This window comes from Engraulis encrasicolus, chromosome 12, assembly GCF_034702125.1.
Source record: "Engraulis encrasicolus isolate BLACKSEA-1 chromosome 12, IST_EnEncr_1.0, whole genome shotgun sequence".
In the NCBI taxonomy this organism is placed as follows: domain Eukaryota; kingdom Metazoa; phylum Chordata; class Actinopteri; order Clupeiformes; family Engraulidae; genus Engraulis; species Engraulis encrasicolus.
Window position 1 is genome coordinate 3,015,224 of NC_085868.1, and position 72,089 is coordinate 3,087,312.

A 72,089-nucleotide genomic window follows, 5' to 3' on the forward strand; every position below is an offset into this window, starting at 1 on the left:
CTTTCGGTACTGATGTCTTAAGTCATACAACCCTAACTCTAATCCCAACCCTAACCTTAACCCTAAACCTAAACCTAACCCTAACCCTAACCCTGACCCTAACCTTAAACCTAAACCTAACCCTAAAATCGCTTGTTTGAAATGTTTGATTACCATGTGACGTAAGACATCAGTACAGAAACGGCGTCAAACTAGAGGGTCCCGAGGGTTGCAGGTTCAAGTCCCACCCTGACCAATAGGAAGAACGTATAGGTCTATCCCTACACCTTCATTGGTGGCTGCAGTGCCCTTGAGCAAGGCATCTAACCCTAGGTCTGCAGACTGTGAAACATCCTCAAGGCTTCTTTTTAATAATCACTGAGCAAAAAGGCGTTGAGACAGGCACAATAGAGCCTAGGGCAGAGGTCTCCAAATATTTTCCCCAATGGGGTATATTATGTAGCACATATGAGGCTGAGGACCAAACAATTTGCCCAACTGATGGTCACCCTATGTATGGCTCAAACCTCATGGCAAGTCAAATGCTTGCCTTGCCTGGACCGAACGTATCTGTTCGCGGGTTACCATTTGTAAACCACTGGAGACTGGACTAGTGTATCCAGTCTCACCAGGGTTCTGAAACCATTAGCCCAGGCTACACATCCTTTTTCACTGTGGCTTGTGTTGTTCAGGCCTACCACACTTGTTGGTGGTGCCTTGTATCACACAAGACGTGATGATAGGATAAATGGAGATGAATGAATATGTGAATGAATGAATGAATGAATGAATGAATGAATGGATGGATGGATGGATGGATGAATGGATGTATGTGTGTATTGTGTATGAATATTTTTCAAAATAATTTGTGATTTATTATTATTATTATTATTATTATTATTATTATTATTATTATTATTATTATTATTATTATTATTATTATTATTAACGCTGCTGCTGTTACAACTACGCCTACTACTACTGGGCTACTCTGTAACCTAGTTATGACGGTACCACCGCAACAGAAAGTTAACGCTCTGTGCACCACCACATTTATCGGTCACTCACTCTCATAATTAGAACCTACTGGGTGATACGTCCAGTGAAATGGACTATCCCTCGTAACTTTTCGCCATGGTTAGAAAAAGGATGCTTTGTTCTAGCTTACTCCTTATCAAATGATAGAAGTCATTTTCCGGAGTTTGTGTGACGTCTCTCAGAAGTGCGTTCCAGGAGGCAGGCTAATAACCCACGCAGGTAAGCTGCTTCGAATTCATTCTCAAATGCCGCGAGCAGTTCCTACTTCGGGTGTCGAAATGTGAGCGTCGTTCCCCATGATTGGACCATAAACTTGAATTCCTTGTGAGTAAACTGGGATTTTTCATGGGCAATTCATTAAAGGACTAAGGACCTGTCCCCGTCTGACTTTGCGTACGTGCTCTTTTCCCAACTAAATTCAAACTCAGGCGTATTGGCAAATTGGCTACTTAGGTTTTAGGCTACTTTCCTTTTGAGTATTGGCTTGGATATGTTTTCATGTTATAATAATAATAATAATAAACACTACAAGCGAGTTATCTGGAGTTGGGTGATTTGGCAAAGGACATTCAAGTAAAGCAAACTGAAAGCCATAGCTTCCTGACATCCCGACATTGGAATTGTGGATGAGTGCGCAAATTGAGCGTGCAAACGTGCATGCGCCAGGCTTCCTCTTTTACTATTTAAGGTTTGATATAACCTTTGTAGATAACGATTATGACAGATTTGGGCACCTTCGACCGTCTGTAGCCTACTTGTCTGTACTTGTTTGATTGTACTTGGTTGAAGTTTTGGACGTATGTGCTTATTTATTTCTCAAAGTTACAGTTCTATTTGGATGTTATTTAATTATCAAAATTGTTATGACGAATGTCCAAAAACACCATAGGTTCCCTCCATCCTACATCTAACCTCTTTCACCTGAAATCCATGGTCTCCTCTCTACTGGAAATAGATTGTCAGGCTTTCCGTAGGACTGACATGGGCTTCCTTTGGTGGTGGTTCCTCTGGTTGGGTCTTTGGAACTTAGACCATTGATAACGCATTTCCTATGATAGGCTACTGCCTGTTGCCCAGCGACAGAGTATTCTCTGTGGTCCACCTACAGTCCTCAACGCTCTGTGAACCCACTTGCATCTGTCTTGAATTATTTGATCCTTTCTTTTGGTGAGGCGTCACGTTCGCGTGCACTGTGTCAGCACCCACACTCCACACATCATTCAACAACAGGCTATTGTGCGGAGACACCAATACAAAAAAGGTCACATGAAACGAGAATGAGATCGGTTGGCAGTGTGCATGGCCTACTTTTTGGCAGAAAGAAAGTCTGCACAAGTGTCCCCAAGAAGCAGCGTCGCTTGTAGAGACCTACTTTTCTGTCTTTAGCTCAGCGGTTGTGAACTCCTTGCAACCGCACGCTCAGACGTAGCGTCGGCAAGGATTGGACAGGTTCCTATCGACCCCTCTGATCTCTGAAAAGATGCTGTGAGTGTGTGTCAGAACTTTGAGGCAGACAGACGAATAAACTGATTCCCAAATGCTGTGCACAAACAGGACCACCGTGCGTGTGCGCAGTCAGACTTCTCAGGGAAATCTTTGTGATACCAGGATGCTCCCCACCCGCAGCAGAATGTAGGCATGGTGTTTCTTTTTAAACCCTGAATTATCTCTCTCGCTCTCCCTCTCTATCTCGCAAAATGTCTAAATTGTCACGCTTCTCAGCTATTCCTCTGGCGCGGACTATTCACTGTTCTAGGCTATTGAAGCGTAAACAATGTCGAAATATCGCCGCAGGTATGTTGGGCAAATAGTTGTTTATGCTTGTTGCTGAAGTTGACCCGCTTGCTTCTTAGCACAAATTTTCTACTTTCTTCTTTTTCACCCTTTTACGCACGTTACTCCTGTTTTTTTTCCTGCTTTGAAATAGTCTTTGCTGACCCTGTAATAAACTGCGTTTTCACTCGGCTTGGTGTAGGCCTGTATTATTTTTAGTGATCATGTCTCAGGTTGCGCATGGCCTCATGCGTAATTTCGCAGATTGGGCCTTAAATGGGCTGGCCAGAATAGGTCACGTTTCAAACTAGCTATGTAATAACTGAAATAGCACGCACATTTTCCCATAAACAGTTCTGAAACCTGATGTTATCCTTTAACTTATTGTGGTGTTTTGCTTTAAAAAACAAAAAAACTAAAAACACACACACATCAATAAAGTGTATGCACCTTGAACATTCCAAGCACCTGATTATAATTAAAGCACCAACATGTTTGATCTGAGCTCTTTCTTTGCATGGTACAGTTTGTGCCCTTGTGACACGGGTATCCAGTTAGCATCAGTATGTTGTAGGCGAGTTTCCTGTCAGGCAACTTGATCTGTGCCTCCGATCTCCACCAGTGCTCTTGGGGTGTTGACACTGTCTCTGTGGTTTTCTGCCTTTTCCACTCTCTCTCACTCTCTCTCTCTCTCTCTCTCTCTCTCTCTCTCTCTCTCTCTCTCTCTCTCTCTCTCTCTCTCTCTCTCTCTCGCCTCTCTGTAGATTTGTGTCACAGATTGACAGTCTCGCACATCGGCCAGTGTCCCTGAACCGCCCCGAGGAGAACGATGAGAGGATGATGAGCGAGGACTTCCTGCCTCGAGCGCTCATTGAGCCTGATGACCTTGATGATGGCGTTGATGATGAAGCCCTGGGCCCTGGTGGCCGCAGCGGCATGCCCAAGTCCGAACCCAAGCTGCCCGACGAGCTGGACCTCCGCCGGGCTCGAATCAGCAGCAGTGGCTCCTCCAGCCCCTCCCCTCCTCCACCTCCACCTGGCTATTACAACCACCACCACCGCCATAACCACCAGCACCACGCACCAGGAGGACACGGCCTTCCACCACCACCATCCCGGGGCTCGCCGGCACGCTTCCCCCAGACGCCCTTCCCCAGTGGGGCAGCCGCAGCAGCAGCAGGGGTGGCAAGTATGAGTGGTGGTGTCGCTGGTGGTGGTGCCCAGGACCAGTACCAATGGGCGTGGGCGTATCCGAGCTACACAAGTGGTCTGGAGGATAGGTACCCGCACAGCATGCCCTCCTGCCTGCCCTCAGACGAGTACAGCAGCTACCCCGGTGATGCCGGCTTCGTCCAGGCCAAGAGCCACTCCCTGCCCGGCAGACACAGCCCCAGCCTGGCCAGCATGGAGCAGCCCAGCTCACTGCGCTCCATCCCACCCATCGCCACCGCACATAACCACAACCATGCCTACGGGCATGCCCATACCCACCCCATGCACCCGTACGGATATATGCCAGCGCCCCAGGCCCCGGCCTGCTACATGCCATGCCACCCTCTTGCCCCTCCACATGGTCCTCTGCCACAGGGTCACCTCCACCTGGGTCAGCTACATCAGCTGAGCCCGCAGCCAGCCTACCACATGGCCTACAAACCCTCAGGTGAGTGCCAGAGTCAAGTGGATCCATTACATTACATTACATTACATTACATTGCATGACATTACACTTAGCTAACACTTCTTTGATCCAAGGCGACTTACAGTTTTTTTTTTTTTACAAGTACAGGGTACTGGTGGAGCCGTAAGGTGGAGCAGTGTGGTGTTGGGTGCCTTTGTTCAAGGGCACCTCAGCCATGGAGTGAGATAGAGAGTAGAAGTGTGGGATTTGAACGAGCAACCCTGTGATCTAAATGCAATCTCCTTAACCACTATAGACTACGGCTGCCCATTACATCATTACACCATTACATCGTTATGTGTAACTGAGGACAGCCTGTGTGGTCCAGAGCCAGTCTTGAACACATGACCTCACAGTAAACACTGGTAGGCCTATGTGAGGCAGCTGCGCATCAATGTGGCATTCACACGCTATGGGAATTGTGGTAAATACCAAATGCAGACATGAAAAGCAATCATGAAAACCCCACCATATGGTATTTTCCACAGGGCAATACTGAGAATATTTTGCTACACGAGTTGCCCAGATGAGATAACATTTGACCTTTTCTTTTTTTTAAAGATTTGTTTTGTCTTTTTTTACTTAATTGATAGGACAGTCTGAGAGATGGACAGGAAGTGAATAGGGAGAGAGAAGGGGAGGGGTCGGCAAAGGACCCGGGCCGGGAATCGAACCCGGGCCAGCCGCATGGCAGGCCAGTGCCCTACCGGTTGGCCACGGCAGGGCCAACTTTTGACCTTTTCAACATGTCAGAGTTTATTTCTCTCAAAAACTGACACTATTTCATGTTGGCAAGCAGCATCTTTCCCATGGCCCCTGAATGAACCATAAGTCTAACCTAAAGCTTTAAATGAACCTGAAGATCTAAAAGCAAGGCCCCCAGCTGAGTCAGTAGCGTATTTGAATGTGCCTTTAGGAGGGAGGCTTAGGCTTTTGAATACTATGAGTGCCATTCCGTGATTGTTGAAGGGGTGCCTCAATTCGTAAGGGTTGTGTTTCAACTGTGCCTTATACTGTGTGTAAAATGTACAGGAGTCCTCTGGAGCTCCGTCCTTAGCTATTCAATACAGAGCAGTGCGCTTCTCAAAAACCTAGTTGCCAAGCACTTTAGCTATAGCTACTTACTTGGTTGCAACATAATTTCCAATTGTCAACTACCCAACTTGCTAACCAACTATTACAACTACACTTTCGAGAAACACAACCAGGAACTCCCTCTTCCAAAGCATGATAACAGCAGTGCAACAGAGTGTGTTATTTACAGTGTATTATCGTCGGGTTCCCCCTCCTTACGCACAGTAAGCTTACATGGACCTGAATACGAAACGCTACAGGTTCAATTCTCAACACCGACAGGCAGGTGCAGATTATGCAGTTGTGCTCTCTCCCCCATCCTCTCATGGGTGTTATCATTTTACATACTCTGTTGGCTGCTGGGCTGCCCCCACCCTCTGCTCTTATGTGGGGTGAGTCTATACCATAAATCAGAGACAGAGGCTAAGTTTACATTAATCTGTTTCTCGTTTCTATCGCAGATGCAATGTCCATTTACATCAAAATACTGGAAAACGACTTCATAGGTGGAAGGATTCAAAGACACTAGAGCCCACGTATGCATTCGAATACGATTCTGATTTGGCAATGAGAAACGAGGATCCGCAGTGCTGAGCTCTAGCTACTCGTCCTGGTTGGACATCACTATGACGCACTCCTCCCTGAATCGCTGGGCTGGCATCATTGGTCATGTGACTTGAGAGCTGGGAAAATAAACAAACAGGCATGCTTCACTTCAACCAGCACAGACTAGCGAATCAGCCGATCTGCGTTTCTTTGTAAGCAGAGTAGGTTTTTATTGAAAGGACAGAAACTTTGTGTGTAAATGTAAATAGTTTGCAAGATGCCAACACAATGAAATAGTGAAATGAACTAGGCCTATCCAGTTGTGTCCGACTGCTAAAGGTAGCCTATATCCCCTAAAAGGGATCATTCCCACCACTCCTGTTCACCTAGGGCCTATTTATAAACGTATATATTAAATATATACAGTACATACCCTGCAGAGGCTTAACACCAGATAATTATCATGAAAAACAAAGCTAAAAAATATTGGGGCAAATCCATTCACCTGGCCAGAAGTTATGGCAAAGATTATTTTAATTCACAATGGACTGTCACTGGTTATGGTCTAAACAAAAATTCTGCCATCTTGAATTCAGCCATCCTGAAAGTGCTGGCCTCCAAAATATAATAAGTTCATGAAACTACCCAAAGGCATTGACACACAAATTGTGTGTTCAAAAGTTATCACGTTAAAGACCTTACGCAGCAGCCGACGCAATGGCGGCGGACGCAATGGCGGCAGACACAACGCTGGCTGACACAAGGCCGGCTGACGCAGTGGCACAGGCAAAACCATTACATCCCCAACACTCCGTGTTAATGTAAACAGAGCCAGAATTTGATTGTTTGCCTTTGGCAAGACGAGCTGGTTCTCACGCAGACTCTTCGTGCATTTTCACTCAACTTCGGATGAGAAACATTTATTTGCATGAGAACCAGGTTATGGCAAGTCAATGACAAATGAGAATTTCTTGTAAGATCGATTACTATATGCTATTTATAGATAGGCCTACTATATGCTGCCTGCCAGGCTGCCCCTGCAGCTGATGAGTCTACTTTAGAGATGAAATTTGGTTGTATGCCATGGTGTCCTGTGGCATCATGAGGACAAATGGGAATCCCTTTTGAGATTGATTATATATGTTATAAGCAATACACAGTATTGCAATACTTGCAATACACAGTAATGCAATATTTCCGCAGGCGAAGGCATCAGTTGAGTCTTGCTGTGAAACTGATGATGCCAAATGAAAGCGTTTCAGTGTAGCTGTGGGAATTTCATAGTCGCAGATGGTAGTGTTGATGTTTACTCAGCCAAGCCCAAGACACACTGTAACATGAAAAGTATATTCTGGGGTTGCACCATAGGCGAATCAATAGAACCAATGATTGACTTTTAAATTGCCTAACTGCGGCCCAGCAGTGGCGCTTAACATCTGGGCACTGGACTGCTATGCCGGTGATCAAAAATAAATTAATTAAATATATTAAAAAATAAAATAAAATAAACTGCCTGACAGCAAATGACAGGTCAATGCAGCTTTGTTGTCACTGTGCTAACCACCGCTGAATCATACATAGGCACCGTTTCTCAAAGTGGAGGAGCCTGGCCTTGCTGTGATAAGTGACATCCATTTTTCAAGCATTTCACATCATCACGACTTGCCAAGTGCTGTTCCAAAGTGAAGGATGCTTGAAAATCTTCCAAGTGCCACACTCTTGATTCATAGAATTTCCAAGCTTTTGCACTTGCAGTACCCGGCATAGCCTTAACACCAAACAACTATTATGAAAACAAAGCTAAGAAATATTGGGGCAAATCCATTCACCCTGTCAGAAGTTATGGGCCAAACAAAAATTCAGCCATCTTGAATACAGCCATCTTGAAAGTGTTGGCCTCCAAAATGTAATAAGTTCATGAACCTACCCTAGAGAGCATTAACACACCGAATGTGGGACAAATCCATCCATCCGTTCAAAAGTTATCATGTTAACATGAAAGCCCTTACGCAGCAGTGGTCACAACAGCAGTGGACACAGCGGTTGAAAATGCAACATAGACACATAACATGAGTGAGGGGGTAGAACTCTCATCTTATCATAAAAAGGCTGAAAGCAGAAGACAAAAATGGTTGGGAAAAAAACCTGCTAGACCAACCTGCCGGGCAAAAAAACAAACATGTTTTCTGCTGCTGGATTCTAGTTTACTGAGGACAGTACAGAGTACATACAGGGTGCAGGACAGCATTGCTGAGTGAAGGTTAGAATTTTTAAGAGGGTAGGTACAGGAAAAGATCAAAAGATCTTCAAAAGTGTCTTGAAGATTAAAGCGACTTTACAAGACAGCCCTAGTCTTGTGGCTTGTTTCACCATTGTCAGAGAAAAATGGTGAACTGTTTTGACGGATGATTTGCTTGTGAGGTTTCAGGTTTGCAGGGCCCTGTAAGGGACACACTGTACTGGCTTTATTGTAAAATTCAAATAAACAGGGATGTTGTTGGCCAAACTGTTCATGGTAACACTTTACCTGACATGTTCCGGCATAACAAATTCATAGCTGCTGTTATACACTTTGCCTGAAGCATTCATGACTGTTTCATTTGACGTTCATACCAAAACGAGCATGGAAGCCGAAAGGACGTCAACTTGTCTAAATAAATTTAAACAAAGCAGCATTGCTGGTTTTGTTCTGAACCCTTCCTGATTGCAACAAATCTGGGTCAATGATTTAGCCCTATGCCAGGATTAAATCAGAACCAGAGCATTTGACTGAAAAATAATATTTGCTTGACCATATTCTGTCCCTGGCACCTCAGTATATCATTTACCGGTACCCAGATTGGTCGTGATTAGGAAAGGTTCAGAACAAAATCAGCAATGCTGCTTTGGAATTGTTGATCTTTTATTTTGGCAAGTTGCTGTTCCTTTGTCTTCCATGTTTATGAAAAGTTTGGTATGAATGCATTACGGAATAGTCATGAATCCTTCATGCAAAGTGCATAACAGCTGCCATGAATGTGTTATGCAGGGACATGTCAAGTAAAGTGTAACCATGCTATGGTGATAATTATAGCCTACAAAGTATTTACTGTGAAATACAGTAAGTGCGTTCTGAAGTACAGTATGCACTTTCTGTTTTCGAAACTCACACTTGGTGATAGAGATTCCATTTTTATGGCCCAAACATTCTTGAGATGTCACATCCTTGAAAGCGCCCTTGAAAAATGGTTCCCACCATACAAAAGCTGTCCCATTTGCCCCGGCTATAACTGAGCTGTCATTTGCTGTGTCAGTCATCATAGTCACGTCATTACGCCACATTTCCAAGACCTCTCTCTGAGAGCTTTCAGGTGAGTTTGTCAGAGTCGTGCCCAGCCCCCTCTTACGATCCCCCAGGCCTGTTACATATGAGGCCACTGCAGAGCCGGTTTATAGGTGTGCTGTGTAGGATGGTCTCCAGAGTAGGTAGGGCCTATTGGAACTGTGCTAATCGTTGAAAGTGTGCTTTCTACTGCCAAATTTGATCTTTTCATGAATATTTACTAAAAATAAACTGACATTTACCAGTTTGACCAAAATACTGTAAGTTTTGCAGCCAAAAATTTATATTTTTGGAAATTGAAAATTTCCGACAATGTATGAAAACTGCAATTTTCCTGATGGTGGTGGTAAGAATTTATGAAAAAGGTAACATTTTTGAATGGGAAGCCTGAATTCTGGAAATAAACTATTACCCAGTGCACCTTTAATGTCAGGCAGATTAAGCGATTGCCTATGATCCCACCAAATCTGCCCTCTGTAGGGGCCCTGATCGTTAGCCCCACCATGGCAAATACCAGCAAAATATGTTAATATTCTGCATCGGCCTCCCAAATGAGTAGAGCCATCACTAGGCTATCCCCTCCCATTCCTTGGGCCTGTGTAGTAAATACTACTACTACCCTACTCTGGACGCGATCATAATAGTCTAAATTCATAACATCAAGACCAAGCAGGAAGACTGTGTAGCTCTACTTACCTGAAAGGCATTAGGCTATAACATCTTAAGGCTGCAAGGTCAAAAGCAGTCAAATCTGTTTTGTTACACTTAATATTGCTGTGTCTGTAACAGACCTCAAGCCTTGGGCCTCATACCACAGCACACATAAATCCTTTAAGTGTGTGTCCAATTCAGGCCTGTCCACCTCGGGCCCCTTGTGAGTTGAAGCGAAGCGAGGCTCTCCAGGTGAATAGGCAGAGAGATACTGTAGATCAGAGGTGGGCCAACTCAGGCCCGGAGACCACATGAGGCCCACAGAGACATTTCATCCGGCCTGTAGGGCCCTCACAAGACAGCTTTTAAATCCAAAGTATCCTACTCACAGCTAACATTCTTAAAACGGCTAGGGGTCTTGCAGGTGTTAGGTTAATCAAGGTCACAATTAAATATTATAATGTGCAGGAGTGAAATAGCCAGCAATTTATAGCAGTGTACATCACAGCATTTCTTATTACAGTTTTTCTCGATTGGTTTGGCTAATTTCTCAAAACTGAGATGACATTCTCAAAACAACACGGACAAATCCCCAAACCAACTTGCAATTTCCCAAAATAGAATGGCATTTTTCATTGCTTTCATCAGATATCAAATGCTTTGTACATTTCTCAAATGTTTAGTACATCTCTGCAGATGGCTATGTACAAATACCCTTCAGTTGACACATTCAGCATACATTTAGCACATTTTCCAAATAAATTGACCTTGCTTATCTAAACGAATAAGACAATTCTCAGTGTAATGGTTGCCCTCTCCAAAACATGTCAGCATTATTTCATTGTGTAAATCATCATATGCAAAGTGGTCTACACAATTCCCAAAACAGTCAAGGACATCATATTTTAAGAATTTCATTACATAGTAAATTCATGACAGTGTTCAACAGGTCAGATGGTATTATAACTTTACTAGTTAGTAGAAAATACTTTTACAACCGTGTATACTACAGTTTCCTCTATTATTTGGCTAATTTCTTGACATTTTTTCAAACAACATTCTGTTTTGAACAATTGCTAGTTGCTTTGGCATTTGTCCATGTTATTTTGAGAATGTTATCTCTGTTTTGAGAAATGAGCCAAACCCATGAGAAACCTGTGATATATGGGCATTACTTTCTGCATATGAATTTACAGTAAAGAAAGTTACTGATAAATGTCCTTGGTAAATTGTCTGTGTTGTAAAGCTTCAATGGTTTCACTCACTTTTTCATTTTTATACATAGTCGAAATCTGTTAGCTGAACGTAGATAAAACACCTAACCATTTTGACTGGCATTGCTTACACAATGACAAAGGGACAATGTATTTTGGGGGTACTGATGATATATGTGGGGAAGAAATTTAGTTTTGACACATGGGTAAACTGTTTTGGGGGTGATATGAGCAAGTGATGAGGATCCATGTAGTTATGCTGAAACATCCAGTTTATTTTGACAGAAGGACTAAATGAATGCAAATGAGCTAAAGCAATTGAGAAGGATCTATGCCATTTTGATGGTACTGACTATTTGTATGGGAGAAGGTTTAGTGCTGATGCAAGGCTGAGGTGTTTTGGGAGGTATATGACATTTTGCCAGTTATCTGAACTGTTGTGCAGAAGTGTAAGAATGTTTGGCCAAATGACCCAATGGTTATAGGAATGTCATCTCAGTTTCAAGAAATTAGCCAAACCAATCGAGAAAAACTGTATTAGCAAAGGCATGTTGCCTGCAACATCTGGGCCTATACGGTCAATATTCTACACTCAAGTGGTCCCACGGGCCAAAAAATTGCCCCTGCTGAAGATGGATAGATTAGTTTAACAGACAGTGCACAACACCAGTATGCTCCTATCTATATCATTGTGCAGCACTAACAATAAGAGATGGAAATTTTAGCGTAAGATGCTTGCAATGTGTTTTTCGCGCCATCTGCAGGCGACCCAAAACACTGCTGGCAGACATACAGACAAACTGACAGGATCATTGCAATACCTTGCTGGCTGACTCAACCCCCACCCGGGGGCAGGTAATAAAGCATCCTATATGACCGACGCATACCAAGCACCCTGTAAAACCTACAGGCTAAATCATCACTTTGGTCTCAGACTTTTTAAATCGTTTCTTTTAAGCTGGTCTTTAGATGGTCCTTCTTCATGCATCAGTAATAAACATCCTATATGATCATACTACCTTAAGAAACTGCATGCCGTGCACCTTTAGCGTTAAACCTGCAGGCTAAATTATCACTTTGTTCTCGCATAAAAGTACATGTGTTGCAGACTTTTTCACGCGATTGTTTCACAGTAAACTGGCATTAAGATGGTACTGCTTCATGCATCAGTAAGAAACATCCTATATGATTCCCCACATCATCCTGTATGGTCGTATATCACCTTTGAAACTGCATGCCGTACACCTTTAGCATAAAACCTGCAGGGTAAATCATCACTTTGCTCTCATATAAAAATATCTATCTTGCAGACTTTTTTACTCGTTTTTGTAAGGTGGTCTTATTGATGTCTGACGCAGGACCATCTTAAGTGCTCAGGGGGCGCACCTCCGCCCTCTGGTGGACAAAAACACTAGCATCTTGTATGTACAAATGAACGTACACACAAACACGGACGATCACACACAATCAATTACCATCCTATACGATGCTCAACAACCTCCTATACATGGGTTTACTGTTTGTAAACAATCCCTGGCTGCGCAATGCTGGCTGTGCACTGTTCAACCTCTGACTGTTGCAAACTGCAGTTGGTCAAAAAATGAGCTCACATGGTTGGCATGGTTTAGCGTCTTGCCCCTCCTCACAACATGAATGTTTGTAAACGAAAAACCTATGTAATACCACCTTAAGAACTGCACACATTGCACCCTTTACGTAGAAGCTGCAGGCCAGACAGGTATACAAGGGTCTCCAACTCTGCTCTAATCAGTACAGCAGCCCAGGTGTCGCTCTGCCCAAAGCAGCCAGGGAATCCAAGCTATAGTATCATGCAGTGGTTGGACTCGGGACAGACAGACAAACAAAGTAAGAAATATTATAAAATGATCAGTATGTACGTAGTATACTAAAAAGTAGACTTTTTTGCTTGTTTCTTTTAAGCTGGCCTTAAAATGACCCTGTCTCATGAAGCAGTATCAAGAGCAACCAGAGAAGGAAACTAGGCCCCATCTCATGACACACACACACACACACACACACACACACACACACACACACACACACACACACACACACACACACACACACACACACACACACACACACACACCATATCTGGCCCAGATGCCTCCCGGGGGCCAAGCATGCTATTAAGACCATGTCAGCATACAGTAAAACCTGCATACTGAGCAGCCTTTAAATCTTGCCTTCCAGCCAGCCAGCCAGAAAGATAGGCAGGTAGATACTTTACGTCTCTCTACCTCAGGCCCCCTGCTGTCTGTCCACTCGCCCAGGTGTGTGTCAGTGGCCCATCCTCCTTCCCGAGAAGCAGCTCAACAATGCAAACTATGCGGCCACCGTCACTGCTTTGCTTTCCCCTTTAATTTATAGCCGCGTGGGTGACACAGACAGGCAGGAATAGATGCACAAAGAGAGCAAAGTCCACAACACTACAACAGTTGCTCCCATGGGTATGCCGCTGTTGCAGACGTGTTTGCTCATTTGTTTTACTGTAAGCTGACCTGACAGTAAGCTGTGTGAAGCTCCCCCCCCCAAAAAAACCCCAAAAAAACAGAGAATGCAAACTATGTCGCCATCACTCTCTTTCCCTCTAATTAAAGTCATTTTGGGATGTTTTGTCCGCTTGTTGTGCGTTGTGTCTTTCTGGTAGTACACCGACCTAACCCGCCCGGTCGGGTTGGTGGAGTTTTCCTTTTTCGCCCATGGGGGACAGCTCGGGTGAACGGTATTCGACATGCACAGACACTTTCGCTGTAATGACGTGGGGATCAACAATGAGTTGGTGCAGCAGCTATGGTGCCCCTTCTTCACTCTCTCTCTGGTGAACGGTCTGCTGAAACGCTGCATTCTTCTGATGTAATGTGAAAGGATTTGTGCTGCACTGCTGTATGGGCAGTTCCTCCTCTTTCCAGCTAACATGAATCTGACCCATAATTGTGTAACAGTATTGAGGAGACCTGTGCACCTAAAACGTGTACTGTACCTTTTGGGAAGGGGGAGACAGCATTCATAACAAAACCATGTAACCTGCTTCCTTAGAATAATTAGTCAAGAATCTAGCACATGTTTTGTCAACAAACTATGTCCCATTAGGATTTTACATTTATGGGGCTCAATGAGCTAGGACATCGTACCATTATATCGGCGACCCGGGTTCGATTCCTGCCCGAAGACCTTTGTCTATGCTTGCTCATCTCTCGCTCTCTACTCATTTCCTGCCACACTCTCAAACTATTTTTATTGGATTCCTTGACCCCAAAAATGTATACTTTGACACCAAGTTTGTCATCCTAGCGATAACAGAAGCAAAGTTATAGACTCTATATGAAATTTTCGATGCATTGGCGGCCATTTTGAAAAAACGTGTTTATTTCCGAATTAAAGGGTGATCTCACTTGTGTCTTTGGATACATTTATTTGTATGACCCTAAGGTACTTCCATGCCAAAGGGGACCTTTGCATCATGACTTGAAGTCAAAACTCACTTAACCTCCCTACTAAAACTGTCCCATCTAAAATAAAGGCATAAAAGGCCCAAGCATGTCTTAAAAGGATTTTGAGTCATTAACTTTTCCTTAATTGCCTTTGGGTTCAATACAATAACTCCACTACTTTACTTCTTAATGTTGCTTTAATGCTTCTCTATCTCTCTCTGTCTCTCTGTCTCTCTCTCTCTCTGTCTCTGCCTCTCTCTCTCTCTCTCTCTCTCTCTCTCTCTCTCTCTCTCTCTGTCTATCTCTCTGTCTCTCTCTCTCTGCCATAGGTCTAGATCTCCATGGGCATGTCCGAACCAACTCCACACAGAGGTGGGTAACAAACAGCCCAGTGTCACCCCCTGTACTGCACACAATAAACTCTTTTTTTAACTTGTGTGTGTGTGTGTGTGTGTGTGTGTGTGTGTGTGTGTGTGTGTGTGTGTGTGTGTGTGTGTGTGTGTGTGTGTGTGTGTGTGTGTGTGTGTGTGTGTGTGTTAAAGGGACACTGTGTGAGATTTTTAGTTGTTTATTTCCAGAATTCATGCTGCCATTCACTAATGTTACCTTTTTCATGAATACTTACCACCAGCATCAAATTCTAAGTATTCATTATGACTGGGAAAATGGTCCGCCATTTTGAATTTCCAAAAATAGCCATTTTTAGCTGCAAAAATGACTGTACTTGGACCATACTAGAAAATATTTGCCTAATACTTAGTAAACTTTCATGTAAGTATCACATTTGGCAATAGGCAGCCCAATTCCAATAGTTGCAGTACCTTTTTTGACCATTTCCTGCACAGTGTCCCTTTAAATAAGTAATTGAATCATTTTTGTGAGCAAATTACAGTACAGTAGGTTCTGTCTGCAGAGCTTAATCTGTGTTTAATCTGTGTTTAATTGTTAATTACAGTGAGAATGCCATCTTCCAACACAGGCAGCGCAGTCCTAGAGAAACCCAGTTATCCATGGAACAAAGTAAGTAAGCCTAGAACACACACACACACACACACACACACACACACACACACACACACACACACACACACACACACACACACACACACACACACACACACACACACACACACACACACACACACACACACACTGGGGCATGAACAGTTTATGTGATTTGAACTGACTTGTGTACCTTCAGAAATAAACACTGAAATAAACGTCCATTAAAGCATTACAAATCTGGGCGACGGAATCAAGGGTTCTCTGGCATAGACGTGGGCTCCAAAGACTTTGATTTTAAACTTGCCTTTTGACACTTCACCCTACTTCTTACTCATCAAATTGAATTGTCTATCAATGTTAAAGAATCCTGCGACAAAGCATTAAAAATCATTCATAATTCCTCATTTTGCCCCGTAAAGATGACATCGTGCACATTCTTCCCCCAACAACGACCTCCTTCTCATAGTCCTCCGTGTGGCAACTTGCCCCTACTCAGGAGGGGGCCATAATTGCTGAGGATACATGATATAGAGCTTAGGCCCCCTTTACAGTGCTCTTTCAAAGAATGCAGCAGGTGTCCATTTGTTGTAAATTTAGCAGTAGAGGAGGCCCTTTATTCGAGGACAGCTGTAGCTAAGGCAAGGCACTGCACTGTTATGCCGGGGACCCGGGTTTGATTCTTGATCAATTCCTGATTCTTCCTTCTCTCTCTCTCTCTCTCTCTCTCTCTCTCTCTCTCTCTCTCTCTCTCTCTCTCTCTCTCTCTCTCTCATTACCATCCTGTCTCCTCTCAAACCATCATATTCAATGAAATGTCATATCCAACTAGGTGTGCATGTTGGCATTGTTCATTCAACACTGAGAGAGCACCAACGAGGAGAGTGTTACATTTTATGCGGTCTACGTTTTGAATTAAGACTGTGATGCAACCGTGGCGTCTTGTCTCCAATTTGTTGATGCCTTTTATGGCCAACATGTAGTTAAATATGACACTTCAGAGCATATGGCGGTTTGAGAGGAGACAGGAAAGTAATGAGAGAGAGAGAGAGAGAGAGAGAGAGAGAGAGAGAGAGAGAGAGAGAGAGAGAGAAGGACGAATCCAGAATTGACCTTGGGCCGGGGTGGTCCCCAACGTAACAGTACGGTGCCTTAGCCGTTCGAGGCACAACTGAGGTCAGCAGAATTTACTTTCTGGGGAAGTTACCCTGAATTACCAGCTAATTTGTTTTAGTGGTTTGCCAGTCTTTGTGCTTGCCAGTCTTTTAAAACTGAAAAAGTAATGTAGTGAAGGCTGTTTTGTTTGGATTTTCATGTCCCCTGTCTGTGTTTCCAAAGGGAAGGTGTTTGTGACTTACGAGGACGACAATGAGGACCATGTCAAGGAGATCATCAAGTTTGTGGCCTTGCTGAGACACAACGGCTTTGACACACACGTATGATGTCCCTTTTTGTCATCACTCATAAAAGTTTATAAAAAGACTGTATGTAGTAAAGATGAACTAAGTTAACAATACAGGGGTGTGCTTCTCGAAAGTGTAGTTGTTAGCCAGTTAGCAACTTGGGTAGTTGCAATGGGAAATTGCATTAAAAACAAGAAATGGTTTTGAGAAATGCACCCCAAAATATGGTTCAGGAGTACTATGTGAATTACACACCTATAGAGATCATGCTACACAAATAGTGTTGCATTAAAGCATAGCAGGCATGATGATTTAGTAAGAGTGCATTACGAAGAACTAATTACAGTGATAGGAATGTAAATGTAAACTTAAAACAACGCTAAGTAATTTCGTCTTTGATCCCACTTTGTATAAAACAGTCTGTGAAGTCTAATGTGGGTAGTCATCACCTAATGGTTAGGGAGGCGGTCTTAAGATCAGAGGGTTACAGGTCTTAATCCCACCCTTACCTCTTCCTACACCTACCTACACCATCCATGGTTGAAGAAGTGCCCTTGAGCAAGGCACCTACTGTAACCCCACATTGCTCCAGGGACTGTAACCAATATACCCTGTCAATAAATTTAAGTCATTTTAGATGTAGATGTCAGCTAAGTATAATGTAATGTAATTTAATGTAATCATAAGAATTTAGCAGTGCTAATATTCCCAATTGGTTGTTTTGCCGCTAAATTGTTTCTATTTGGATTAGAGGAATACCTCTTTTTTTCCAAACTTACTTAGCATAGTATGACACACCAGAACATAGAGTACTTCTACAGTCCTGCTGTCTTCTATTGTTGGCTGATTTGGACAAAAGGCATGATCTATGTAGTTGTATTGTAATTCTTCAATGTAATAGGTTTTGTCTACATTTCTAAGGAGACAGAAAATGACAATGCAACAGTTGTTTTCCTGTTCAAATGAGCCGTTGTCTTTTGTAGAATCCAACTGTTGAATCCAACGCTTGGAATGGAAATACGACGAATAGTGATCGAGGTGGTCTTCTTGCCAAAATAGGTCATCTTGGTGTTTCACATGTTTATTATGTTCATCTTATTCTGTGAAGGCAAGAGAAAATGAAAATACGCCGAATGGTGATGGAGGTGGTCTTCCTGCTTCAACATCCTCTTTGTGGTGTCCTTGTTGAGGCTTATCTGCTGGTGTCTCTGGTTCCTCTTCCTCTACAGATCGACGTCTTTGAGCAGCAGCTCAACAGCATCAGCAAGATCGACTGTACAGAGAGGTACATCCAGGAGGTGAGAGATACACAAGATAATGTACTAAGTTTCGTTTCTCAGAACATGTCGTTTGTGGCGTGCAGAGAACACATTTTGCAGTGTCAATTCCACACTGTGAGAGTCAATGCATGCAGTAAAGCTTGTTCACTTAAAAATAACCAGTCCAGAGATGACTGGAGTGCTCAAATACTTATTTGTTTTTGTTATTATTTGTAGTAATAGTAGTTGTAGTATTGTGGTGCATATATTGTAAACATTTTATGAAGTATTGTAGTGTTACAAAGTACATTTCTCTGTGGCCTAGTCTTTTTGAAGTGGACCAGCCTGATTGCGTTAGCCTAAAGTCCCGGATTGTGAGAGAACCAAAAAGGCTTTGAGCATGTGTGTAGTATTTGTAGTATGTGCCTGGCCTTGTTTGCCTTATTCGTCCCAAGATCACAATGCAGAAGAACCTCTACACACAGACACACACACACACACACACACACACACACACACACACACACACACACACACACCCTCTCTCTCTCTCTTAGCCACTGACATTTTCGGCATTCTTGGCATTAACGCCAAAGCTTCAAAAGCAAGCTGGCAGCTTACTTACACTAAGACGAACACAAGTGGTTGTGTGCGTGAAATGGATAAGCATTTAGACTTCATATTTGGCATGATCCCTTGTCTGTGAAGATTCTCACGCATCCAGGTTGTGTAAGCCATTCAATCAGGGGCGCCGCCAGGAATTTTGGGCCCTATGAAAGATTATAGTTTTGGGCCTACAGGTGGCGCACAGCATTTTGGGTACCAAGGCAGCGAAGTCAGCATCTGATGCTGCCTTTAAATTTCGCCGTTACGCCTAGAAATGCAGTCAACTGCCAAGGGAGGAAATAAAGCAATGTTTCGTTTTGATCCACACTTCATGACTCAATATCCAGTTAGCTCACTGGAAGGACAGCTGCCTTCCCTGTTTCGAACGGACCCTGTGTCAGTCAGGTAACCATAGGCTGTGCAATGCGCAGATCATCCAAAATGCTTTAGTGATGGGCCGGCAATATCTAACCTGCAGCTGTCTCGTCAAATCGCTGTCAAATCGGACTTAAACCGAACGTGACCAGATTGACGAGTTTGAAATGGTGCGCTGTCTATCAGCACCATGCTGACATTAGTCTTATTTTGACGTCCGATAAGCATTCATTTCGTGCCAAGGGTAAAACTCTTAGTGATATTATGAGAACAAAACAATCTCTTGTCCTAGCCATTAGGGTTCTTCGTGTTGTTGCATTGTTGTGTGAGGGATAAAATAGGCACCGCTTGTAAAAAGCACCTGCGCAAACAATGGATGATGGATGGCAGCATCCCCAACGTAGGCTGCAGGTTGTTTGTCAAATCTGCGTTAATTTCCCGCACAATAGTTTCAAATGATGATGTCGGTTGCTTTCACATTTGCCCACCACTCTGCGGTTAAGATTTCACTTAATCCCCACGAGGCTCATAGTTTATCACAGACGTTCATCCACTTTTTCCGTTTGTGCGCGGTGACAATAAAGGTGGAGTTTTTAAATAGGCCTAGGAAATGTGCTAACGTTCTCTCTTGGAGGCTAATCCAAGGATTCTTACCATTTGATAGCGTTTGAAAACACAATGTCGTTGAGTGAGCATACCTTCTTTCTTGGAGAAAATTTGAGTGATCAGTTGCCTGCCTCTTCTGGCCCTCTCCTCTTTCTCCCGTCTTTCCCGTTTTTGCCAACCTGCCTTCACTGTCACCACCAGCTCACCATCATGTGATTAACACATAGATTGTATATTACTAACATTCTATGGGTTAGCCGACGCCTGAGACCTCAGTCGCTCTGTAGCCTACACCTGCTGCCAGCATTTTTCGGATGCTGTCCGATTCAACGCCTCGCGCGCCAGATTGGGCCGCACCATTTCGCAACAGCTCAGGGGGAAGGGTAAATGACAATGTAACACAGAACTGACGAAAACGTTATGGGAATCGACAGTTGTGTGTTTAATAAGATTATTTCCAATTACTAATTCTTTGTAATTATAAATTTCTATTAAAAAAAAGCAAGAATATATTATTTATTAATATTTTATCATCCCATCCGCGGGCCGAGGGCCGTGCTGCGTTGGGCCGGGCCGTTACAACATTATCACCTTTCCCCCCCTAGCGGCGCCCCTGCATTCAATTACATTACATTGCATTTGGCAGACGCTTTTTAACCAAAGCCAGTCGAGGACATAATCATAGCCATTAGCCAACATCACTAGCAGATACAAAGTGCACAGGAAATATACAGAGCAAAAAGTTCAGATGCCACAGTATGCAGAGTTAGATTTTTTAAAGTAAATTAGCACAGGGTTGAGTTGAGTACACACACGTGTATCATGCCAGAGTCTGGCCTGGGACTGGGGCAGCTGAAGCATTACCGCACAAATACACCTAGCGCGACAAGAGCGAGGCAAGCGACGGAAGTAATTGACTTTGTATTGAGTCGCGCGACAAAAGCGATTGTGGAGACAACAGGCGATTTGTGCGACGAGAGCGACAGTTTGAAGTTGAAATCCTTTCAACTTTCTATGACGCGGTTCAGCGACCAGCCGCGACAGCCAATGAATGTATAGAGGTCAGTGACCACAGCCAATGGGATTGTTTGAATGCTTTGCCTTCTGCTTGTAACGGACTGTAGTCGCTTTAATCGCTCATATTGCTCTGTCGCTTCAGTCGCGTTGCGCTAGGTGTATTTGTGCAGTTAGTGTAGTAGATAGTCAAGAAAGAGAAGAATCTTTACTTGCTTCTTGAAGGCTGAGAGAGATGTGCCTAGTCTTGCTGCTGCTGGGAGATTGTTCCACCACTGAGGAACAAAGACTGAGAGCAGTCTTGACTGGGAGCCAAAAGGGATTAGTTGTAGGACATTTTGTGGACTAAAACACTAGATCAGAAGGGTCCAGGGGGATGGATTATGATGTATTGTATGATGCATTGTATGATGTAATGTATTGTGATTCCACCTGAGTGGCTAGTGACTTGCAAAAACCACCAGCTACGGTGGCCGGTGAGCGAAAGCGTTAATGTCAAGTCCTGGTATACGCCCCTGATCACCATGGTGTTCTTCTACTGTTGTGCCTCTTTTCAGAAGGACTACCTGATCATCATTGCCATAAGCCCCAAGTACTACGAGGTGGTGGCCGGAGACAGCATGTTTGTGGAGAGAGACGAGCGCACATTAAACACAGTTTACATCCACAAACAGGTGTGTGTGTGTGTGTGAGCGAGTGCGTGTGCAAATACCTTGGTATTAGTAGCGATAAAGATATGCATCAACAAAGTCGTAAAATGCATGTGGTTAGACTAATGTTTTTGAGCCCCAAGTTTAGTTTGTGGTCCAAAGCACACCGTTCCACATGTATTGACATACTATGACATGTGCCGACTAACCCTGTAGCTATAAGGATGTATTGTAGATTATTCTTATTCTACTACTATCTACTAATAATATGTTTATGGTGGTTGCAATATTACTGAGAGATTGTCTGACCTCTTCTGAAGTCTTTGAATCGACATTATGGAGCAAGGTTTTGCAGATTCTGTATACAGATATACAGTATATTGTAACCATAATCATATTAACGGTAGGCCCTATTATTGTTATTGTTATTATTATCAACAGTAGTAGCAGGCATAGTAGGCCTACAGCCTAGTACTTAAGCTGCGTTGTAGCCCTACAGGTATAGGCCAATAATTGTTATGGTCAATGTTGTTGCACAGACTGTAGCCACTTCAACTCTACTCATGCCGGGAAAATATATTGTGATCGCGCTTCTTTTTTGCCATACATTGTTTGGTCCTGCTTAGTAGACCTCGTGGCTGCGTGAGAGTATGTCATTAAGAGTGTGAATTTGGTCCAGTGCCATGCTTTTTTGGCTGCCTGCGTGCATGTTATGATAAGTTATCTCTCTTCTCTTTTCTTCTCTTCTCTTCCCCTTATCACTTGTTACAGCTGCAGAATGAGTTCATTCAAAATGGCTGCAAGAACTTCAGGTTCATCCCTATTCTCTTCCCTGGGGCCAAGAAGGTAAACGTCTTACGTGATCTTGCTAAAAGTAAATACGCTGTGTGTATGTGTGTGTGTGTATGTGTGTGTGTGTGTGTGTGTGCGTGTGTGTGTGTGTGTGTATGTGTGTGTGTGTATGTGTGTGTGTGTGTGTGTGTGCGTGTGTGTGCGTGCGTGCGTGTCTGTGTTTATACTTGTGGCAGCCTTGTTCCAAAGGATCAGGGTTTCGTACAGCCCTCAGGCTGGAGAGTGAGTTGTGGCATTGTTGTGTCTTTGTGTTGAGTCGTGTAATTACACTTGGCAGGAGTCGATGAGCTGTGTGTTCACGCCAGTGTGTGTGTGTGTGTGCTGAGACCTCTGTATTTTCCAAGACCTTTCGAATGGATCATACGGAGGTTTTTCATATTCTGTGAATGCATATACTCTCAGCCCTCTTACTGTTTCTGTGTCTGTGGTACATTTCATGTCTGGTAGCATTTCAGAAATCACATATATAAATGACCATACAATTACCACCTTATTAGGGGTTGTCTTTACATCTGTCACTTGACATGTGACCGCCTACCCTCTTGAGGTCAGACTGAGGTACCTGTATATGACACCAAAGAAAATGGAATCTTGTACAAGAACCACAACTAGCTGGTGTGGCCAGGAGTGGCACTGCAGCTATGTTATCACAGCCAAGTAAATAATGAATGGGTGCCAATGGGGCTGTACCCTTCTCATAGAACTATCTGCCCGTGTGATTTTTTCCCTGGAAACAATGGAGTCGCGTTCGATAGATATGAGTAAGTGAAAGCATTTGCCGACACGTTTGCATCTTGTCAAGTGTTACATTCGTGAAAATGACCCTTATTTCAACTATAGCAATGACATAACACGTGACAATCGACTTTACGCCATTTGTTTTGTAGTTTTAAGTCTGACTTCAGATGTCGATGTGTTTAAAGTTATGTTAGGATTGTTGCGGACACCTGTTATTTATTGCATTTAAGGTGGTGGAAAAGCGGCATGTGTACATGGGGTAAAGGAAATGACTGCGCTCATCCTTAAGAATTTGGGCACCTTCAATTAACATGTTGGACGGCGGTGGGGGGTTTTGAGGTGTGTGACCGTAGATGTCTCTGCTAGGATCAGTCAGAGTACGTCTCTCGTCAGCTCTGGTCGTGAATAGTCGCAAAGATTCCTCAGCCAGCAGGTATTAGCCGAATGCTAGCGTGTTGCAGGACAAAACTAACACGTCTTTGGGAGAACAAAGCCATGTCAGGAACCTTTAACTTCACTTCTAATACAACGTTCATGATAAGGTACAGAATGTGCACACATCTTTACAAACCAGAGAACAGAACCATCACAAATCCCTGCTGAGCCATTTAGCCCAATAGACTCCCATTCATCTTTTACTTGGCTGCGTTCGCCAACGGGGCTATAATGGGAGCCAATGAGAGACGCCTATCTCATAGCTTAGACAATTTCTGATGACACCAAATGCCCCTTTGCTGGTGAAAACCAGAGGAAGTGATGGCTCGTGGCCCAGCTAGGCCAAGAGACTTCTAGGAAACAAACAGCGCAGCACAGATCGTACATGTTTCTCAGTTTCACAGAAGTCGACTCGTGACCTCATAAAAATGCTGTTACACCTGAAGGGAAGAACAAATAAAGAAACCGTTTCACTGAACCTGTTCTCAAAATACAAGGATGTTCAAATGACCTGCCTATTGTTTTCTCATTTGTTTTTCATTATATAGCACAATACATGACACAGTGACGAATAAAACAGAGAAATAGCGTAAGTTATGGTGAATGTGATACAGTCTGTTGTCAGTACAGTACAGTATATATTTTTTTCATTTATCCTCGATTGTCCCATTGAGACTAAGAGTCTCCTCTATCAGGGAGTCCTGGTCAAAATGGCAGCATACATATAGTAGTTCTAGACGCAGACAGACACATGACATAACATATAATCAGTGTTGGGCAAGCTACTTGTAAAATGTAGTGAGCTAAGCTATCAGCTACTCAACCATAAATTAAGCTTCACTACACTAAAGCTACCACCATCAGAAATGTAGTGAGCTAAGCTACAAAAAAGTGTGGAAATGTAGTTCACTACACCAGAAGCTACATTGTCCCGACATAATGTCAGCTTGATAAAATAACAGATAGGCCTACTTTCATTAAAAAAAAACGTTATTGATCTCACTATACTTTATTGATATTTATTATACATTCAGTAGCCTATGTTTCAAATATCATTATAGGCCACAGGCGTAGGGTGACGGACCCAATAAGTCCAAGGGGATATGTCTCTGAGGGATGGTATGGGGCACTCCCTGGCATGTGCACCGAAGTTACAAGTATATCCCACCTCTGACTTAATTTCATGCAGGTGGGTCTTGGAACCCCTGTGTGACTGCCTAGATCTCAGGAAAGATAGTCAACATTTTTCTTCGAGCAACATTGCGGGACAAAATGTAGCTTTTGTGGAAGCTACATCGCTACTTGAGACAAAAAATAGCTTAACTACAGGGAAGTTACTTAATACATAAAGTAGTGAAGCTACGACCAAGCTACTGGGGAATGTAGTTAAACTAGTAGCTTCGCTACAAGTAGCTAAGCTACTGCCCATCACTGCATATAATAAGGAAAATAAATGTACAAAAACCACAGTAAAAAAAACCTTACATATAACACATTATTCTCACTTGCCTGGCACAAACATACAGTTGTTGCATTTGTGATTTCTGCGTAAATGTGTTGCTACAATGCTACACGGATCCATTGACTTTCACTTGCTTAGCAATTGTTAATGAGAGACACGGTTCTCAACAAGGGACTTGACACTGTGGTGGTGTGTGATGTGTGTGTGTGTGTGTGTGGGGGGGGGGGGTTGTAATGCAATAGTCTAGTTGAAAGGAAAGGAGCTAGTGTGGTATGGGGGTATTTCATTGTTTTACTTATTTATCTGTTTTTAAGTCTTGTCTACCCTGTCTGAATGTTCTATACTGTACTTATACGCACCTTGACCATTTGAATTTCCCATCTGGGATATGAAGCCCAAGACAAATTTCTCCTCTGGGGACAATAAAGTACACTCCAACTCTAACTCTCTAACTCTATTAAGATTCGGGAGGCAACAATTTGATTCGAATTGATTCAGTCCTATTCTACAATCCACTCCAAACTTTGTGGAGTTGTTAGTAATGACCCAAGGAACAAGTGATTAAATTCTGGTGGTGATCCGAATCATGAACCGGAACCAGGACTTTTTAAAAGATTATTCATCCTTGCTGGCCTATATATCTAGACGGCACTAGTGACCAAAAATGTAATTGCGGGGAATTGCTATCAAGTAGCTTCCTTGGCGGAGTGCTTCTAGTTTCTATTTATATTCTTTAATCCAAAGGTTTAAAAATTGAAATGTTCCCACTCTTCACCCACACACTGCCCATTTCACCTGGGTCTCTCACCAGGGAGATTTGGAGATAAATTCCTTTTTTTTCTTCAAATGGATTCCTGCATTAACCGATTAGTCGATAAATTGAATAATTGTTGACATCCCTAATTATAATAAACACTATATTACTCTGTTGTCCCTCAGAGTGATGTCCCCACCTGGCTGCGGAACACCCATGTCTACAGCTGGCCTAAGCACCGCGATGACATCCTGAGGAGGCTGATGAGGGTGGAGAAGTACAACCCTCCTCCCATCGGAGAACTGCCCACTATCGTCTCCATACCCATCTGAAACCCACTGAGTCTCCTCTCTCTCTCTCTCTCTCTCTCTCTCTCTCTCTCTCTCTCTCTCTCTCTCTCTCTCTCTCTCTCTCTCTCTCTCTCTCTCTCTCTCTCTCTCTCTCTCTCTCTCTCTCTCTCTCTCGCTCTCTCGCTCTCTCTGAGTGTGTGGTGGAGAGCTGTCCACCATCATTCTCCCTTCTGAAGCCCAGACTATCCTCAGGCAAGACCAGGGGGCATGCAAACTATGACTACGCTGTGGTCTTTGAAGACTGGTTAGACAATGTGTGTGTGTGTGTGTGTGTGTGTGTGTGTGTGTGTGTGTGTGTGTGTGTGTGTGTGTGTGTGTGTGTGTGTGTGTGTGTGTGTGTGTGTTTGGGGGGTAGGGTTTGTTGTGGCATGACTTGGAATTGGGTATTTCGGGTGAATCAAAAATGACAGAGAATGTGTGCACATCAGTAACAGAGGTGCTGGACCAAACAGGAGATAACTGAAAGGATATGATAAAGGTGCGTAACATTGTTCTATGCTCCCCAAAAGATGAATGGCACAACACTTAAGACGCACAGTCCTTCATCAAAGTGCACAAGTGCAGCAGGACTGAGCATACAAAACACTGTTCCATTAAAGTTTTTGGGAGCACAGAACAGTGTTACAGACCTTTATCATTTCCTTAATTTGTGCTAATCAGTCATCTGTAGTCATGCCCTTCTACTGCTGGTCAATGTGTTGGAATTTGGGTTTGTACTCTCTGGATCTTTGCACATGATTGGGGAAACTCTTGTCTGACATTTTTTAATGGGCTGCTACTTGAACTACTCACAGATTCGAAAACACAGTTACATTTACAGAATCAATGTCAATGAGTGAGTCCATGCAAGCGGCCATTGTTGCTGAAACAACTGTCACATTTCACTTATTTTCCCCTTCTCCACTGCGTTTTAATTTAGACTATGTCAAATCTCTGAAAATCTTGCGATCCTGATTGGTTCTTTTGCATTTTGGTTTTGGAGCAAGGGGAATCCAAAGGTCCTCCAGAAAAACACATGTGAGCTCACAAAACTGAGCCGAAATACACAAGGGTCGAGAGAGAGTCAGGCTCAGATGAGTCCCCAGATGCACTCTGCACTTACTGTAGGTGAAACCCCCTGATATCACTCACACAGCCTTGTCTCTGTCAAACACACACGTTCACAGACACAGACACATTCCTACTTTTTCTTTTTCTCTCACACGCATTCACTATCTTGGTCTCTTTCTAAAACACACGCACACGCACACGCACACACAGACACACACACGACAACTTTCCAGTTCTGTGCTCATGCTTCCTGTTGCATGACAGCACACACTTTCTCCCCGAGTTCTCACGAGTCATAACTGCTGAAAGAAGTTCCATGGAATTGAACTTCATCAAAGTTTACCGCTCCAGCAGAATGCACTTCAAAGCTGTGAAAATAAAAAGGACAGGAGATGACATAACGTAGTGATTAATAACACTGTTGACGCGTGGGCTAAATCTGTCATCATAGAAAACAATGACAAATGGCCTTTCAGACATTAAGTATGCGCGTACGGCATGCACTCACACACACACACACACACACACACACACACACACACACACACACACACACACACACACACACACACACACACACACACACACACACGTTCCCCTGGTGATGTGTGTGTACAGTAATGGCCTTTCAGACACACACATGCACGCCCACTCAACTCACACACATTCCATTACTGTCCTCAGATCAGATGTGTGTAGTTCCTGCACATTTCCAAGGTGAAGACAATGCCCCAAACTGATTTCACTCAGTCACGCTATTACACAGGAATCTCAGGTGCAATGCCCGTCAGGTGCAAAACAAAACATTCTTCATTTGTGGTCTGTTATGGCATGTCCTCCACCCTCACCTTAGGGCATTTGAACGAGGTTGCTATATTAAAGATTGCGTTTCTTACATTTCTCAACAAAATCATTTTGCTCATTTGGCATTTAACACATCTCTTGGCTCTGTCAGGCCTCTGCTGTTTACAGACGTATTTAAATGCTGTTTGTTGTTTGTGTGCGTTTGTGAACCTGGTAACCTTGGGAATAGTCCAAGAACCTGGTTGCTGTTGTAAACTGGGTTAAGTTGAGGTGTGGTGAATCATCTAGTCAGGATAATGCTATTATGTAACCATGTTTTTTGGCGATAATTGGAAAAGTGTTGGTGCTGTTAACTTCTACTTTTAATGCTGAAATCCAAGTATGAACGTACAATTACGTTCCACATTTTTACGAGCTATGATTAATATTACCAATTTTAAGTGTAAAAAAAAACGTGTGGATAAGGATATTTTTAGTTTTTCCCTATTTATCAATACATTAAGAGGTGATTCAATGCAAAATATGAAAGTCATTACATTAAAGGAATACTAGATTTACACATTTTTAAGTGAATCATCACCAAGATGTTTTTTTTTTAAATAGGTAAACACTCCCAAATGCATATAGGGTATGCACAATAGCATTAGCCTGAGTGTAGAAGAGCCTGGAGCCTGGTCTCTATTTCTTAATGACATGTGTGAGTTACGTATCTATTGCAGCTTTACCACCTCCTGTAGGTAAATAAGACTGGTTCATCAGCTAACCATGTTCTTGGAATATGCCCCTGTCAAACCAAACTCGCTAGCCCAAATGCCAAATGCTCTGCTGCTGGGTAGCTTGGTCATGCTAACTACAGTGGGCCATGAACTTGCCTTGCCTGGTTACCACCAGAACTAATCACAAGTGAGATTTCAGATCGAAACGATTGTGTAGAACGTAAGGCAGTATGGGTGTTCCCAGGCTACAACTTGCCCATTCTTAATGCAGATTCTTTTCATCTTCCTTGCTGTGTGTGTGTGTGTGTGTGTGTGTGTGTGTGTGTGTGTGTGTGTGTGTGTGTGTGTGTGTGTGTGTGTGTGTGTGTGTGTGTGTGTGTGTGTGTGAGATATTCTTTGTCCTTTGTCTCTACAGTATTTTTTACATGTTGGCTATTTTTATTTCATTTGATTTACTTTCAGGGATCCAGTTTTACGTTCTCAAGAAGCTAAGCCAAGCTAAGCTGTAGGGCCAGCTGATTTGTATCTCAGGAGTATACACATCTATTGATACACGACACGCCTATTGATATCATCAACCCCAAGCCCATTTCTACAGGTCTCAGAAATATATGTCTATTACGTCATATACTTTTTAATGGGTGGATCAAAGAGAATTCACTGGGTAGTTGTTAAAAAATTGTGTGTGCCATATATTTTAAATATTTCTTTATAATGTGTCAGAATATGTCTGTGCCTCTGATACATACCTTGTACATGTCGTGACTTTCAAAAGAATGCCATGTTCAATTTCACCTTTAATAAAGCACTCATTCTTGTACATGTGCTTGCTGTTTTGCTTGAGATAAATTCAGAAATAAGTCATTTAAAAATAAAGTAAGTAAGGAGAAATAGTCACACCTCATTTGTGGTTTTTAATGTCATATTAGGGTAGAAAATTGACATAAGGGCAGAAGACATAACAGCATACTCTATATGCAAGGAGGAGTGTTTGAACCACATTGTCAATATATTATAGTTTACAAAGTCATTGGTATGGAACCTTTTTCGATATGTTTCCCCCAACGTTATTCCTTCATATTGTGCAGACAAAAATTTCACATTTTCAGTGAAACGGAGTGACACTTAAGTAGGCTACAGGTATCGGTCCTAGGATTCAGAATAGGGCTGCACAATTATGGAAAAAAATATAATCATTCATCATTCATGAAAATTTTAATTGGAATTATAACCGGAAATCACTGTTTTTAAAAAACAATCAATTGCATTTTGTTCAGAAAGTTAATTCAAATCAAAAAATGAAATATAAACCAAGAATTTACCATATAAGGGATGAGCAAAATAAAACTGAAGTTGAATAATTATGTAAAAGGCAACAGCACGAAGCTTAAACGGACCTACAGATTTTTGGCCAGAAATACCAACCTGTCCACATGCTCTGGCTTCAACAACGGCCACAATTTTAAATCGCAGTGGCCAAAAACGCGATTTCCGAATCATTTCGATGAATTGTGCATCATGTTTTTTTTTATCATTTATTTTGTCTGAACCCAAGACCAGATACCTACGCATTTAGGCAAACATTGATGAAGTGTCAACTGCTATTCCAATTATAACAGTGCTCATAATGTCAAACAATTGCAACTCATAAATAACATAAAGATCCGATCTTACAGTGCTACTGCACATAAATTACACTCCAGTGTTTTAACCAGTGTAGACAATTGAACATCGCAGTAATGCCCACTGCACAGTGCGTCAACAAACTGCTCAGTGTACAGCGGCATAACAAACAGAGCAACACAAACTCACAGAATTATGTGAGGTCAGGTTGCAACAGAAAGCACGTTTGAAAATAACTTAGAATTCATATGCCATCTGCAGCATAGGGCCTAGCTGTTGTATACATGCTTCATTGTGGCTCAAATGAACATTAAACACATCAACATAAGCAACAATGGCAATGGGGGGCAGACTGTTCAGAGGTGAACATCCCAGGTAGCGAAAGTCATGCCACTTATTTTGTTACAGTACAACCAATTTACTGAACACCAGACAGACAGATTTACTTGATTGATCATAGTTGATGAAATGGATGAAAACTCTCCATATTGATCCTTATCACCTCAACTTTCCAGCCAGATGAATAATTAGTCAAATTAGTGAGATCGTTGTACTGTGTGTTCAGTGCTAAGGCATGGCAGGGATTTTACTTTTTCCAAGTCTGTTTTGTCCACCTCTGGAACACATACTTGGACACATCACAAATATAACTCATTGAGTGTTTCTAAAAACAGCAGCAATTGGGTTTGCTGGCCATGATTTTCCAGCTTATGAAAACTAATACTGCGTACCATTCAATAATCTACAGCCCCCCCCAAACGATGAACTGTGTTAAATAATTAGCTACATAATAAGTACCTGTACACATTAGAGTTTTTTTCCCTTGCACCTTTCATTGGTTTACATTCAGTTTTTCCTTCACGTCAGTCACAGACTTTCTCATGAAATAACAAAAACAGGTAGTCTGAAGAATTTGTGAACTTTGCCTTTTCCCAAACAATAGCATCCATGACCATCTCTTTGAAGAGATGATTTTTTGTTCAACATCTGCAATGCCATAATTGCAACACAAACATGATTTTCCCTTATTAAAAACATAAATATGGCAGCATTAATACAAATAACAATTACATAAAATATCATAAAAATGATATTACAAAACATTGGCCCACCTTGTGTTGAATTTCCTTCTTTCCCCCCTTTTCCTTTTTTGTGTTTTTTTTTTTATCTCTTACCTACAGCAGGTTTCTGCAAATGCACATGGTACATACAGTATGATTTGGAGTGAGAACTTGGTTAATACGGTAACAGTAGTAATGCACTATATATATACAACGGACAAAAAAAAAGTTCACAAAACGTTCATGGCGGCGATGAGATTTGATCACTCGGCTCTGGCCTGACGTTGGGCATCAGTTGAACTTCAAAGACAGAAAAGAAAAGAAAAACCTTCCGGATGCTGATTGGCTGGGCTGAGTGCCGGTTGAATGTGACACGTCGACTTCTGGATCCTGTTTGGCTGGGAGCGCTAGTTGAACATGATGGATTCCGGATCCTGATTGGTCATCTGCGCCATGTGTCTCAGCACGTCCTTCTTGGTGATGATTCCCAGCAAACGCCTGAGGGGACAGAGAGAGAGAGAGAGAGAGAGAGAGAGAGAGAGAGAGAGAGAGAGAGAGAGAGAGAGAGAGAGAGAGAGAGAGAGAGAGAGAGAGAGAGAGGGAGAGGGAGGAAGGGAAGTAGAGGGAGAAAGAAGGAGGGAGGAAGAAAAGGAAAAATGGAAGGGAGAAGGAGAAACGTATTGAGTGACAAAGGTAGAGTTTTCGGAGAGGGAAAGAAAAGGAAGACAGGAGAGTAACAGGAGGGAGGGAGAAATAGAAATAAAAAGGAGAGAGGGAGAGGAAGTATTGATAGAAGGGAAAAAAACAGAGGGCAGGATAGATGTGAGAGGGTGTAGACACAGCAGAGAGCGAGGGAGGAAGAAGAAGAGTGAGAACAGTCTCGTTAAAATCTTGTTTTATATTCATCTACTTGACCTCTTGCATGAAGTTGCAGGTCATTCTTTCTTAAACTAATGCTTCCAAAGGTGTGTTGATGGTCCATCAACAGAACGTAGGAAAAAAAATGCACCACCACTTTAAAAGTCGTTCCAGTACCCTTGGCTGCCCTCTATGGGCAGTTAGTTGTAGGCACAATAAGTAAGTGTCTAGGTGCAGATTGCCTGTCGGCTTGTGGTTTAACCAGAGAGGGTGGATAAGGTGAAGACGATTCAAGCCTGTCCTTTTCCGGGATCCATGTGACGTCAGGAGAACACCCCTTTAGGGGACCAACAAAGGTTGAGAATGAATGGTGTTCCCTTAGCCCTGTAGGTGGCGGTGGTGCACACCTTATGCAAGTCGCCACCAAACGCTACAGAAAAAGAGGGATAAGGTGATCACAGCACCTTAGGAGACCGAACTTGAGAGCACACTCCTTTGCATTGGATAAGCATGGTTTGATTTATCTTTCTCCTAGAAAATCTGTGTTTTAACTAAGAGACTACTCCTCTTCCATAAAACACGGTGACGGAAGGCTAAGGGGGAGGAGGTTTCCCCATTCAACATCCAGATTGCAAATGAGATAATGACCTTTGAATTGTGCTCTTGCGGGATATTTAATGAAACTTCGATCATTGATGACATGTTGCCTCGCATCACAAGGCCACAAAAACAGGGAGATGTCAAAAGTAAAGTCAAAAAAGATGTCAAAATTAAAGCAGAGATGTCAAAAGTACAGTAAAAAAGCCAGCCAGTTTCCTTACAGTACAGGTAATTCGAGTGATCAGTAGACCAGTGTACCTGTCTTAAGATCAACTTATACTGCGGTGAGAGGTTTTTTAGGCTTCTTTTTCACCTCATTTGGTACAGTGGAATAACTGACGTAACCAATATTTATTATCATGTGCTAGTGTTGTACCTACACCATGAATCACTCTACTTTTACTTTTGACACCCCTGCTGCGTGGGTTTCTATGTCTGAGTAGGAGGGGAGCCTTGCTCTGAAATTGAGACTCATCAGACAAGGCAACAGTTTCCCATATTCTGTTGCCCAATGTTGGTGAGCCTGTGTGCATTGTATGCTCAGTTTCCTGATCACGGGGACATCCGGTGTGCCTCAAGTTTTGACATGCTGGGTGTTTGAAGATGCTCCATTCCACATGCATGTGCATGTGTTGGTAACCTTATACTGCTACTGTTTGAATTAGTGTGTATGTTTGGTCACTAAGCCAGTGTTGGTCACCAGGAAGTGCTTGAGGCCAAGATTATCAAAGATGTGTTTGGTGACTGTGAAGGGATGTGCGCGTTTATGTATGAATGAACATATGAGTGTGCATATATGAATGTGTGTGTGTGTGTATTTATCTGTATTTGACCATCTGCGTGTGACGAGGCACTGTCTTGGGTCTCAGCTTCCTGAAGATGTCCACCATAGTGTGTGTGTGTGTGTGTGTGTGTGTGTGTGTGTGTGTGTGTGTGTGTGTGTGTGTGTGTGTGTGTGTGTGCGCGTGTGCGTATTTGACCTACCCGCTGCGTGTGACGAGGCACTGCCTGAGGCCCAGCTTCCTGAAGATGTCCACCACAGTGTGTGTGTGTGTGTGTGTGTGTGTGTGTGTGTGTGTGTGTGTGTGTGTGTGTGTGTGTGTGTGTATTTGACCTACCCGCTGCGTGTGACGAGGCACTGCCTGAGGCCCAGCTTCCTGAAGATGTCCACCACAGTGTGTGTGTGTGTGTGTGTGTGTGTGTGTGTGTGTGTGTGTGTGTGTGTGTGTGTGTGTGTGTGTGTGTGTGTGTGTGTGTGTGTGTGTGTGTGTGTGTGTGTGTGTGTGTGTATTTGACCTACCCGCTGCGTGTGACGAGGCACTGCCTGAGGCCCAGCTTCCTGAAGATGTCCACCACGGTCTCCATGGGCGTGTGGTCGGTGACGGTGAAGGGGCTGAGGTTGAGGATGCGCCGCAGCTTGAGGGGCTGAGGGCAGCTGGCGGGCAGCTGGGGGGCGTCCTCCGTGAAGTACACCATGGAGTTACTCACCACCCCGTCCTGCTTCCCACGAGCCGTCTCTACAGGGGGACGCGCAAGAAATAAGGAGAACAAGTGAAGACATTAAACTAGACTGCCTGTGCAGTCGCCTTCGACTGCTTAAGGTATATCCCCGAAACGCGACGCTTCCAGTCGCCAATCATTCCTACCACTCCCGTCCACCTTTTCATGAACGTTTATGATAAATACAAAATATAAAATAAATATATTTAATATCTATACAACGATCAATGACGTGCAGAGGCTTAAAACCAAATGACTATTGTGAAAATGAAGGAAAAAATGGGGCAAATGGTAACACTGTTTTAATGGTTCACTATTACAGTGGATATACCACATTAGGTACAGTGTAATAACCAGTGTAACAATATTTAATACCACGTCATACCAGTGTGACACCATGTACCAATTTTGTACTTATATCATGTAGGCTATTTGTGTGTAAGTGGTATTACATGGTATTGCATATTTGTACACTGGTATTACACTAGTATTACATGGTATTACATATTGTTACACTGGTTATTACACTGTACCTGGTATTGCCTATTTTTACACTGGTATTACACTAGTATTACATGGTATTAAATATTGTTACACTGGTTATTACACTGTAGGCCTACCTGATATGGTAGATTCACTGAAATGGTGAACCATTAAATTAAGGAGTTACCGGGCAAATCAATCCACCCAGTCAGAAGTTATGGGCCAAATAAAAATTCCACCATTTTGAAAGTGTTGACCTCCAAACTCGAATCAATTCATGAACCTACCCTAGAGCATTCACACACCAAATCTGGGACAAATCCATCCACCCGGTCAGAAGTAATGGGCCAAACAAAAATTCGGCCATCTTGAATTCGGCCATCTTGAAATTGTTGACCTCCAAACTCGAATCAGTTCATGAACCTACCCTAGAACATTCACACACCAAATCTGGGACAAATCCATCCACCCGGTCAGAAGTTATGGACCAAAAAAAAATTCGGCCATCTTGAATTCGGCCATCTTGAAATTGTTGACCTCCAAACTCGAATCAGTTCATGAACCTACCCTAGAACATTCACACACCAAATCTGGGACAAATCAATCCACCCGGTCAGAAGTTATGGACCAAACAAAAATTCGGCCATCTTGAATTCGGCCATCTTGAAAGTGTTAACCTCCAAACTGTAATCAGTTCAGGAACCCACCCTAGAGCATTCACACACCAAATCTGGGACAAATCCATCCACCCGGTCAGAAGTAATGGGCCAAACAAAAATTCGGCCATCTTGAATTCGGCCATCTTGAAATTGCTGACCTCCAAACTCGAATCAGTTCATGAACCTACCCTAGAACATTCACACACCAAATCTGGGACAAATCCATCCACCCGGTCAGAAGTTAAGGACCAAACAAAAATTCGGCCATCTTGAATTCGGCCATCTTGAAAGTGTTAACCTCCAAACTCTAATCAGTTCATGAACCCACCCTAGAGCATTCACACACCAAATCTGGGACAAATCCATCCACCTGGTCAGAAGTAATGGGCCAAACAAAAATTCGGCCATCTTGAATTCGGCCATCTTGAAATTGTTGACCTCCAAACTCGAATCAGTTCATGAACCTGCCCTAGAGCATTCACACACCAAATCTGGGACAAATCCAAACATCCGTTCAAAAGTTATCGCGTTAACACGAAAGACCTTACGCGGCGGCGGCGGCGGCGGCGGTGCACGCAAAACCATTACATCCCCGACGCTCCGCGTTTCGGGGATATAATGACATTATTTCATGCTTTTATCCATAGTGTCATTTAGGTATAAGATATTGGTTACAGTCCCTGGAGCGATGAGCATACAGTATGTTGTTGTGTTCTTAGTTTTCCCTCAACAAGTCTGGGCCCCGGGCCTTATGTCTGATGACTCTGCATCCAAATGAATGTGTTTACAACTAAATACTACTGTCTATCTGTCTACTACTATCTACTATCTGTTTATGACTTACCATAAGTATATGACTTACTTTTTACCTATGACTCATACCAGAGATTCTTTAAGTATAGAGATATGCCAACATAATAGGTATCTATGGGCACCTAACGTGACCAGGTTCCGGTCTGCCTAAAGGGGCGTGTCATAATGCTCCTAGCATTGAATAGAACAGTCCTCAGGTCTGCCTAAAGGGGGATTTCCCCCCCAATAATAGAACCCGGAAACAATGGGCCAATGGAACCTCTCTCTCTCTACTCTCTCTGCTCATACTATAAGTTTATGACTTACCAAACGGTAAACTACTATACTGTATATAGGATGTAATGTGCATTGTGTTGCAGGAGCAGGCATACTGTATGCATGCATACTAAGGGGTATGCTACTATTTTGGGGCTTAATACAGTTAAAATCGTTGGCTGGAGTATGTAAAGGTGGTAAAGTGTCTTATTTTTAATGTAAGCCGTTGTCTTGCTTTAAGACAAGTTAAAAGAGGGAATATGTCGCTAAGCTAGTGAAAGTCAATGGATCCGTGTAGCATTGTAATTTTGTGCACGTTCTATCTGCACTCACTGATGGCGAGCGTCAGGTCCCGCCGCTGCACAAAGCCGATGAGCCTCTCCGAGTCGCGGGACATGACCACGGGGAAGCCGTTGTAGTCGGTGTCCTTGATGAGCGCCTCCACGTCCTCCACGGTGGTGGAGTCCTGCGTCAGCACGGCCAGCGGAGGATCGTTACGCCGCGGACGCATCACATCCGTTGCCAGCGTGCGGTGTGTGAACTCGTCCTGTAGTGGAGAAATAGTCGTTTGTTTTTATTTGGGACCATGTGCAATTAAACACACCCAGTACAGTAAGTGTGACAGTTTCATGCATCACTAGCCACTTTCACAAGTATTTATTTATTCTTGACATATCACAGTAGCTGATATTCTGTTTTTGCCCATAGTGCATGAAGTGCTGTTATTACAGCTTTTCACGATTGGTTTCAAGAAATTAGCCAAACCAATCGAGAAAAATTGTACGGTCAAGAAACAGCCATTTGAATCCGATTTATTGTCATGTAAGAAGCTACACTGACGCTGATCTTCTTAATTTACGACCTTGTCTTTAGAGCTTATACTACATATCATGGAAAAGCAAAAAAGAAAAGCCCACAAGGCCAATAAAAAGGTTGCATGGCTATTGATTTGGGAAAACAGTTAGCCACAGTGAGAACAGTACCTGGTATAATACCTGGTCCAGGTATGCGAACTGAACCGAGAGGACACAATACCTGGTCCAGGGTATGGATATACTTTGCACGCTGTGCTCAACTAAATTGAACTTTTAAAAAATGAGGACTCCAGGCTCTTCTATTAGATGATTTACCTCTTAACTTAACCTGGTTAAGTTCCTGATCCAGCTTCTTATAATAGGCCCCTGTAATCCATCTGTTGTCCATAATACCTGGTAGGGGTATGATTTAGATAGAGAATACTGTACCTGGTCCAAGTAGGGGTATCCGTTGAGGCGGATGTGGGCCTCGTAGATTCCCTCCTTGTTAAAGGCGTCCGCCACCCACTTGCTGGTCACCGCGGCAGCCATTAGAGGGACGATGTACTCCAGGCCACCAGTCAGCTCAAACATGATGACCACCAGGGACACCGTCATACGCGTCACGCCACCTAGTGGACACACACACACACACACACACACACACACACACACACACACACACACACACACACACACACACACACACACACACACACACACACACACACACACACACACACGCACACACACACATCACCAATTGTGAGCGTCACCAGCCATGAGGGGTTATACTAAGAGTTAAGTGATGAAACCAGACTAAAGGAAGAAGTGATAAACCTGCTTATACAGTATGCTTGCAGGAATCATTTAGTTAAGAAAATGAGGATTCCAGGCTCTTCTATTAGATGATATACCTCTACCTCAACGATGACTTAACCTGGTTTACTACTGCACGAATGTGACATAGCACTGAACTCACACGCACACTCATACACCCACACTCACACACCCTGTAAACACACTCTGTTACAAATGGCAACACACACACAAACAGACATACACACACAAGCGCACATACACACACACACACACACACACACACACACACACACACACACACACACACACACACACACACACACACACACACACACACACACACACACACACACACACACACACACACACACACACACACACACACACATTCTCTCTCTCTCTCTCTCTCTCTCTCTCTCTCTCTCTCTCTCTCTCTCTCTCTCTCCTCTCTCTCTCTTCTCTCTCTCTCTCTCTCTCTCTCTCTCTCTCTCTCTCTCTCTCTCTCTCTCTCTCTCTCTCTCTCTCTCTCTCTCTCTCTCTCTCTCTCTCTCTTCTCTCTCTCTCTCTCTCTCTCTCTCTCTCTCTCTCTCTCTCTCTCTCTCTCTCTCTCTCTCTCTCTCTCTCTCTCTCTCTCTCTCTCTCTCTCTCTCTCTCTCTCTCTCTCATACCCAGACAGGCCGCTGCCCCGACCATAGCGTAGAGTCCTGGCGTAACGCAGTCAGCTCCGGGGCGGCACCAGTTCTTGAAGATGATCCAGTCGTGGTGGTGGTATGCCATCTGCTCCACGGCGATGCCCACGATACGGCCCGCGATGGCCCCCACTGCCATGCTGGGGATGAACAACCCCGACGGGATCTGAAGATAACGTACAGTTACACACAGTGTTAAACATTAGGGCCGGAACAGTATTGTATTTGAACCAAGAAATTGTGATACGCAGTGCCACAGAGTATCACTGTGCAAGAAGGCAGAATCGTGATACGCCCTTTCATTGTTGTGTAGTGTTACCCTCCAGTCCAGAAAATTACCACATAATAGCGGTACTAGTGCCTCCCAGCTTCAAATCATCATCATAATTACAAAACAAAAAGTAGACTATACAAACAATACTGAACACACTATTGAATATGAACTTCATGCCAAAGGTGAAGATAATGATGCATCATGCAATACTACCAGGGCTCTAAATTAACACCAGCCAACCGGCCAAATGCTGGTAAACTTTCAGTGTGGCTGGTGGAAAAGACCAACTTACTAGCCACTTTGACCCATTAGTGAGTATGTGTTTGACTAGTACAATCAGTATCTACTAGCCATCTTGGCTGGTGATGAAAAATGTTAATGTAGAGCCATGAATACTACCATTAAAGGGGAAATACTGTGTGAAATGGCTTAAATAGTGTTAAACCATTGATGAAGTGACTAAAAACCTGAGACTTGTGTAAATGTAAAAACATACAACTATATGAGGTCACAATGTCTGACCTTCATGCCAAAGGTGAAGATGGTGATGACGATCTTGAAGATGAGAGCCAGGGCCAGCTGCCAGAGGGCCGTGTAGACGCCGGGTCCCGCCGGCCGGTCAGGGATGTCGTCCACGGGCCGCGTCATGTTGGGGCTGTTGTAGTAGTCGCACAGCTGCGAGGACTCCAGCGCGCCGCAGTCGTTGAAGAGCTCGGAGATGAGCTGGCTGGTGCTGCGGCGAGTGTAAGGGTTGGGGAACGCCAGCACAGCCGTGATGCCCGTCACCGCGATCACCTCCAGCACCGGGTACTTGCCCAGCCGTGTGGTCTTGCGGCGCCGGCACCAGGCGATGTTGGCACGGATGAAGAGGGTGCCCCACAGGCCGCCGAACACACCCAGCAGGATGAAGGGAACCAGCTCTGCCATGTACCTGGGGAAGGAGTGGAGGAGGAGAGAGAGAGAGAGAGAGAGAGAGAGAGAGACAGAGACAGAGACAGAGAGACAGACAGAGAGACAGACAGAGAGACAGAGAGAGGGGGAAAAGTCAGTGTTGGCACAGATGAGGAGTGTGCAAACAAGAACACAGTAAATACAATTCGTGGTGAACTGAGAAAAAGAAGGCTTTAAGGTTTCCTTTCTGGCCAGTCAAATGTCTTGTAGGTAAAGTGGTGGTGACACTTCCATGTAAAGAAATTTTGAGGATGGAAATGAATGGACACAAAACGAAAAAAAAAAACCAACATTCATATGCCTCTACCTAAAATGTCTTTATTGATTGGATAAGAGAGAGGGAGAGAGTAAGATGAAGAGGAAGAGAAATAGACAGGAATTGAGAGAAATGGGCTGAGACGGTGCTCATACCAGGGTGTGTGGTACTCTACGTAGAAGAGCACCAGGCGGTTGTTGCCAAAGGGGTTGATGGAGCGCAGCGTGAAGGCGGCAACCAAGGCGGCGAAGAAGGAGCGCCACAGGGTCTTCAGGGGGAAGTAGTAACTCACCTGGAGAAAGAGAGAGAGAGAGAAAGACCACTCAGATCAAGAAAAGGGAGACTTCAGAAACTCACATCTGCATCCTGCTGTGATCGGATTTCAGATTAACAAGTGATGCTTCTCAGGGTTTGGAATTTCGGAATTTGTCACAGTGCTAATGTTTTGGATTCTCTAGGATCATTTAAAAACATTTGGATGCATGTTCTTTAGAACTAGGCAGCTGAAGACCCCCCTCTTCACCCTCGCCTACTCATAGCTGCTCAGGCATCATAGCGATCATCTACCCTCGAAATCACCTCACCCTCGTCCTGCTAGACCTCCCCAATCATACTCTCTACACATGATGCTCTGATCTGCAGAATCTCTCTTCCTCTCTCTTCCTTTAATCTGATTGTAACCAGCCCTGGCAGGGGGCTCCCCTAGGTGGTCGTGGGTCTCTGCCTGCAGCAGGGGAGGGCAATTATTTTGGCTTAAGGGCCACGCTAGAATATTGATAGAAAGTCAAGATGATAGATAGTCAACAATTAGAAATAATTGCACCCATCTGCTACGCAGCTGAGTCAGGTTTAATTCCGGCCCGGGTCCTTGGCCCACCCTTCCCCGTCTCGCTCTCCCCACTGACTTCCTGTCCAACTCTTCACTGCACTATTGTAATAAAGGCCAAAACGCCCCAAAAAATAAGATTTTTTTTTGTAGAAGAAAGAAACGAAATATTCACAGAAACATAACTTGTAGGCTATTTCATTCCCCACACTGTAATGAAATTAATTTAAATGAATATGGTAGCCTATGTCTTTGGATAACATCAAATCCACAAGACCCCTGCCAATTGTAGCCGTTTTAAAAATGTTGGTTCTGAATCTCGGTTTGCCTGTCTGTCAGTCTTCTAAAAGCCATCCCGGCCAGCATGTTGGCTCCGGGCCTGAGTTTGGCCACTTCTGGTTCATAAGGTTGTGTTCGTACCTCCTCCAGGCTGAAGAGCACTCCTCCTATTGGAGCTCCAAAGGCCACAGACACACCTGCGGCCGCCGCAGCAGATAACACCTGTATTGAGGGGGGGGAGAAACAACATGGTCACAGACACACCTGGAATATATACAGTAGGTATGCAGGTATCAGGTATACAGGTATCAGTTGTGATACATCACTCACAATTCAATTCAATTCATCTTCCATTGGGTCAATTTATTGGTCAATAAAATTATGAACAGTTAAAAACAAAATATATTAATCAATACATAATTGAAATGTGAATGCATTTGTGAGTGCGTGGGTTTGCGAGTTAGTATGTGTGAATAAAGAAGCTTTGAAAGTTGCATGCGTGTGCTGGGGTAGTCACATCTGAATTGTAAAAAAGGGACACACTGATGCACAAGTGTGAAACATTAATGATACATGTTTATTTCAACGGGGTAATATAAGTGCATTATTTTTAAGAATTGAACAGTTATTCCATTTTCCTGGACAGACCATAACAAACTGGGACAATCCCAGAAAAAACTGGATGTGTGTCAACTCAACACTAGAGTGTGCATGCCTCACCTCTCTGCGTTTGCCCTCGTTCTTGCTGTACTTGGAGAAGAGGCTGCAGAACAGGTTGCCACAGCAACAGGCCACGTGTACGAGCGGCCCCTCCTTGCCCAGACTCAGCCCTGATGACACAGCCAGCACCAGCGTCACCGTCTTGATCAGCAAAGTCCACTTGCCCAGGTAGCCTCGGATGATGAAGCCACTAAGGATCGTCTTGATCTAATTAAAGGAGAAATGAATAAAAACGGTTAATAACAAAAAAAACTTGGATCGTTCACAGTGCAGTAAAAGTAATCCAAGTAAAGGGAGGATAAATCATTGCACAGTGGTCTTCTTTGCAGGTAGTTTATTTTGAATTTATTTATCTTTTCTGGTAATAATTAAGGTGGCCACCTTAACTGAAAGAGCTGAGGGAAGCCCTGGTCTGAACTGCAGAAATATGAATCTTCAGACAGCGACACCATTTACCAACAACTGCCAAAATTAGAGGAGCATGAAGGAACATGCAGGAGAGCAATAAACTCTGATACAATCTATCAGCCCCTGGGCCAAAGGCCCTTTTTCACACAAAGTCAGACACCTTCGATTCAAAGCAGCTGTCAGTTGCATCTGGTGGCATAGATATATACATACACGCCACTGTTGTATTTCTAGTCTGAAACTAGCAGTATAGCTGCTTTGTTTCAAAACAGAACTTTTGGGTTTTTTGGGGGGTGGGGGGTAGGAAACGAAGAAGAATAGGGAGATGACCTCGGGTCAGAATTGAACCCGGGTCCCCGGCATAACAGTGCAGTGCCCAACTATTTGAGCCACGGATGGGGCACAAAACTTTGTTGACGTCATGACAAAAAAGGCTATTTGCTCAGACTGACCTCTGGGATTCCTGAACCACAGGCGTAGGGGGCGAACACGCGCACCAGAGACACGGCCAGGAAGGAGAAGAAGAGTGCCCACGTCACATACAGGAAGTAGTTCAGCACATATGCCCCGCCCCCCTGGAGGACATAAAACAAAATACTGATTAGTGCATTTCATTCACTGAAGGGTCATTTACAATTTTTGTAATAGCAGACGTCAGGGTAGTGCAACCATGGCTAATGCCACTATTGTATAGATTAAATGTTTTTTTTGCGCTTTTTACTGGATTATCTAAAATATATATTCATTGCTTGTACATTTATTTCCCAATTATTAATTAATTGACGGCCATTTGCTGTGGTTGTACCACCTAACATCTGCTGCTAGAAAGGTGAAGTTGATTGAACATTGCTGCTGCAGAAAATCATTCAATGACACTGAATAATTGTTCAGTGATCAGAAACTCCTTCCGCAAATGAGTAGGAAGAAGAGCTCTTCTTTACATTCATATCACATGCCATTGTGCAATAAATAATATTCAACAGGAAAGAGAGTGTCTCAGTGTCTCAGTCTTCAGTGTCTCTCTCTTCTTTTGAAGGCAAGGCATTTTTTTTAAATAGCGCATTGCATACAACATGTGCATCTCAATGAACTTCACAAAAAGCAAAACAAAGATAAAAGACAGCAATAAAATACACAGATAAATAATAATGATAATAATAACAATAATTTTATTTGTATAGCACTGTATCATACAAGGCATGCAACTCAAAGTGCTTAACAAATGGGAAAAACATCAATGTTATGGATGGATTTAAAAGGAGAAGTAGAGAGGAGAAACAGAAACAAGAGAGAATAGCAAGAAGACAGAAGAAGAAGACATATAGAGATTGTATAAAAAGATACAAAATATAAAGATAAAAAGCACACAATGGTGACAAAGACAAAAAAATAATTTTGGATAATTTCTTATGGAATGAGCACCCGGTTGCTGTTCCCTCTTGTTTAGTTGAGTGAGTTATAAAGCTTATATCATCTTTAAACACTTCAAAGAGCGGGGTAGTCACAGAGAGTGGAAGCAGTTCACACATCTGCTGGACATTTGACACATGTGTATGATGAGGCGCTCTCCCTCCTTATACAAGACTGGCATGTCACAGAAGCTATGTGGGTGACACACAAAAGCCCACCTGGGAAACTGCCATTGTCATTGTGACACAGCACTCCACAGGGCACAGTGTACATTGCACACAACAAAATTGCATTTATGCCTCACTGGCGCAAAGGGTCAGCCCCAACGGCTGTGCTGTGGGATAGGACCATGCTCAGGGTGTGTAGAGAGTTACTTGGGCACAATTGGTGGTGCTAAACAAAAAAAGTACTGTATTTGTGGAAAAAAGGTTCGCACACGCCTTTGGATTTTTTTCCTCTTTTAAGTTATTTTTTTCTTTTTATTATTCACTGGCAAGCATGATGACGTTTCGACCTCTCGGTCTTCCTCAGATTTTTTTCCCCCACAAAAACCATGCTCAGGGTACCTCAGTCATGGAGGAGGACAGGGGAGAGCACTGGTAGCACTGGGAGCACTGGGAGCCCCCCTACAAGCCTGACACCCTAACCGCCTGCCCATGACCGCCCTACAGGAAAGGTTCCACAGTGAAATCATTATCCACATCGTCATCAAGATAAAATAAGGTATGCTAAAACAAGGTTTAGAGTAGCTTAATTAGGATTAAAAGGTTAAGAGTGATTCTACGATTCCCCTACGCTTTTGGCAAAAGCAAAATGTCAATTATCAGTATTTTTTTTCAACTAAATGACCTAGATGTTTACAAAGTGTATATATTTAAGTTTCCAAACAAACAAATTGTCAAGCTTAATCTTAAATCATTTGATAAATACTCTAATGAAAGCGAACATTTGCTTAATTATTTTGTCAACAGTGTTATGGACAAATACTATGTCATTTCAAACATATATAAAAATACTACAGAGTTGAAACAATATATGTTTGAAAGTGCTTATGTCCCTTATCAGTAATGTTGTCATTAATCTGTGCAACTGATATAGAAAATGTGATTGTTGAGCTTCATAAGTAGGCTTTTATGAGTCACTGTGATACAGACTGACACATTTTTCATCATAAATCCCTGTAACGTCTGATTAGAATATAGTCACCCTCCTTACACAAGACTTCCTTCTCCAGAGATAATCCCTAGTGTATGTTCATAGGATTTTTCCAACACATAAGGGATCAATAGCGCAAAAACACTTTCAAAACAGTCAACCGTGTTACTCAACTGTGTTACGGTCAACAGTGCAGGGGAACAAGTCGGCACTTTTTTAGGAGAAAAAACAGAGCAGACAAACCCATCTCCCTAGAACACAAATTATTTTGTTTGTTTGTCTGTCAATATGGATATAAATTGGCAAAAACATACTCCTCCTCAACTGTCATCAGTGTTGCCAGATTGGGCTGGTTCCCGCCCAATTGGGCTGCTTAGGATGGCCGTGTGCGGGTAAAAATGGCATCTATCAGAAAAACCTTCCCACTGCCATATAAATCAATAGAATTGGGCGGGTTTTAAGGGCGGATTTTGATCATTTTTTGGGCTGGAAATCATCAGCCTCATCTGGCAACCCTGACTGTCATACTTAATTGTAACACCATTGACGGTAACACCGTTGACATTTCAGCCATTTTTATGGTGTTGTGCTAACTGAGGACCTCAGAAGTTCCACCACAACACCTTAATCAATTCTTGTATCTGTATGCTTTATCTGTGTTTTTCTACACGTGATTTCTAATTTAGATTCTTATGAATATGTTGATAACACCGTTGACAGGCAATTTTCCCGCTATGAGAACATGAAAAAGAATGGATTAAATTATGGAAGGATGGAGCTCAAAATTTACCAAAAAGTCTTCCCGTATCCTGCCAAAGAGGTTATGACATCACGTGATGTTATTCGTATGGCCTAAGACCAAACTGATTAAGACCATTACTGATTTATGGAGGAGGTTTCAGACCGTGACACGGTTAACACAGTTTTCGTGGACACACACAAAATGGCAAATTTCATGTATAATGGAAAGGACAGTGGTCTTTCTGACAGTTTTGTCATATTGTGATGATTACTGTGAATCAACATTTGCAATCGTCTTGGGCAAAACAAGTTTCTTTACATGCTAATATGAAGACTGAATCTGACATTTGGAAAACAGGACGGCATGAAAACGCCCAAAACCAGTATTAAATATTCATTCTTGCTGAGGGAAATAATGCTATGTCTACACTTTCTGTATTATATGAAAGATAAATGTTTTCTAATGTCCAAAACATCATTGGATGCAGTTAATAGTTAGTGGAATTGCCAAATAAAATCCACGGACTTAAAAGTGTAGGCGAATTAGAGAATCACTCTTAACTGAAATGGACATGGCCAACCCGACAACATCTACATTAAGATGTAAGCAGAACGTATCCCTGGCACCTGGCACTCTAACTAGTTATCAGAGTGGTCATTGTTCACAGAGGTCAATTAAAATGTAAACATTAAAGGACCAGTTCAGTCAATTTCATTATGCTGTTGTATTGCTCACGCTACCCTTGACTTGTCAGTACCCGGTGATGCCACAGTTTTCGGCTCAGCCCTTTCCGAGATATGAGCTATTCTAATGGGGGCAGCGTTTGTTTACATTTATTTATTTTTTAGCATAGGCCTACTCCAAATATTTTCCCAAAGGCACAGCTGTTTGCTAGTTGTCTGCCGATGTTGTATAACCTTTCGGATGTTTTTGGGAATACATTTTTAAAAAAAATTGAAATATAAACAAAGCGCTGCCCCCATTACAATGACCAAGATCTCGGAAAAGGCTGAAAAACTCAGGTACTAAGTTCAGGGTAGTGTGCATTACAACTGCATGTTGAAATTGACTGAACTGGTCCTTTAATGCAACGTAATAGGATTCATTTACAACAGTTCGATGCGGTTCAATAAACACTTTTATTGAAGAGAGAAATGGCAGACCTCTGTGTCACAAACTCAGCCCAGTGCTGCCACTGTGAACAATTGTGTCCCCAAGAAAGAAAGAAAGAAAGAAAGAAAGGAAAAGGGCCATGTGGATCAGTAGGCTACTGTGCTAAACCATTAGGGCAGGCCGGGACCAGGTTCAGTTCCGTCCCATGTAAAAGCCCAAATGACAAAGAAAGAAAGAAAATGTAAGGCCCCTGCCATGCACCTGATGGTGGGGCACTGGGTTACTACGCTGACCAGGGTCATTTGCCAGTCCTTCCCCACATCTCTCTCCCCACTCATTTCCTGTCTGTCTTCACTGTCCAGTCAAAAGTAAAGGCAAAAAAACCTTCAATATTTTAAAAGAATTTTTAAAGAAAGAAAGAAATCTTACCTCTGTGGATCCAGTCATGAGCTCTGCCCATTTCTGCCACTGGGGGCACTTATCTCGGTCGTCGAAGGTGGTCTCGTTGGAGGTCCAGCAGCATTGCTCATGGCTGTACCAGAATGCAGACAGACACACGCCCTCCTTCAGGTCCGTCATCCAGTCCACCGCCAGGTCTATCACGCCAGCCAGAGTGCCTGGAAACAACACACACAAAACACACACACACACACACACACACACACACACACACACACACACACACACACACACACACACACACACACACACACACACACACACACACACACACACACACACACACACACACACACACACAGACACACACACTTTACAAAAAATGCACCTTGCATACTACTGTAATGCAATACAATACAACACAGTGCAAAAATACAACACACACTTAAAAGCAGTATATCTACGATTAGCAGCACATCTAGAGTATTACCAATCAACAAGTCAAGTCATAGCTAGGGCAGATATTGAAGGCATTGGGTTTCTGCTTCGGGCTGCCCCCTTCACTGGTGAGGCATAAAATGCAATTTTGTTGTGTGCTGTGTCACAAGAACAATGGGAGTTTTCCAGGTGGACTTTCACTTTTCACTATCAGATTAAAGTAGTAGTTCATACACCGCGCTCTTCCGTGTGGTGCGTCTCCAGTTGAATAACTTGGAAGGTGAAAAAGTGGATCGCACTTGGGTTCTTCTTTTCTTCTTTTTTATTTTGTAATTATATAGCAGCAGAAGTGTAGACAAACGTTTCAAAGGCAATAGTCGTATTGCTGTAGCTGGCAGTAGGCAGATGACAGCCAAAGCATTGGTGGCGTACCTGAGAGTAGGCCAATGAGCAGCATGACCACCCATCCTGACCAGGCGTCCAGCAGGCTCTTGATGAACTCCCAGATGGACTCCTTGCTCTTGTGGGTGATCTGTAGGATGACACACGCGCGCGCCGCAAGCGCACACGCACACGCACACGAACACGCACACGCACACGCACACGCACACGCACACGCACACACAGTTTCACTACACTTAGCAAGGCTCCTCAACTCAGGAAAGGAAACGTAGCATTTGTGATGTCACTTTGAGTTGCTTTTTTAATACATACAGGGGTTGGACAATGAAAAAGCTACACCTGTCATTTTAGTGTGGGAGGTTTCATAGCTAAATTGAATCAGGCTGGTGGCCAAACTTCATTAATCGCTTATTGCACCAGTAAGCGCAGAGTGTGAAGATTCAATTAGCAGGGTGAGAGCACAGTTTTGCTCAATATATTGCAATGCAATGCACACAACATTATGGGTACATCAAGAGTTACACGTTGTTGGTGCACGTCTTTGTGATGAATCACGCCACGGTACCACAGAGCCATGGTATCCAGGGTAATCTAGCAATACCATCAAGAAGGACGAACCACATCCAACAGGGTTAACTGTGGACGCAATAAGGAAGCTGTCTGAAAGGGATGTTTGGGTGCTAACCCGGACTGTAGGCTATGCAAAAAACATAAAACCACAGCTGCCCAAATCATGGCAGAATTAAATGTGCAACTCAACTCTCCTGTTTCCACCAGAACCGTCCATTGTGAGCTCCACAGGGTACACAAGGCCGGGCTGTGAAACCTGTTTCATTGTCCAACTCATGTCCTTGTGTGTGTGTGTGTGTGTGTGTGTGTGTGTGTACCTTGCGGTGTCGGTCGGTGTCCCGGGACTTCTCCCTGAGCCAGTCTATGGTGTGGAAGTCCTCGTAGGTGCCCACATCAGGGAAGGGCTCATCCAGGAAGTCCATTAGGTTCCCTGCCCCGTTCATCTCCTCCGTGGGAGTGGCATTGCTAATGCCTGCACAACACAAACACATTATTATTCCCATACACATAACACATCACATTACATTACATTACACTTAGCTTACACTTTTATACAACGCAAATTACTGTCACTGGAGCAGTGTGGGGTTAGGTGCCTTGCTCAAGGGCCGCTCAGCCATGGAGTGAGATGGGCAGTGAAAGGGTGGGATTTGAACCTGTAACCCTTTGATCTAAAGCCCATCTCCTTCACCACTAGGCCACGGCTACCCCATTACCATTAACACATTATTATCCCATACATAGCAGCCATTGGACTGCGCTGGCAATTTGTTTTTGTTTTTTTGCCACACAATGCCTCTTAGTCTGTGAGAAACACGGCATTGCATTAAATAATACTGAACTTACACTGAATACAAAACAACAACTTACAGCTAATTAGGCACAGGGCATTGGATATAGTCCCTGGAGCAATAGGCTGTGTCAACAATCCAGAGTAGAGTAGAGTAGAGTAGTAGCTTTCATTGATCCCCAGGTGGAAATAAATGTGTTGGAAACAAGGTTTTTCAGGCAATACGTAATTTAATTGCCACACTCCGCTACACACCAACATGTCAAATGACTTCATCTTGCATGCGTCTTTATTCCAGCGTGCCAACCACACAGCAAGGACAGATGACAGCCTCTCTGACAGTTCGGCTGAGCGCACCAGTGTACACGCGTCACACTTAGTAATAGATGGACAATACGACACATTACTGGTAGTACAGCATATTACAAAAGGTATGATTGCACTGAACATTGATCTTCATTGTAGAGAACATACAAAAGCTGAAAAGCACTAACCATGGCCTAACATTAGCTATGATTATTCCTAGCCTATGCCACTAGCAATGCCACTGAAGCATTCGCTTATTTATCAGCTATTTACAGTAGCCTGTAGTCAAAGCGATGGGTCCTTAGTGGTTGTATAGCAATATTTATCACCAAGAGGAACACTGTCAAGGTTGGTGTCGATGGTACAATTGTGCACAAATCGATGTACCCATAACAGGTGCATTGGACACACGCATCACTAGTCGTTGGTCCACCATATTCTGCTAAGCTTGCTGCTGAGACTTCAAATCACGACTTACCATCAGCCTCCACACTCTCCATACGCTCCATAATTTCAACGAAGGTTGGCTTTAAAAGATTAAGTGCCAATGTTGAACATGTCCATTTTTCTTGTGTTTCCTGGTTGTGGCACGCCGATTGTGCCGATACTGGGGCAAGAGTGGCACAGCTGGTTTTGGTAAATAAAGAGGAGGGCGTTATGTGTCAGATTTCCCCCACAATGCAACGCGGAGATATGTCACTAGTGGCGCACACGCTCAAGCAGCCAGGGAGTTGCGCACTTGAGCATTTGCGGGCAAAACTGTGTCCGCAGTCCTTGCAAGCTGCTTGTCCTAACCGTAATAATTGCCTAGTGTGTGTGTGCGTAATTTAATGCGAGCCCTCTGCAGATATAGTGGTGATGCAAAATAAATACAGAGATATGAGACAGAGAGTACATGTTTATAAGGGTATTGGGTATGGTATAGCCCCATTACTATTGTTGTAGTGTGTATTGCAGTGTGTAGCCTATTGTAGTTCATTTAATATACAGTAGTCTATTAAGCTATACTTTTAGTTACAGTATTTTTTAAAGGTCTGCCATCAGCTTTAAGTTGATGTTGGCTATGCCTATAACCAATGAGCTGACAATTAGGCCTAAAGTGTAAAATCTGGCCGGACATGAAGTAGGATACTTTTACTGTAAAACTGATTTAGTTTCATTTGTATAAGCTGATGGCTATAAATATTTTTGAATTTGACTTATCTGTTTAAATTAATAAAATAATTAATTGAACTGAATCATGAGAGAATGTGCGCACTGATGTGTATCTATGGTGTGTGTGTGTGTGTGTGTGTGTGTGTGTGCGCGCGTGCGCACGTGTGGATGTGCGCTCGTGTGTGTGTGTGTGTGTGTGTGTGTGTGTGTGTGTGTGTGTGTGTGTGTGTGTGTGTGTGTGTGTGTGTGTGTGTGCGCGCTTGAGTGCGCGTGTGCATGTGCACTCGCTCGTGTGTGTGTGTGTGTGTGTGTGTGTGTGTGTGTGTGTGTGTGTGTGTGTGTGTGTGTGTGTGTGTGTGTGTGTGTGTGTGTGTGTGTGTGTGCATGTGCGTGTGTGTGTGAAGCATTCAGCTGCATCTAGAGTGGGTGAGTGAGCAGTGTTGGTATTCTGGTGCATGACTGAGTGAGATGGGAGTTTTTTTTCTTTCTTTTTTTCGTATTGGTGCTTTCATGTGAGGCCTCCTACAGTTGTACGTCACAGCCCTCGTAGTATTCACAGCGTAGATCTGATTAACAATAATAGCCTATTGTTTACTCATATTCTACCGCTCGTCACATGTGTACAGGGGTTCCTTTGGGGCCTCCGTATGAAGAAAAAAAACATAATCCGATTACCTCTCGAAAAGTATTTTAATGCATCTTTAAACTAAAGCTGTGCAGCTGCTAACGGGATAAAAAGCTTATTGCTACAGATTTTTTCGTCTTAGACTTTCATTGACACCCTTTATTTTAGCCATTTTTAGCGTGTTGACGCCTTTTGAGACTTGCATGTAGATAAGACGCAGCTGCAAAGTATAAGTGAAGCTGCCTGTTCTGTTTCTGACTTTAGGGGGAAACTTTACGTTCTATTTTTGTGTGATGTCAACAATGTCCTTGTTTGTCTTTCAACAGCATCCGGTGAAAGGGATTGGCAAAAAAAGGAGTGTTCGGAAAAGGACTGGCACGGTATGTGAATGATGCTGTTGTTTGGCAATATCAGCCTCTCTCTCTCTCTCTCTCTCTCTCTCTCTCTCTCTCTCTCTCTCTCTCTCTCTCTCTCTCTCTCTCTCTCTCTCTCTCTCTCTCTCTCTCTCTCTCTCTCTCTCTCTCTCTCTCTCTCTCTCTCTCACACACACACACACACGCACACGCACACGCACACACTCACAGGCTTTCTCTCCAAGCAGCCCAGCCACTGACAAAGCAGAGAGAGAGAGAAAGAGAGAGCAAGAGAGAGAGCAAGAAAGAGAGAGAGAGGGAGAGAGAGAGAGAGAGAGAGAGAGAGAGCGAGAGAGAGAGAGAGAGAGAGAGAGGGAGGGAGGGAGGGAGGGAGGCAGGCAATGAAGAGAGGGGAGGTTGGGTAGCACATGTCAGTGAGCCCTGTGCTCGCCCAGTCGTCTCTGATGATGCGGATGATGTGTGCACTTTTTGAGTGGGCCAGCCAGGGCAGGCAGTGATCTTTGAAGGAGTTTCCTGCACACCAGCTGCCCGTCGCCCATGCACGCTAATTGGCCCATGTTTTCCTCTGGCTCTCTGGGCTGAGGCTCGTCACACCTAAGGAGGAGAGGCGACCGTGAGGAACAGACCACCGCCTCACAGCTCACTTCAGCTCAGTTGAAATGGTATCACAGAGAGACCAGGATTAGATAGTGGAGCAGAGACGAGCTGGTCAGACGTAAGGAGAGGAGAGACAACCAGCGAAGAACAAAATCCCCACTCCGAGCGTAACTCATTTCAACACGGACTAGACAGATCACCAAGTTCAACTCAGCCCAGTTCAATCAGGACCGCAGGGGGCTGGGAGCAGGACTTGGACAGCTTTGGGCAGAACCAGGAACAGGACCAACTCGACCTGGCTGAAACAGGACCGGACAAGACCAGGGACGACACTTCTGCAGCACAGAGGACTCCTTACCTTAGTTTCTTCCAGGATCAATAACGTTTCTCTAGTCTCTAGTCTCTAGTCTGGTTGGGTCAAGTCGGGCTGTGGTCCGGACCAGGATACTGTAGCACAGTGGACAGACCAGCACCAGCACCAGCGAGGTCGCGGGACCAGACAGGTCAGCACTGTTCGGGCCATGGATAAAGGTGCTTGGGTCCTGGAGCTCCTGGGCGTGTTCTTCTGCATCCTGGCCTGGCTGGTGCTGCTGTCTACCACCATGATGTCCCAGTGGCTCACGCTCTCCACAGACCTGCTGCCTGCCGAGAGCTACGAGCTGGGGCTGTGGGAGACGTGCGTGGTGCAGGAGGTGGGCATAATGGAGTGTTCGCCGTACGACAGCCTCCTGGGCCTGCCGCCCGACATCCGGCTCGCACGCATCCTGATGTGTGCCGCCGTGGCCACAGGGCTCCTGGCGTTCGCCTTCGCCGTGCCCGGCATGCACGTGGTCAACAGCTGCCAGGGCACCGAGACGCTGCAGGCAAAGCGGGCGCTGAAGATGCTGGCGGGTATACTGTGCCTGGCCACTGGCGTCCTGGACATCATCCCGCCCTCCTACATCGCACACCTGACCGTGCTGAGGTTCTTCGACGAGTCCGTGCCGGAGGTGGTGCCCAGGTGGGAGTTCGGGCAGGCCCTGTTCTGGGGGTGGGCGGCCGCGCTCCTACACCTGGCTGCAGGGGGGCTACTGGTGAGCTCCTGCGTGTGCGTGCAGGACGAGCAGTGCCCGGTGGTGGGGGCAGCAGCAGCGGCCGGCGTGCCTCTGCAGAGACGCAAGGTGATGACCGCGGAGATGAACCATAAAAAACGCAGCACAGAGTATGTGTGAGGAGGAAAGATGGACATGGAATGTGGAACACAGAATACGGAACATGGAATATGGAACAACATGGAGCATAGAACACGGAGCAGCAACTGGACTGGACAGGACTTCTGTGAGGAGCATTGTATTGTGAGGGCTTCTTTCGTCTAACCAGGTCTTTTTTTGGCTGAGAGTGCGTTACGAGGACAGACACACACACACAGCCGGAAAAGGTCTCAAATATATACCGTACATGAGGGAATGCTGCTATGTTCTACATTTGTGGTTTTATTCAATCACCAAGGTAATGCCATTTCCAATTTCTATTTGTTAATATTCTGGACCAGACATCCTCAAAGGAATCATTTGCATCATGGGTGCAGAACAGTTCATAAACAATATCTCAGTTTTTTGTTTTATGGCAACAGCAACATTATGGTCTAAAATCACAAAACAGTACTGTACATGAACATTTGAATTACGGAAGCAATAATATACAAAATAGAAATGATGCCAAAAAGTCATACATCCACTGCAGCCACTTTATTATATATGGTAAAAGAATGTTTTTGAATAACACCAAACTTTTACAACTTAAATGGGCTTTAAGTTAAAAGGGTATTAGAATGTGTGCTGTGTGGAGGATCCGATGGAATGTGTGACTTAGTTTGTGTAGTTTTTTTGGTGTTTTATTGCCAAAGACAACTGTTTATTAATCAAATGTATTTAGCTTTCTTTGTATAGTTGGATGGCATGCTTCACATATGTTACATGTGCAATGTACAAATGCAAGACTAAAATATATAAAATAGCTTTATTCAGCTTGGATTATAGACAAACTATTCTTTACATCCACTTTTCCAAGTGTAGAAGTCACACTGAATCTGTAAATTGAGGACTGCTCTATTTTAATGTGTTTTGGGATTTCACGTTGGAAACCATTTAAATGCCCATAGACTGGTTGTGGCTGTATTGTAGGCAACAATCTTATCTTAGTGAGTGACATAGTGTACATAGGCCTATTGCACAGTAACGCACAATAAAGCCAAAAGCTTTTGCTTGATGTGAATGTGAAAAATGAAAAATGTGGTGAATGTTGATGTTGACTATGTGTCAAAAGTAGGCCTATCATAAGGATATCTACAACATGTTGTTGTAATGTGCAGAGACTACCTATATATTATATTGGTTCAATAAACAAAAAACAAAATCTGGAACTGTACTGTTGTTATGCTGGCTGGAAGATTTGAAAAAAGAAAGCCACAACAGTGCTTTTCTCTTTGGGTGCACTGTGTCGACCTTTAGATCACTTTGCCTGATGAAGAACCAAAGGTTGAAACGTTGCACCTTTCAAGAAGATGAGTCAATGTTATTGACTTAAAAAAACAACAAAAAAAACTTTTATGGTTTCATGTGTACTATGATTGTCCTGCACCTGACCTATCTGAAGGGATTTGAATTACATTCCAGATTACATTATATTACACTCTATGTAAGAGTCCCTTCCCTTTCTTCAAGCTTGAGCTAAAAAGTGACAATAAATACCATACCTAACCTCCCCACCTCCATCTCCATGTAACATCACTTCTCATAATTCAAAAATGATTTTAGTTTATACATCTTTTAGCAGAATGTATCCACCTATCCATGCAAGCTTTTTTTATCTCTGCTGCAGCCTGAGCAGCACACTGACATGCAGTTTTTGAAAGTAATCCTCTCTGTGAATCTTCGTGTTGGGTTGGCTCCTGGGCTAAGCCTTTGCTAATGATGGCCATCCATGATCATCGCCTAATGAGCAGGTCGAGTTCTGAGGTGCACCCAAATGCCTGTTCGCTCAGCAGCTATTATGCCCATAGCGCTTGACAGGCCCACCAGGGTTCAAGGCCTTCCTTCCTTGCCTTTAAAATCTCCACCAAAGGTCATAGGTCAAGTCAAAGTCTGTTATTGTATGTCTCCCCAGCTTCCTGAATCCCTGTGTTAAGCTAAATGAGATAACTGATGCAAACTGCCTGGGGCAACCATGCTGTACACTAGGGGTTTTTTTGTCTCACTTCCCACTCTTCCACTCCAATCAAAACTGCTTCTCAACAAAGACGTCAAAATGACTTACAGGAATAATGACATAGTAAAGAAAATATTACAATCTGATTTGAATAAATCTGATGGTGCTTTATGCTCCACATGCATGGCCCATGCACATGCAATAGTCTTGTTGATGTGTGTACGTCCTGTCTTCAATTAGTCATGCTCAGGGATACAAAATGAATTTCAGTGAAAACTGGCAATACAGTCCTATCGTATCGTATCGTATCGTATCGTAACATATCGTACCGTAACAAGGTAATGTGGGACCCCTGTGAGGGGATTGTGCTAATTTGCACAATCTACAGTACAAAGGGATTCAGAATTAAATCAAGGTCGGAGGCGAAGGGGGTACACATCCTGTTGGAAAGATTCCTGTATCTATGTATGTGAATGTGTTCATCTCATCTTTAATCAAAAACAGAAAAACAAACAACCATAAACAAGCAAACACATCAATGGATATGCCGACTGACAACTCTGGGCTGCATTTCTCGAAACCATAGTTGCTAAGTATGTTAGCTACTTTGTTGTTTCCAATGCAATTTCCCATTGACAACTACAAATTGTTGACTGACTACGCTTTCGAGAAACACACTTCTAAAATGTGAACATGGCCTGTATGATGATTTTTCAACTCAATATTACAAACCTTTGCAGTAATATGGTACTAAAGTGTTAACCCAAGCATTGCACCCCAGCTTTGTTTCTACGGTAAGCTTAGCATGGCAATTTGCCAAACTCCAAGGTCATTAGGTCACTACCCACAGAACATGGGACGACTCTGAATGAACACAGAATGAACTGGAGAAAATATTTGTTTAATATTAAGCAGTTAGCCTGGATCAAAGAGCCGCCACACTAACAAAACTGTGAATAAATGTGTGTTAATAAGCTAAGCCTGGCTAGCAGGCTCGCTTGCTCACTCCCTCTTATCAATGGCCCTTGATGTCTCATGTCTCCCGGGCCGGCCTGGCTGGGGCGGCTTTCACTTTGACAGGTCCTGTGCTGCCTGCACACGCCTGTGTCCATGCTGTCATGAGAAGGCCTTCTTTGTTGGCCAACAATGAAGTCATTATGTCTTTGTATGCTAATCTTGCCATCTTTTTACATACAAAGCTCCCATCAGAGGGACCCACATACTGCCCGCCGCGCCAGTCCGCTCAGCTACACCGTGCCTACTTCTTCAAACACTTCCTGGATGGAAAGAAACACTCCCGAGGGTAGGGATGCACAATTAATTGATTACCACAAATTTAATTGTGAGTTATCATGAAATAAACATTGTGTTTTATTTGTTTCTTTGTTTTGAAATGCAGGTTTTGCTGCATAGCGTACCTAAACAAGTAGAGCGCTTTCCTGTCACAGCGGATGATCAGCTGATTGACATTTCATCAAGACAAAACAAACACGTCAGCTGTTACACTCATAAGTGCCAGTGTGTGGCATTTATTGTTTTAAATTAAAATTTAATGTTGCATGGGGCAGTGATTAACCGGTTTTCCGGTTCCGGTGACATGGCGTCAGCTTGAAAACCCTTTGTCCTCACCAACCCCGGGAAATTTTGAAATTAACTAACAATGAAATAATGATATCTAAAAATAGTAAGGAATGAACCTTCGATCGGCGAAAGAGGTAACAGAACTACATGAGCTGAAATTTGAGAAAAAAACGAAGAAGAAGAAGAACCCAGAAAAAGACATGGCGGCGACAGGTGATATCCAACAAATGTTTGATCAACTAAAAGAATCTTTACTGAGGGAATTTAAAGACCTTAAAGATGAACTGAAGGAGTTCCGTCAGGAAAGTGAGCGCGACATCAAAAGCTTAATGCAAACAACAAAAGAGACCCGTGAAAAAGTGGAATCTATGGGAAGTAGGATCGATCACTTGGAAGAAAGAGTCATTTGGATGACTGTGAGGCGGGGAAAGACGCAATAACCGAATCTATGTTGTCAAGAATTGATAAACTGACTGACCAAGTGAATTACCTAGAAAACAAGTCCAGACAAAATAATGTCTGTTTTTACAATGTGGCTGAAAAAAGTGAAGACGGGGACATGAAAGCATTTCTAAAACAATTCATCACGGAGAACATTGGGGTCACAGAAGAATTAGACCTGGTGCGTGCCCACCGCACCAAAACAGTGAGCGGGGACTCGGCAAGACCCATTATTGTGGCCTTTCGTGACTTTGAGGTGAAACAGAAGGTTCTGCAAACGGCATGGCAAAAAGGTGAAATCATCTACAAGGACCAGCGGATCTTCCTGGACAACGACTATACCTATAAAGTAAGACAAGAAAGAGCATTGTACAAACCCATTAGGCTACAGTTGAAAGAACGCAATGTTAAAAGCCACATTCTCCCACCAGCAAAGCTAAAAGTCTTCAACAGTGACGGATCAACTACAACTTTTTCGAACGCAGCTCAAGCAGCAAAAGAATTAAAGCGCAAAGGACTATATGATGGATAGACCGACAGCCTAGTGGATTATGGAAGATTTGTCTTTTTTCTTCTTCTCCTCCCTGTTTTTTCTTTTTTTTTTCCTCTTTACTGAGGTCACTAAAAGGCTGGACGACGAACTGCGCAAGTGGCCTACAACGGACCCGGTATGTCAACTTGGACTTTCTGCGCGAGGTGCCAGATATCCAATTTTAGTTTTGTCCTTTTTTCATCGGATAATATGGATAGGTAAGCAATAGACCTATAGCCTATAAAGCGAGGTGAAGCTGAAGTTGGGAAGGCTTCCTTTTTTTTCTTCATCCTTGTTTTCCTCGAGTTTCGGACCATTAAAATTAAAGAGACGCATTTGTTTTTCGCCAAGGACTATATGGTGGACAAGACCGGCTATAAATTACGCGAGGTGATGATGGTGGACTTCATGTCTTTTCCACCTCTTTCTTTTCTTGGATTTGGACGTTTAAGACTGCAGAGACTCAATTCTGTTTTTTTTCTTTTTTTATCATCCCCGAGACTATGAAGGATAAGACCGGCAAAAAAATTGCCTATACGAGGGGAAACTGGACTGTGAAAGGGTTTTTTCTCCTCTCCTGGCTTTTCTTATCTTCTATTTATTTTTTGAAAATAACTAATCGTCATTAAAATGCCTGGCGACGAACTATGATTTAGTTTGCACAATTTGCCTATTCTAAATACTGAAGAGTATGCTGCTGGTCTGGGGAAAAGGGACGATAATGGAAGAATCAACATATGGAAAATGGAACTAGACTCTTTCCGGATTTGACGAAGATATGGACACGGAATGGATGGATTCGGATTCTAACAAATGGAAACGTCCAAGGGCAGCGAAGCTGCTACTTCTCTCTCTCTCTCTCTCTCTCTCTCTCTCTCTCTGCCGTAGGGGAAAATGAAGAGACCGGACTGTTCTCGCTCTCTCTCTCTCTTTCTACCTCTCTTAGGGGTAAATGAAGATGCTGGACTTTTGAAACAAACAACAACAAAAAAAAACTGTTAGGACCCTGGAAGGAGGAAGGGATGAGAGACTGATTAGTAATAGCTCCTGTGCTGCATCTCTCTCTCTCTCTCTCTCTCTCTCTCTCTCTCTCTCTCGCTGGGGGGGGGTTGGTGGTATAATAGCTCCTGTGCTGCATCTCTCTCTCTCTCTCCCTTGGGGGGGGGGGGTAGGAGTATCTGAAAATAAGTATGATATGGTTTATGTAGTGGTTGCATCTCTCTCTCTCTCTCTCTCTCTCTCTCTCTCTCTCTCTCTCTCTCTCTCTCTCTCTCTCTCTCTCTCTCTCTCTCTCTCAAAGCAGACCAGGCCTGCTTGGGTGTAGGATGGCCCCCATCATTTATTGGAGGTACTTTAATTAGGCTACTTGAATTTGCGATGCTACCTGGTGACTGGTTCGGGATGGCTGCGTCTTTTCTCTCTCTCTCTCTCTCTCTCTCTCTCTCTCTCTCTCTCTCTCTCTCTCTCTCTCTCTCTCTCTCTCTCTCTCTCTCTCAAATCAGACCAGGCCTGATTGGGTGTAGGATGGCCCTCATAATTTATTGGATTTACTTTAATTACTTGAATTTGTGATGGCATTACCTAGTGACTGGTTCGGGATGGCTGCATGTCTCTCTCTCTCTCTCTCTCTCTCTCTCTCTGTGTGTCTCTCTATCTCTCTCTCGGGGGGTGGTTGGGGTGGAGGGAAGGGGTTGGGGTTGGGGGGGGGAGCGGTGGGGGAGGGGTCTGGGGAGTATGAGTATGTGAATGTAAGTAAGATATGGCTTATGAGTATTGGATCTCTTTCTCTCTCTCTCTCTCTCTCTCTCTCTCTCTCTCTCTCTCTCTCTCTCTCTCTCTCTCTCTCTCTCTCTCTCTCTCTCTCTCTCTCTCTCTCTCTCTCTCTCTCTCTCTCGGCAGATCAAGCCTCTTTGGGTGTAGGATAGCACCTCATAATATACTGGATTTAATTTAATTATTGTTTAATTTTGTGTTGCTATTGCCTCTTGTCTGATTTTTTTCAGCAGAGTATGAATTTTGGTATTATGTTAAAAATAAACACTAGGCTTATCTTACTGAAAATGCTTTAATTAGTCTGGGTGCACTATCCAGAGGTATACTAATAACATTATTTATTTGGAAACTGGATTAACTTTTATTTTTGATTGAAGATAATGATTGGTATAAATTAGGGCAATCACTTTGAATCATAGGGGTTGGGGTGGGGGGTGGGGGGTTAAAAACAAACTGGCGCAATAGGGAATGAGTTTGCTGACTATGTTGGCTAACACCCTGATCTTAAGGATGCCTACAACATCAATCACCAAGAGCTACCGTCCTATACGGATGGAGTACAGATGGAACCTGATTTCTGTATGTGAGTCCTTGTCTATTTGTTTTTTCTTTGTCTATTGGATGTGTTTTAAGTATTTTGTGTTCCATGGCTATTCATGGCTTACCTGTATCTACACCACTGCAAGCTCAAATCACACACAATTACACACATGCATATGGCACACTAGCATTTGCAAAGAGTATTTTATTACCTCATGTATAATCTTAAAATAGTGTCACTGAATGTGAACGGAATGCACAATGTTATAAAGAGGAAGAAGATCTTATTAGAAATGAAAAAAGAGAAGGCAGATATAATTTATTTACAAGAAACGCATTTGGAGAAAGAAGAACATGAGAAATTAAAGAAAATAACAAATAGTAAAATATATTATAGTTCATATAACACAAAGCAAAGGGGAGTAATAATAATAATTAAAAATCACATTGCTTTTGAAATGGAAGAAGTTTTTACAGACAAAGATGGACGATATGTTCTTGTAGTAGGTAAAATAGAAGGGATACAATTTTCTTTTTTAAACATATACTATCCACCAGACGCTGGTATAGAATTTATGACTAAGTTAATAGATGTATTAGTGACAAAAGCAAAAGGAATAGCTGTACTAGCTGGGGATCTAAATCTTGTCATGAATGCAAAAATAGATTCAACAAGTACGAGACTGCATAAATCTGAAAAGAATGCTGACTTATTAAGGAAGGCATGCCAAGAATTTGGACTGGTAGACATATGGAGAGCACTCCACCCAAGTAAAAAAGAATACACTTGCTACTCAGGAAGACATTCTGTGTATAATAGGTTAGATTATTTTTTCATGTATAGAAACAATTTCACACTAGTTAATTCATGTCAAATTAGCTCTATAAATATTTCTGATCACGCTGCCATCTCTCTGTCTCTAAAACTTAATTGTAAAAAAGGTAAATCCCTGTGGACATTTAACAATTCTCTTTTAGAGGAAATAACCTTCGTAGAAAAAAATAAAAAAGGAACTAAAATTATATATAGAAATAAATGACACGCCAGATATAGATCCCATCACACTATGGGAAGCAGTAAAGGCTGTATTAAGAGGTATAATAATATCCTACTCCTCCGCAAGGAAAAGATCTAAAAAACATTAGAAAAACAACTACTTTATGAAATAAAATGTTTTAGAACAACAGCATAGTGCAACACACAATAAAAAGGTTAAGATTGAGTTAGAAGAAAAACGAAAAAAAATAGATAAACTACGCATGGTGGAAATTGAGAAACTAATGACATTTACACAACAGGAGCGGTATGATGGTGGACCAAAGGCGTTAAAGATACTGGCGTATAAATTAAAGAAAACAGCAAGAGAAGACACACATAACACAACTAAATACCTGTCAAAATAAAGTTATAATGGACAAAGAGGAGATTGCAGAAGAATTTGCTAAATATTATGAAGATCTCTATAGAACAGAATTAAAAGATGATAAAGAACTAATTCAGAATTATCTTAAAAAACTTGAAATACCAAAAAGCAACACAAGACAATAATATTGAATTAACCAAAGCCTATTACACTTGAAGAAGTAAATGAGGAAATACAAGGTCTAAAACAAGGAAAAGCACCAGGAGATGATGGCTTTCCAAATGAATTTTATAAAGCATTTAAGATCAGCTTGGGTAGCTTATTGGTAAAAGCCTACAACCATGCACTGGGCACAGGTAGATGGGCTCCAACATGGACTTCATCCATTATCACTTTGATTCATAAAGAAGGAAAAGACCCAAAAAATTGTTCATCCTACAGACCAATATCTCTATTAAATACTGATCATAAAATAATAACATCAATCCTTGCCAAAAGGCTAAAATACATTATTCCTAATTTGATAAATACCGATCAATGTGGCTTCATCTCGGGACGTCTCCTGGGTGATAATATACGACGAACATTAAACATAATTGATTACTCAAAAAAGAATGACGAAAATCTAATTTTATTGACTTTGGATGCAGAAAAAGCGTTTGATTTAGTTTCATGGCCTTTCATGTTTGAAGTAATGTTAAGTTTTGGTTTTGATGAAAAATTCTGTACATGGATTAAAGCAATATATGCAAACCCGGTATCAGTTGTAAAGACAAACGGTACACTATCAAGACGGTTTTTAATTCAAAGGGGAACAAGACAAGGGGACCCCCTCTCTCCACTTCTTTTTACCTTTTACATTGAAATTCTTGCAATAGCTATTAGACAAAATAAAAATATTAAAGGAATTACAATAGGACAGGAAACACACAAGCTAGCACTATTTGCTGATGATATAATACTTTACTTGACAGCCCCAAAACAATCATTGCATCAACTGATGGGAGAAATAGAAAATTATAGTACAATTTCAGGATATAAAATTAATAAAAGTAAATGTGAAGCCTTAACAATTGGCAGGGAAATGGACCACGATCTAAAGCAACATTATAATATTAGATGGGACTCACAGATAATAAAGTACTTAGGGATCTATATTAGCCCGGACTTGAGTGACTTGTATAACAACAATTATAATACTTTAGAATTAAAGATTAATCAGGATCTCAATAGGTGGAAATTAATCCCTGATGGAATTTATAGTAGGGTAGAGACAATTACAATGATGGTACTCCCACAGATTCTCTTTTTGTTTCAAGCACTTCCAGTCTCACTACCTCCAACTTTTTTCAGAACTTGGAATAAAAAATTTGCAGACTTTATTTGGAATGGCAAAAAACATAGAATCAAATATGAGACATTAACTCAACCAAAGGAAGAGGAGGTTTAGGGGCCCCACAAATACAAAAATACTATTTCGCAGCACAAATTTTTAACAATAATGAATTGGATGGGAGAGGAATCACAAATAAAATGGATCAATATTGAAAGAGAATTGTCGAATGGACTACTTGGCTCTTTACCTTTCCTTAAAAAAGTGACACAAAAGCAACATCTACAAACATTCTGCATTGGAAATACATTAAAGATCTGGCGACAGTTATGTTCTCATTTAAAATCAATACTGAAAGCGTACGGCTAAGACAAATGAGATACGACCCAGATTTTAGAACACAAAAAGATGACAACATTTTGGACACTTGGGCAAGTNCAGGTCTGACCATATTTGCACAAGTTTTTGAAAAAAAATATAGTAGTTTCATTTCAAACCCTTGCAGAGAGATACAGTCTACCACAAAAACATTTCTTCAAGTATTTACAGGTCAGGAGCTATATACAACAAAAGGCGGAAAAGGCAACTAATGAAGTTTTTTAATTTTTTTGTTAGAAAATAGAAACAAAAGTTAGAAGGGGAGGTGCTCTAGCAAAGGCCTATAAACTAATACAAAGGATGACAAAAACAAAGTGCAAGGCAAAGAAAAATGGGAGAATGAATTACTAATTACTATTACAGATAGTGCCTGGAGTGAATTATGGAAAGAGACTTTCAAAACAACCCAGTCCAAATGCTGGAAAGAGTTTGGCTGGAAGGTCAATCAAAGATTTTTTATGGTACCTAAACAATGTGCCCATATCTCAGGAGCTGACAAAAAATGTTGGCGAGGATGTGGAGAAGAAGGGTCACATACACACATATTCTATACATGTTCTAAAATAAAACCATTTTGGGAGGAGGTAAAGCGAGCTGTCACATACATTTTTGATCTTAAACAACCTCTAACACCAGTAAATGTATTGGGAATTGACCTACCGAACAGCATAAAAAGAACGCACCGTAATTTTTTTCATATTCTAAGACTTACTGCACTAAAGCAAATTACAAAACTATGGAAACAAAGCAAACAACCAGACGTCCAGCTATGGTATAATACAATAGAAAATGTTTTGGAAATGGAAAAAAAATATATTATTTTCTAGAAAGTGCTCACACAAATGGGAAGAAATGTACCCAGAAAATCTTTGCAATAATATGTGTCTTTACTTTGAAAATAGAACAACAACATAAGCTTCCAAATCTTTCACAGCTTTTGCATGCCCTCACACACCCACCCTCTACACCAGCACATACATACATCCAATACAACACCTACTTCACACACACATACACCTACAGGTGAGCTATAGAATGTCTCTTTCTCTCTTTCTCTTTCTCTCTCTCTCTCTCTCTCTCTCTCTCTCTCTCTCTCTCTCTCTCTCTCTCTCTCTCTCTCTCTCTCTCTCTCTCTCTCTCTCTCTCTCTCTATCATTGTCTCGTAAGGTTTCAGTTGAAGTTCTTCTTTTTAAAAAAAATTATTTTATTTATTCTCTGTCTTTGTTGGTTTGTTTGTTTTTGTCTATATGTTTGTCTGCGTCAACTGTCTATTGTCATTTACGTATTTGGGAAAAAAAAAAAAAAAAAAAAAGTTTATCTGGTAGTAGGCTGAAAAGTCATTGAATTATATATAAAAAAAAAAATTAAGAAGAAACAAGAAGAGAGAAGGGGAAAAAAGGATGGTGATGATGATCATGACGATGATGATGATGATGATGATGAATGTGTTATATTGAAATGAACTGTAAGCCTTGTGAACAATCCTACCAATAAACAAAGTAACAAAAAAAAAAAAAAGAATGTTGCATGGTTCATATTGTTTGTCTAAGGAGTAGTGCAATTTAAAAAATCTGGTATTTCCTGCAACAGGTTGAATCATCATGATAATTAATGATCAGCTGATTGACATTTCATCAAGACAAAACAAACACGTCAGCTGTTACACTCATAAGTGCCAGTGTGTGGCATTTATTGTTTTAAATTAAAATTTCATGTTGCATGGTTCATATTGTTTGTCTAAGGAGTAGTGCAATTTAAAAAATCTGGTATTTCCTGCAACAGGTTGAATCATCATGATAATTAATGATCAGCTGATTGACATTTCATCAAGACAAAACAAACACGTCAGCTGTTACACTCATAAGTGCCAGTGTGTGGCATTTATTGTTTTAAATTAAAATTTAATGTTGCATGGTTCATATTGTTTGTCTAAGGAGTAGTGCAATTTAAAAAATCTGGTATTTCCTGCAACAGGTTGAATCATCATGACAATTAATCATAGTTACGATATTCATCAAAATGATTGTGGTTATCGTTTGAGGCATAAGCATGCAGTCCTACCCAAGAGCACTGTACGCTGTTTATAGGGAACAATGTCAACAAATCTAATGAAGGATGGTCACCTGAAATTCACGTTTCATGTTTGGAGACTGTCTTTTCCCCTTTTCGATGACGAGTTGATATGAAAGCCAAAGTACAAGAGAGTCCTTGTGCACAAGCCCTCAGCAATGCAGGTGCAGGTGTGAGGCAGGAGAAGGTGAATCAATGAACAAAATTCAAGAGACACCGCATACTTACTTTTCTTTACTTTATTTCTCGGAGCCAACAACGCGTTTCGCTCAATGCGTCATCAGGTTCGCTCTATGCCAAACCCCCATTACCCAGGTGTACAAATAAAGTGCCAAATGAACACATCTTTGCTACCAATCTTGTGCATAGTCTCAACAAACCCATCCCCACAGGTGCATAAAGTAGGTAAAACATGATCAGTCCATGCAGGTTAGGTCTTCTTTGTCCAATAATAAGGGGCAGGCCATCACAACAATATTTTTTCACATCGATGTCCCCATGCAAAGGCTATATACAAAGGTAACATAATTCCATCAGTTACATTCAGATAGGCCAATAAATACCACAGAAAATAGTCATAATGTCACATATTCATCAATATTACACAAATCCAGTAAAATGAACTCAGATAGGCCTAGAAAAATAAATCCCACAGAGTTAAGGCATAGCATCATGTATTCTTCAAGTCATCTATATTAGAAATGTAAGTTAATTTATTTTTCTAGGCCTATCTGAGTTCATTTTACTGGATTTGTGTAATATTGATGAATATGTGAATAGGCTCCGAGAAATAAAGTAAAGAAAAGTAAGCAGTGTGCGGTGTCTCTTGAATTGTGTTCATTGATATGAAAGCCCTCAAGCTTTTCCCTTGTTTTGCAGCTTTACCCCCCTTTCAAAGCCCAGACGCAGTTTATAACCCTATGAATGTATCCACCTTTGAAGACTTTTTTCAGTTTGGAGTACAACAAATACAAATTCTAACATGGATGTGATGATGCTATTAAACATACTCAGAACCACAGGCCAAGGACTAGATTGAATATGGATTAAACACACTGTAGAATATGGATAGCTATACTTAAATATGCATGTAAAACCCCCAAAGATTTTAAATCAACTGCCTGCAGATTTCTTAGGATATCTTGCAGACCACCAGTGTCCCATGGAGGACCACACATTCAGATGAGAATATCATTATCTGAAAACCATCTGAGACCAAGGTCAATAGTCTGGATATATGACGTATGAATTCATGAATATGATGATGCAAGAATAGGACGCACATATGGAGTAGCTCCTTACTGCATGCTGTGGAACGCTGTAATAATCATTGAACCATAGTACCACAAAGTACTACACTACTATGACATGACAGGACACAGGGCCTTTAGTAATGTTCTATGACTTGGTCATTGCCATTCTGGTAACAGCAAATGTACAGTATAACACTGTGCCTTAACGATAAAGACACGGTAGAAAATGAACCGCTGAGTAAGGAGGAGGATGTCAAGACAAAGATTTTAATGCAACTGCTCACAGATGTCTTGAGAAACGCCGGCACTGAGAAGCCCCATACCTACTGTGAGACTACTGTCTCCTCTAGTTATCCTAACATTAATCCAGCCAAGTGGCCGGGCGGAGATCAAGGATGAGCTGTAATTGTACTGTACACTGATTCCTATGTATGCTGCTCCTCACCTCGTGAGAAGGGGCTCCGTCATTTTTTTGGGGATTCTTTTCTTCTTGATTCGATTCATCTCTTCAAACCCACGAGGGAGAGTAGAAGAGAAGAAGTTTAATCTCCACATGACATTCCTTGCACTCATCTGTGTGTCTGAAACCTGTGCATTAGACAGCAGGAGACTGCTGACTCCCCCCCCCATTCAAGGCCTATTGTCCGTTCAGAGACAACAGGATGGTTGCAGTGGGGCTGATGGGGCCCCTTCATCAGTACCTATAATGGACCCAATTCTGGGCCACTCCTCTCCATGGGCCCGGTGCAACTGACCCCTTTGTGTCCCCCCTTTTCGGCTTTCCTGGTTGCAGTGCTGGTTTACATCCCATGCCAAGGTGTAGGCCTAGCAAACACTCAATCCAATATAAAATAAAGAACAATGGCCATATTGAAATCCATTATTCTATTTGTGTTTTGTGAAAATAGAATAATGTTTTTTTCTATTCTTTCAATGCCTCTTTTATACGTTTGTTGCCGTTTGTTAGCCTGGTGAGATGGGCCTCCTTCATTTTTCAGTTTTTTTCCCCCTGATTCGATTCATCTCTTCAAATCCATGAGGGAGGGCAAGGTTATTTAATCTCCTCATGGCATTCCTTGTACTCATCTCATCTGTGCATCTGAAACCTGTGCATTATACACACAGCAGCCGCGACCGATGCCCTTTATACAGCCTGAGACTCTGCTGTTCCCCTTTCAAGGCCTGCTGCTGTCCACACAGAGATAATGGGAAGGCTGCGCAGTACACTGTATATTGTTTATACGATAAGAAGCCTTGACCAGGGACTGCTGTTGCAAATTACCTATCTGGCTAGACACCTTTTATCTACCACATATACTGTTGTCTTCGCTTTATCATGACATTATGATTGTAGTAATGTGCACTGCAATGTCCCTGACAAAAAAAAAATCCCCCGCCAAGATACACTATGCAAGGAAAAAAACGATAAATATTGAAATCCATTTTTTGTTTATTATCTCGTAAAAGAGAACAGAATAATGTAAAACATTCAACAGGCCTATGCCACATGCAAACTCCCTCAAAAAACAAACTGGTTTCTGACCTGACACGCTTAGTTGCTGCATGCAACAGAAATGTTGTTGTTTTTTCTCTCTGTATTGTCTTTTTGTCCTTTCAAGGCTTCCATAACTTTGTTGATGGTAGCCCATTCATGCATATGGGACCACCAGTGATCTTATTCATTATTTACTGAAAAAGCTTAACTACATCATCACAACATGACAGACAGAGAGTCTGAAGTAACAGATAAAGATGTGGTCATTACCATTTTGGTGACATTAAGGTTTTGACAGAGGCTCTGCAGTGGGCAGTGGTTGCTGTCAATTAGTCACTGAGTGGGCACAGTCCATTTTCCAAACTCCCATCCTCGAGCTGTGCTTGTGACCTCGCTCTTCGCTGACTCTGTGGTGAAAACAATTAGGTTTCCCCACTGTCAGCCTAGACACAACAACTATTGGTGGACCTTTCCCCATTCAACATCCAGATATCAAATGAGAAAATGACGTTTAAATTGTGCTTTTGTGAGATATTGAGTTTAACTTTTGTCGTCAATGACATCAATGACACCACAAGTACAAGGGAGGACGGGAGTTAGGACAATGGAAAGAACTCACTGTGTAGAAGCATATATCGATTTCCTTTGACACATATTGACACACATGCTGTATTGATTATGCCTTTGTGTTATAACAATTACATTCCACTGAGTGCAAATGGTGGTCTGTAGGCTATCTATATTATGATACCGATCAGACACCCTTTGAACAATGAATAACCCCATTGTAGGCCGCGATTATGGAAAGAATATGTTTAGCTGCGAAGAGTATGCTTGCAGCCTACCACTCAAATAGCTGTTTATATCTCTGTTGTGATACTGATCAACACAAGTTAAACAATACATAATAGACAAACCAATTGCTGACCAAGATGGCTGTATGTGCATTAGTTAAACCATTGTTTTTGAAGAGAATATTTTTAGCTGTGTAGAGTATGCTTGCGGCCTACCACACAAATAGTTGTGGCTGTGTCCTGAGAAACTAGAAACACTCCCACAGAGGGGATTTTTTTTTTCTCTGGTACACGGCCAGGACAAATCAGATGCTAAACGGTGCTGGCCAGAGTTCCTCCCCTTGTCTGAGTTCCTCAAGTCTTGGCTTGGATCACTGTTGTGGTGGGCACAGGCATCTTTTGGCACTGGCAGTACCTTAGTACAACTATGTGAAGTATGGGATTGCGCTCTAGAAATTGTGTTGGCCACTGAGAACATATAGGGCCTAGTAGAGTACATTATATTACGGTAGATTAGATTAGAACAGAGAACATACCGTATAGTAAAGTAGTGTAGAATTGTATAGTACAGAGTAAAATAGAATAAAGTTGTGTAGACCCGTGGGTAGACCCATACCTTTTTTTCTTCAAGCACCCCCTTACCTATGCTCAAGACAAGCCGAGTCTTGCTCGAGAAATTAATCAATATCTTAATGCAGGGGTTGCCAAACTTTTTTCCTGCGCACCCCCTTGTACATTTCAATGTGGTTTGCGCACCCCCTGAGCGAATATTTTGGTGTGCTGATGGCCGCGCAAGTATGGATTCACTGCTCATTCACTGCATATTAAGAACAGTCGTTTTTGGGAATCCTCTTTTCGAATAGTCTTGGAATTAAGCGACACTTCAGATGGAGCCTTCCAGCATATAATGCTCCATACTATTAAAAACTACTTAATGTTCATTAATGCTAGATAAAAACTCACATATCCGCCATTGCTCTATTCAGCTCGCGCACCCACTTATGGCAGGCCGTGCACCCCCAGGGGTGCACGCACCCCAGTTTGGGAAACCCTGTCTTAATGGATTTACATGGGGATCAAAACATGTTTGAATTTGGTCTTGATTTGGCCTATTTTTATGTATGCAAGCAGAATTTTGGTCACAACCGCAACGCAAACAAAAATCTAAAGACAGCCTACAATCTCTAGTGCACCCCCAGGGGGAACTACTGTATTGGTGTAGACCACTGTATTGAATTTTCCTTGAGATAAAAATTAGTGTGAAAGCCCCAGTGAATAAAGCAGCTAACCCAGACAATGTGTTCAGGTGTGTGGGATCAGGGAAAATATACAAAAGGCACTGAATTGCTTTTCACACTGATATTCACTGGCCTTAGTTCATTTTCTGTGAGGACTACAAATCATAAAAAAGTTGAAAAAGTTGATTACAGATTGTAACTTGATTATTGCTTGTATTCTACTTACTCAAAGTGTTTGGACAGAAGATTATTGCGGAGGACCATTGCTGGATTGGCCATATGGCATACACTTTGCCCAGTGGACTGTTTTTTTTGTCTTAATCTTCCCCTTCAAAGGTCTCAGTCTTCGAGCCACTATAGGGGCCTCTCCAAGACAGTGAGATATAAATTAAGCATTTGGTCTGTTACAGTCAACACAGCTCATATTAGATTATTTGAATGTCGTCATATGCTTCATTGTTTCTCTGTATGCCTGGTCGACTAGTCTCCGCTGAATATGCCCAAGCCCAACCCAATATGCCCCAGCCCTGCAAAGGACTGATCCGATGGGAGCGTACACATTCACATTCTTTGCGTGCGTAAAATCTTAAGTCACCATGCGATCTCTGACGTACTCTCCTCCCCGTCCAACCTCCAACCCCCTCTCCATGTTTTAGATCATTTTCAAGTCATAGTGCATTACTAAAGGCCCTGTGTTATGTCATAGATGTGTATGGTAATTAACTTTTCATTGACTATTACAGCGTGCCACAGGAGGTACGGCGTAACTATGGGAGTTAACATACATATCTCAAACTGGATGAACAATGCTGACCATCACGCAGCCGCACACTGGCACATGACTGGCCATAAGCTTCGAATGCGTCACACCCATCTGATCCTTGAAGCTCTCCCACCCCCACTCCGCATTTTTAGATAAAAATGCATTAAAAGATAGCTATGACTGCATGAATGCACAGTAGGTAATCACCACGCGCCTTGCATGCGTAAAATGCCGAGTCACATCTGACCCCTGGAGCCCCCCTTTCCACCCACCCGTCCTCTAGATTAAAGTGCATTCCAACAGGATATCTACTCAGCTACAATGTGACGAATGTACAGCAGTTAAGCATCATCAAACAGTTTCACTCCCTTCGCTCACTCACTCCCTGTGTAAAGTGCATGCGTAACAGGTCAGGTCACATCTGATCTGTGCCTCTCTGACTCTCTCCCCATCTTACTCTCCATCTCTCCTCTCTCTCTCTCTCCCTGCCGTCCCTCCATCCCTCCCGCCTTCCCTTGCCCTGAGTGAGGGCTGATCTGTGCCTTTCTCACTCCCTCTCTCTCCCTTCTTTCTCCTCTCAATCTCTGCCGTCCTT

The 72,089-nt window shown here is 42.7% G+C and overlaps 3 protein-coding genes across 6 annotated transcripts; 2 read left to right on the forward strand and 1 right to left on the reverse strand.

The window, feature by feature from the left end:
* Nucleotides 1–1,122: 1,122 nt before the first annotated feature.
* Nucleotides 1,123–28,895, forward strand: LOC134459970 (E3 ubiquitin ligase TRAF3IP2-like). Of its 4 annotated transcripts, none has more exons than XM_063212475.1 (9): nt 1,123–1,236; nt 3,555–4,450; nt 15,060–15,102; nt 15,686–15,750; nt 17,071–17,168; nt 18,365–18,433; nt 21,553–21,669; nt 22,417–22,491; nt 26,072–28,895. In XM_063212475.1, exons 2-9 carry the CDS (start codon nt 3,628–3,630, stop codon nt 26,216–26,218), a joined length of 1,437 nt encoding a protein of 478 aa, XP_063068545.1. In that variant the 5' UTR covers nt 1,123–1,236; nt 3,555–3,627; the 3' UTR covers nt 26,219–28,895. The 4 variants fall into 4 exon arrangements, with proteins under 4 accessions (XP_063068545.1, XP_063068544.1, XP_063068543.1 ...); XM_063212474.1 differs by lacking the exon at nt 1,123–1,236 and adding an exon at nt 1,277–1,410; XM_063212472.1 differs by lacking the exon at nt 1,123–1,236 and adding an exon at nt 2,480–2,649.
* Nucleotides 28,896–29,700: 805 nt separating this feature from the next.
* Nucleotides 29,701–50,662, reverse strand: clcn4 (chloride channel, voltage-sensitive 4). Its single transcript, XM_063211490.1, has 14 exons — nt 50,481–50,662; nt 49,224–49,378; nt 48,367–48,466; nt 47,527–47,714; nt 43,130–43,252; nt 42,270–42,476; nt 41,691–41,771; nt 40,600–40,736; nt 39,760–40,168; nt 38,943–39,129; nt 37,903–38,084; nt 36,992–37,205; nt 34,249–34,465; nt 29,701–31,988 (listed from the first exon to the last, which is right to left on the reverse strand). The coding sequence occupies exons 1-14, from the start codon at nt 50,509–50,511 to the stop codon at nt 31,898–31,900; spliced, it is 2,322 nt and encodes a 773-aa protein (XP_063067560.1). The 5' UTR covers nt 50,512–50,662; the 3' UTR covers nt 29,701–31,897.
* A 1,928-nt stretch (nt 50,663–52,590) lies between these two features.
* On the forward strand, nt 52,591–55,286 carry LOC134459972 (putative claudin-24). Its single transcript, XM_063212476.1, has one exon. The coding sequence runs from the start codon at nt 53,275–53,277 to the stop codon at nt 53,962–53,964; it is 690 nt and encodes a 229-aa protein (XP_063068546.1). The 5' UTR covers nt 52,591–53,274; the 3' UTR covers nt 53,965–55,286.
* The last annotated feature ends 16,803 nt before the right edge of the window (nt 55,287–72,089 follow it).

Coding starts and splice junctions, on each gene's coding strand:
- LOC134459970 (XM_063212472.1), top strand. CDS start 2,555: ATGCTGTGCACAAACAGGACCACCGTGCGTGTGCGCAGTCAGACTTCT. Junction 17,169..18,364: donor ACAACGGCTTTGACACACAC/GTATGATGTCCC, acceptor CTTCCTCTACAG/ATCGACGTCTTTGAGCAGCA. Junction 21,670..22,416: donor CAGTTTACATCCACAAACAG/GTGTGTGTGTGT, acceptor CACTTGTTACAG/CTGCAGAATGAGTTCATTCA.
- clcn4 (XM_063211490.1), bottom strand. CDS start 50,511: ATGGAGCGTATGGAGAGTGTGGAGGCTGATG. Junction 47,715..48,366: donor GCTCATTGGCCTACTCTCAG/GTACGCCACCAA, acceptor TGTTGTTTCCAG/GCACTCTGGCTGGCGTGATA. Junction 38,085..38,942: donor CGGGGCAGCGGCCTGTCTGG/GTATGAGAGAGA, acceptor TGTGTCCACTAG/GTGGCGTGACGCGTATGACG.
- LOC134459972 (XM_063212476.1), top strand. CDS start 53,275: ATGGATAAAGGTGCTTGGGTCCTGGAGCTCCTGGGCGTGTTCTTCTGC.